The sequence below is a fragment of the Calonectris borealis genome, chromosome 1 (assembly GCF_964195595.1).
Source record: "Calonectris borealis chromosome 1, bCalBor7.hap1.2, whole genome shotgun sequence".
Lineage (NCBI taxonomy): Eukaryota > Metazoa > Chordata > Aves > Procellariiformes > Procellariidae > Calonectris > Calonectris borealis.
This window is the reverse complement of record NC_134312.1, coordinates 135,708,298-135,767,587: the sequence shown is the minus strand read 5'-3', so window position 1 is coordinate 135,767,587 and position 59,290 is coordinate 135,708,298. Positions and strand designations below refer to the sequence as shown.

At 41.9% G+C, this 59,290-nt stretch overlaps 2 protein-coding genes across 2 annotated transcripts; both read right to left on the bottom strand.

Moving 5' to 3' along the window:
- Nucleotides 1-3,712: 3,712 nt before the first annotated feature.
- PIGA (phosphatidylinositol glycan anchor biosynthesis class A) lies at nucleotides 3,713-13,996 on the bottom strand. The gene is made up of 5 exons (XM_075175793.1): nucleotides 12,274-13,996; nucleotides 11,585-11,717; nucleotides 10,289-10,421; nucleotides 8,647-8,853; nucleotides 3,713-6,925 (listed from the first exon to the last, which is right to left on the bottom strand). Exons 1-5 carry the CDS (start codon nucleotides 12,923-12,925, stop codon nucleotides 6,662-6,664), a joined length of 1,389 nt encoding a protein of 462 aa, XP_075031894.1. The 5' UTR covers nucleotides 12,926-13,996; the 3' UTR covers nucleotides 3,713-6,661.
- A 12,131-nt stretch (nucleotides 13,997-26,127) lies between these two features.
- Nucleotides 26,128-57,969, bottom strand: VEGFD (vascular endothelial growth factor D). Its single transcript, XM_075175893.1, has 7 exons — nucleotides 57,389-57,969; nucleotides 39,356-39,566; nucleotides 34,600-34,790; nucleotides 32,411-32,559; nucleotides 31,011-31,108; nucleotides 28,400-28,595; nucleotides 26,128-26,795 (listed from the first exon to the last, which is right to left on the bottom strand). Exons 1-7 carry the CDS (start codon nucleotides 57,476-57,478, stop codon nucleotides 26,669-26,671), a joined length of 1,062 nt encoding a protein of 353 aa, XP_075031994.1. The 5' UTR covers nucleotides 57,479-57,969; the 3' UTR covers nucleotides 26,128-26,668.
- Nucleotides 57,970-59,290: the final 1,321 nt, after the last annotated feature.

Sequence of the window (59,290 nt, the reverse complement as noted above, 5' to 3'; positions counted from 1 at the left end):
ATTAAAAAAAAATTTCCGATAGATGTTCTCCATACCACCTGAAAGCCTATACCTCCACATTATATTTATTCTTTGATGTAGCAGTTCATTTACAAAGGCTGCATAGGTAAAGTTGCAGAAATTGGTCAGAGATACTGCGAAAAGAATACTTTTCTGTCATTCCCTTCTTGGTAACGGACCTTGCTGGTACTCAGATACAGAACAAAGGCAAGCATATCAAAGAAAAGCATTATCATAAAAGAATCTGAAATAAAACCACATATTTTCAAAGCCAGGGCTAAGAAGTCAAAGTTATTCTAGGAGGGGAAAAAATACACTGAAAGTGTGTAATCAGAAACACATGATAACATACTGGTATTTTCCATCACTCAGGGATAAAGAGTGATGTCCATTAATATTTCTTGCAAACAGCATCTTACTATTTTGAAAGAATGGAAATATTTTTACATTATCCATCACTGATTCAAAGGTGTAATATCTGAAACTGAAGAAAATGCACCCTTTCTTTAACCGCCCTTTTCTCTTTCTGAAGGCACATGGCTTCCACAAAGAATAGAGTATTTTTTCTACATGTAATTGAATGAATCTATGTAGAGTACCCCATCTCCTTTTCCTTTAAACTTTTCTTGATTCCTATATGCACAGCAGGGGGGAGATTTATTTCTTTCTTTGAATCCCCTCCTTGCCCAGGCTCTCTTACCCTTCAATTTACACACCTGTCAAGGGAAAGAGCAGGATGACTCTCCTCTCTTACAGATCCCAAGGAGATGGTGGATATGCAGAAGGAAATTTTACAGCAAATTATTTCCCTGGACATTTTAGATGCAATTTGTTTTGTTTTGTAGCAATACACCTGCTGTATTGTAGCAATACAGTACCTTGCTGTCTTCAGCACTCTGCCCTCCCAGGTGCACCAGAATGCTGTATAAAATACACGCGGACAGTCTGAAAAAAACACCCCAAGCTATCTTTTCATTTTTCAAGTGAGCCAATTTTTCTAAAATTCTGAATTAAACCAAGATATTACATTTTTACCAATAAATTAACACCTTACATAAATATTACATATACCTTTCCTTCCACAGTAATACAATATACTTGTAGAAACTCTAACACCTATGAATCCAAAAGAGGAAAATTGCCTATTTTTAGTCACTTTAATACTGTTTGCCGCAGGACAAGACATGGCAAGAGAAGTTCAGTTACGGAATCAGAAAAAAACAGTTAAGTTTGCTCAACTGGGGAAAAAAAGGAGAAATTAGCAAAGGTGGACCAAAAAAGGGATGAACAGTTAGCCCTTGAAAAATACGAGTTAATGAATACACTCCTCCTGAAGCCAGAGGAATAGCAAAAGGTGTAAAGAACAGAATATAGGATGCAGAGAAAAAGAACAAACAGAAAAAAAGTTAAGATCATTACAAAGAAAAGGTCAGCCTAAATGATGGAGAAATCTCTCATGTAGGATCTAGAAAACCGGCACTCAATAGGACGTAAGCAAGAAGGAACAGCACCTTTTAAGAGAAGGACCAGAAAGCAGACTTTTGGTTGCAAAGGACATCCATTGATCTTCTTTCACAATCAGCTTGCCAGAGAGTAGGTAGAACTGTACAAGTCCACAACCCTCAGAAAAATACAAGAAACTGGAGATCAGGTGATTTCCACTGAAATTCTCTTATCCCTAAAGGAAGGTGAAATGCCAATAATACCGAAGAGCTCTCCAGGTAGTCTGGAGGAGTGTTTGATCATGAGGAAGTCTGACCACTTGGAAGGAGTCACAAGAACGTGATTTTTCCAGAAGGACAAGCTCCGTTTCTGTAGCAGCAAAATCACCCTCCTGGCATCAGAATAAGACCACTAAAGACTTTTAGTTAGATGATGGAGTCATTTGAGAACAGCTCAAGTAATCTCTTAATCTGCTCTTAGTGTACAAGAACACTAGGAAAATTACTGTGGTGGATTAAAAAAAATCATCATTGGGAAGACGGCTGAACAGCACGGTGGGAAGTATTAATACCGGTGAAGGTGGTCAGTCAGGTAAGCCGTAGCAAGATCTGGTGTGATTACTCGAAAACGTCTGCTGTTTCTGAAACTAAAGACAGGTGAGCGACATTAACGTAGGCATGAGAAGAGATATAACACAACGGAAGAGCAATGACAACGCAGAAACAGGAATCTCATCTTTCCTCCCTCGCTGTTTTGGGCAGCATTGTTGTGAGTTGAATGAGGTGGATTATGCAACTCCATCGATAGGCTGGAGTGAACGGGTCAGCCCTCTGTAGGAAAAACATGCCTTATTGAGAACTTCTGCAGGATGCCCAAACTACTCCATGAATCACTCTAGCTTTCAGCTAGAGTAATTACTAAATTGTCAAATCAAATATCCAGAAAATATATTAATCCTTCAATAAAATTGTCATGAGATGGTGAATGAATAGAAGTAGTTCAGCTAGATTCTCCAAAGAACTGGAAAACTAATGTTTATATATCCTTAATTTACAAGCATGCAAGGAATAAGCACAAAAGAATAGGCAGTGCAGCTTAGAAGACAACTCATTTTCACTCCGGTTCACCTTAACTTTAGCCAACAGTGAGAAATGTCAGTTGTGACCTGAAGAATTTGGCAAGGAAATAAAGATTAGAGGGATCCTCTTCTCAAAGAAATTAAGAGGTATTGGTCTATTCTTATGCTAGACATTCTTTGAATTACAGCAGTGTATTTCTAACGTATCTAGTTGAGAGTTTGAGTATCAAATATATTCAAAGGAAGACAACTGGGGAAAAAAAGGAGACAGAAACCCTTTATCTTGAAGGGAAGAGATCAGAACAAAGACGTACGGAGAGTCTAGCTATTTCTTTTTTATCAGTTTGATCTAATAAATGATACTACTTCCCATACAAGCCTCGTCTCAATTGCATCCTTAGGTCAGCACACTCACAACACTCCTGCTTTTGAAAAGGGATGTGTATAGTGACTCACTCCTTGCTCTCACAAGCAGATGCGGGATTCATCTCACCTCTCCGCCACCCATCGCACCACGTAAGGTCTGGTTATCTAACCCCCTTGCTGCCCGGGCAGGAAGATGGCAAATTCCAGCAGGTAATTAATTTCCCCATGTCTGCCTCCCACGCCTGTGCTAGCAGGGGTGGCTCCTTCTCTAGGTGCATGCCACCAGTCCCTCCCGATTAAAGAACTAGCATGTACTAGACAACCAGCTTATGTGCGGTTAAAGTTCAGTGAATCCCGCACAAATATCACCTCCAGAGTTATGCCAGTGTTGAAGCAAGTCAGAATCTGAAAACAATCCAATCTGCCTGTTAAGCTTACAAGAAAAATGCATAATTTCAGTACAACGGTAAATTCAGATGTATAACTGCATCTTCCCTCAGCAAAAAACATCTGCCTTTTAGCTGACTATGTCAATGCTAAAGTAATTAGGAAAAACTGTGGAAGTCAACTTACTACTGTCATAAAAGATGTACAGCAAATATGCTGAGACTAGTTTAATGATAGCAAATCAAACATTAAAAATATTTCAATATTTTTAATTTTAAAAAAATGTATAAAACCATTTTCTTTTGAGATTGGTTGTTCTTATACCTATTTACGTAAAGTCTGTATTTTACTGGAGCATCAAAAAGATGCAATTTTACAATTACTTGTTTATACACCTAAGCATATATGAAGAAAAGGACTAGCAAAGAGAAACAAATATCAAAAGGGGAAAAATAAGTTTATTTTTAAAAGATGCAGAAAAACTTGACCACAAAAATAAGTACATTATAGTGTAGTTACCTCCTTACAGGTTTATCCACATCCCCTAAAACACAATTTGAAAGATGAATCTTACATTCATGCTTTACTTGATACTTGTTCGGGTTTAACACACAATTTTCAATTATCAACACGCTGTCTATATCTTAATTCATAGTGTCTGCATATAATGTGTTGGAAACAATTTCTCCTTGTGCCTGTAGGATGGAATTTCATTGCAGATCAATGGTCCCTTCTATTAAAGGGGGGGACCTTCTGTATAGGTGGTTTTGGGGTGCTCCCTCCTCCTCCACACAGGAGGCTCTGCTCTGTGCAAGACGTAACTCAGTATCACCCTCTCTTTGGTAACATTTCCTTAGTATTTCACAACCATCAAATGTTACCTACAAGCACAACTGAAACATTTTAGATTGTTTAAATAGTTATTTTATTCATTTCTAAATACATATTCCTAAAATACTCATTATCTCTGTTCCGGTTTTTATTACTGTGATTATTTTATTTAAACTTTTCCATTTCACCCACTGATGCTTTTTAAAACTGTGAATGATTCGGTGATATCATCCCTTACTCCACTGCACAAGGCCGGTAAGTTAATCAGCCCTGCAAAGAGTTATGTGCAATACAAGTTGCATTACTTGAGAAACAGCGTATTTGTAGGTAAACCAGTTACGGATTAAATTTTTGTGGCAGCTTGTGCAGAATGTTTTTTAATCATCATCTTTCTCATAAGAAGTCCGACCACCAGTGATGTGAAGCAGCAATATGGCGTATATTTCTGTACTTTCTAATTGTATGTTCCCACATATTAATAAAAAAATATCCATTCTTTATGGAAAGGTAAATAAACTTTTAGATAAACTGTAAATTTGTCTTGTAAACAAGACTATAATAAGGTTTTATTATGTTATTCATAAGTACACAACATTCCACAAAAGAAAAGTGAGAAGTATTTTGAATAGATTCTCACAATTCTGTTGAAAATTTGATTTCTGTTTGTAGATGTTGCAGGAAACCAAAAAGAAATAAACCAGACCCAACAAAATATTATTAAAAAAATATATATATATTAAAAATTTCCCTGGAATGATAATCAGTATTTTTAAAAAGTTGTTACAAACTTGAATGTTATTAAAAAAAAAAAGTAACTTTGAAAAGTAAAATATTACCTTAATTCCACCCATTTATCCATAACCCGTGTGGCATCATTTTAGCTGACCTCCACTTTTAATGTAGAGTTTGTAAAATTCAAATTTTAATACAATGCATATTGTATGCTACATATCAAAGGCTAAAGGAAAATAGACTTTGTATATGGCGTTTATTTCACATTACTTTTCTTGTTTCATGAAAATATGTTCAATGAAATTATAAAATGGCAGATGTTAGGGTAACTACATCCCTACACAAACAAGACGACACTGAGAGAAGTTGTGTTTTAAATACTGCCCTTCAAGGGTTTGGAAACAGTATTTGCATATTGCACAGTTTTAATATTAATACAGTGTCCAACACTACATAATACTCAGAGTCATAAAATCATAAGATTTTAGTCTTCAGTGATGCCTGAAAAAGAAATTAACCCAGTGCATTAGGCAGGGGGCAGTTTTAGAGGTGGTTGACATAAATGAGATAAATGCCTCGCACATATTTGTAAGTTGTGCCACCTGTTGTCCCAGGTATAGATTACTTAGGACTGCTAACAGATGCAAGGAACCACTTCGGTTTTGGGGGGTTTTTTTTCCCCTTTCTTTTTTTTTTTTTCCCCTCTCCATGAAAAGCATAACTATTGGTTATTTCCATTTAAGGGATACCTTCCCAAGACTTCACTTGCAGAACCTGCCTGACAGTGTCTCTGATGTGGTCTAGATGAAATCACGCGCACTAACCACTGTCCCTCCTGAAGATGGACTGAAATGCCATTTTGGTCATAACTAAGGGGAAGGAAAAAGGAAAAACGGGAAGGAAAAAAAAAAAAAAAAAAGGAGGAGGTAGGAGGGGAGAGAGAGAGAGAGCGAGCACGATGGTGCTTGTTAAGCCCTTCACAGATTTCTCTCTTCTCGCGCACACACATGTGTTACTTCACACTTTGGCATAGTCTGCTGGAGGAGTTTTCAGGCCTGAGCTGTTTCTGAAGGCTGTATTATCTCTAAATAATATAATTTCTTCACCTATGTACTTTAAAAAATGCCATAAGCTTTACATCACTTTCACACATGTAAGTGAAGAGGACAAATTCAGCACCTCTGAAAATACCAAAAATTCATTATGGAGTTTTGATTTAGCAACAGGATGATCCAATTTTGACTAGGGAAGAACTTCAAAATAGTAACGCTATGCAGGCAAAACACTGTCACTGGGACACAACTGCTAGAACTAAGTCTCTGAAATTTCCGTGGTAATGGACTTCGTGACTAATTTCAGGTGCCATTTTCATCTTAGGAAAGAAAAGCTGTGTTTTGTTGGGTTTTTAATTAAATATTTTTCCATAGGTCTCAGAATAAAAATCACAGTAAATATCAGGAATTAGCAGGGACTACTGTAAGCTAATAATTTTTGTGTTTTGCTTTCCCAAATACCACTAAAGTTTACAGTCACTTTCTGTAATATTCAAGTTGTTGAGAAAACTCTTGTATTTTTGTCTTGAAGGCTTTTGACACATAAAAACCCATGTTCTCCTCCCAGCTTTAAGTGCAAAAGAGATGTCCATAAATCTGCTTGAATCCAAAGCTAAATTAAAACATAATCCTAAATTGAGGTAGCACATTTAGCCAAGTTTCTTTCCAAGAACTTCAGAAAGAAACTGAAGAATTTTAAGAGTAAAGTCTCTATCAGTGAGCAGTAAAACCTTTAGTGACTGATGCGTTCTTTCCTCTCCATTTGAGCATTTTAGGACCTTGGAAGTTCTTCTTTAACTCTTCCTTTTTTCCCTAAAAAATACTGTTTAGTCCATGCACCTTTAGGTCCTGTGGCATCTATTGCAACATCAATAACGGAATCTGGAGTCATCCACCTCAGAAACGCCAAGAAAAGGAAGTTCAGAACAGCAAAAAGAGCAAAAATATACCCAGTCACTGGGCCACAGTGAGACATCAGTCTGTTAAGTCGCTCATCCATTGGTAAAACCACTTCATCTGCAACCCTGTCATACACCTAAACGGAGAAGAGACAGAAAGTAAGATCTTAAAATGATGTTGCTTCTACCTCAAAAATTAGGCAGTACTTTGTTGTCAGTGTGCAAAATAACTTATCTACTCCTAACTACTAGCTGGGACAAATATTACCGCAAAAAAAACTTTGCAGATTTTAAATGTTGATTTATGAGTACTGTTCTAGAAATTTCATTTGTTTATTTAAAGAGAAAAAGGAAAAGAAATGTTCTATTTTTTTGACAGACCTCAAGAGCATTTCATTAAATAGGAAGGCTGCATAATTTGTCTCTCATGTAATATTATATAGAGAGGGTTGGGTTTTTTAATTAATTGAATGGGTTCTAATCTCATATTCACACCAGTCATAGGAAAAGAGTCTGAACATGCAATTACTAGATTTTCAACACAAAGATGGATGAACTCATAAATGGGTTGGCAATCTTACAAATCTCCGTATTTGAACAATCAAGCAAATCATAATAGGATACTGATTTTTATTTAAAGAAACGCTAGTAATTCTTAGTAAAATTCTTAAAATTCAATGAATATGAAAAGCAAATACATGCTACTGGAGACTTAATATACATATTAACCACAACCACTAAAAAAAAAAAAAAAAATATATATAGTCCTGTGTTTCATAGAACAGAAACATAAATACCCACTACACACAACTCAAAAAAGGCTTAAAGGATACGGAGCTTTTTCCTTGAGAACATTACAGACTTCATCCTACGGGTAACTTAACAATGAGCTAACAAACAACTGTCTTTTGTACAACATAAGTTCCATGCATACTTCTTCCAAATATACTAACATTTTCCTTCACAGAGTTGTGTTCTGTGGTTGTTTTTTTTGGGTTTTTTTGGGTTTTTTTTTGCTATAAAGGAAACTGAAATCTAGACTAACTTCTATAAAAACTTTGCAATTGAAATGCTGCTTGCAGTTACAAAATCATAAGATTAATTGTACTGACAGTACTTGAAAATGATAAACTGGTTATACATGATACTTCAAGGAGACTTGTAAGAGATACATATCTGAGTACACTACAATGTAATTAAGAGGCATGTGATTCAGCTACTCTTGCCTAAAACATAGGGGCTGAAGTCAGAAGTGACAGATCTCCACAGGCGTTTATAACATTATTGCAGTTAACATTCTTCACTAACGGCAGAGTTTTGACGCTGAAGCGCAGTTCTAATTCTGAAATATGATTTCAAAAGTGTGATAATTTATTTTCGTTACATCCATACCGTATGTAATTTCAGCTATGTTCAGCCTACCGCCATTAAACCACCTCTCATAATTTTAAACCACTTGTTAGCACGTGGCAGACAAAACTTCATCATGAATTCTGTCTTTTCCTTTTCACGCATCCTATACAGCATGTTTTCCAGTTATGCTAGAAGAGTTACTTAATGTGAGGACGGGTACAAGTAGAAATGTAACTGAAGATATAGGCTGTTCTTCAGAATATTTATCAGCTGTTACGGCACAGAAAAAAATGCAAATACAAAAAAACCACCTATCTAGGGATGTATTTGGGGAGGGAAAAAAAAAGCATTTTCTGAACCTTTTTAAACCATGTGTGTTTGACAGGAAATATACTGAAAAATTACACTGAAAGATTACACAGAGAATGTACATAGTAATGTTTCAAAGAAGTAGCTGTTTCAGAAATGTACTTTAAGAGAATTTAAAAGAAGTGATTATACATACTTTCTCAGTTCTCTCTGCTACATTCCTCCACGTATAAAATGTCTTTACTTTATTATGAACAGTTTCTGGAGATGGTAGTGTTCCTGATCTGAGCTGGGCAATAGCTTTTTCTAATCCATCACACAAAGATTTCACAGAGGGTTCACATAAAATAATGAGATTTTCCGGAAGCACCTCAGGAATCCCACCAACTCTTGTACTCACCACCTTTGAAAGAAACAGAACAAAGAGCACATATGCTGCATAACAATAAAATAGAGTGATGACACTGCTATTATACTGTTTAGATGCAGCACTTAAGTCGAATAGGGAAAAAAAAATACAGTCAGTGGTTGCCATGAAGGTGAAGACCGATATCATGCTTTGGGAGTTTCACCTGTATGCAAACTAGAAGTCTAGGCCCTAGCATAGCAGATTACCTTTAACGATGTTCAGAATGATTCTTCAGTAGCATGGTAAGACAGAAGACTTGGTCTAATGAGTGGTTTATGAAACATCTTTCCTAAAGGTGTTCGTCACAGTACACAAATAAATCTGTGTAAGCAGATTTTGGACTTTCTCTCCATAGTCCCTCATGAAAACTGTTACCTCTACTTGGAGAAGACAGTTTTACCACATCCGCCTTCAGTTGATCCTTTCTGGGCTACTGAACATTTACAAGAATTTCTTTAGAAGTTCAGGAATTTTAATCTGAATTGTTATTTTTAAAGGGAAATCAGAAACTACTAAGACTCACGTTGTGCAATCATCTCTAAACAGCAGGCAACAATAAGAAAACTGCAGAACTTCCCAACCTCTAGAGAGGAAAACAGATGACAGGGGAATAATTACCACAACTAGGTAGTACCTACTGTCAAGATATTGGAGCGGGGGGTGGGGGGGGAGGGGGTGGAAGAAAAAAAAAAAAGAGTCCCTCGCATTTTCTTGTATACTTCTTCTATATTAGATACTCTTATCAGTCTGCATTTTAAAAAAATTTCTTTATATTTTAATGTGAGAACCTAAGTTCTTTATGGCTGTTCATTTAACTTTTTTTTTTCAGTTGTCAATCTGAGTGGTAAGGTAGCTAGAAAGGGCTTTTACTGCTTTTTCTCTCTCCAACTCTTATCTGGAATCCCCACCTGGTAAGGCAAATACATCCTCAGTTAATATAAGAAAACGAATGTCAGGTCTTGGTGCAGGAGGAAAACAGTCCTAGTACAACGGTTTAGTCTGGTAATTCAATATGCCTGATTGACCAAAGTCACCCATGCTCATGGGCCATTTTCTGCAACTCCTCTTAAAGTATTGTCAAAGTAAACCTTCATGAACATCAACTACCCCAAAACTCTGTAAAAGAGTACATACAAAATAGAATTTTGGAGAGACAGCCTGGTTAGTTCAGAGAACTGAGAGTTAGCAGATCTACATGTTATTCCCAGTTCTGCACAAGTTTCTTCTGGGAGCTTAAGCAGTTTTGGTTAACCCTTCTGTCTCAGCTTCCAGGTGATCTGTAAATGGGGGTAATATTTGCTCACCTTCGTAAAGACAGGGCCTCAGATGAAATCAAATGCTACAAGCACATATTATTTAATCATGAACTTTGTTTACATTGGATACATGTGTTCTAGATAGTTGCAATTTTTTTTTTTTTTTTTTTTACCTGTAAACCACAGCTTGCTGCTTCCACAATTGCCATACAAAAGGCCTCAGTGAGGGAAGTGTTGAGAAAAATGTGCCCCTGGACTAGAACATTTCTAACATCCTGGTGTTCCAAAGCTCCTAGGAGACGTACCCTGCATATATGGGAAAAAAAAAAAAAAAAAAATCAGATAAACACTAGATTTGGACTGTAATAATGATGTATAATGTTACACATATTCTGGAAAATGTACCAATGGTTCACACTTATACAGCGAGAGAAGGAACGCAGAAACATTTGTTCCGTTTTCTCTAAATTTTTCCAGCAATGAAAAAATAGAAGAGACTGCTTCTTATTTTCACACTAAAAGAAACTTATGAAAATAAAGTTGGGGGGAGAAGTTGCTCTGTTTGTTTTAATGGCAACTGCCTTCAAAACATTGCTACTGAGCTTTCTCGTTCTGTAAGAGAACATGGCTTCATGCAGTTAATAACAAAGATTTGTAATCCTTTCTTTGTTTAGATGTATTATCTGAATTTTCAATGTGAGGTCTGATCAATCTCAAAGTCTGGTGGGGGGGAGTAATTAGGATACAATGATTAGGACCTATTATTTTGAAGAGATACTGGGAAACAGAAAAGGGCAAAATAAGAATGATACTAACAAACAATTTTATTGTCCGTCCGGAGGAATCACTGACCGAAGTACAGAATGGGCAACAAAAAACAGAGAAAAGGAAATGGAAAATTAGGAACCTTGTCCTTGCCACATAAAACTGTCTTTGAACAACAAGAAAACCCCAAAGAAATACACAAATGCATATGCATCACAGAAACATTTTGGTAACACAGTAGCACCAAAGGAACATGTTTGTAATACCACAAGAGAACACATATTAGATAAGCACTACTCTGAAGAGTTTCATACTGAAAAAATAAAACAAATTACTAGCAGATCCTCACAAGCAGCAGTGACACAAACTAGCTAACACCTTATGCCATATGGTAATATGTGATCCAAACATCACAGTTTCAAAGAAGAATATGATAAATTTATGCCTAAGTCAGCTTTTCTCTGACTCGAGTGAAGGTTCATACAGGGTCTATTTCTATGAATTAACTTGCAGAATCATAGTCCAACTCTGTAAGTGTTCAGTTAATGTTGGGTCTATCTGCCTTGCCTTCAATAGTTCTCATCAGCCTCGATTTTTTGGTGATTGAGGTTTTTTAGGGGAGCGGGGCATGCAGAAAGGGTGTTGCTCTTGTCTTCCCCACCCCTAAAGTACATTGAAGCGTCATAGACATGCACAGAACAAACCTGTCATGTAGCTGGTATCTTTCCCGGACTTCTTCCAGTACGATTCGTTTTGGTCCTTCTCCTCCAACTAAGAAATGTAACTCCGGATATTTCTGACAGAGTTCAGGAATTATACCACTAAGCAAATCTATACCTAAGAGTACAAAATTTAGAGCAAGCTGTTATTGTATTTGATTTTAGAACTTACCATGATGTAGCCTACTGCTATAACTCTATTCAAGTGAAGAAAAAAAAAAAAGTCTCTTGAAGACAGTTACACCGCTGAACACAAAATTCTGAAAAGAGACAACTTGTGATCTATTAGGAGACAAATAGGAAAAAAATCACTTAAGATGCTGTTGCTTGATTAAATAAAAAACAGTTAAAACATTTCTAACAGAATATATAGATTAGGGCCTAAATCATATCCCCAATATAAGGCAAACCTTCCATTTTACAAATTTCAATTTTCACTGTCTTCAATATTACAAAAGAAATACACCTTTGAACCCAACACGAGCAAACTGAAACATACATTTCTTCCTCGTGAACGCACAGGCACAAAAGCTCAGAACCATCACCATGCAACTCCCGTTTAAAATCCAATCCATACCACAGATACAGCGCAGGTGGTACCTAACCAAGGCCTTTCTTACCATAACCTAAAGAAAAAAATAACCAAAACAAACTTACATTTTAGCCCCCATTACCTTTTCTGTAAACAAGTCTGCTGACAACAACAATTGTTATTGTACTGTCGTCCCTCCTCGACGGGTCTGGAGTGAAGTCGGTGGGATCGACAGCATTGGGGATGACAGAGACTATCCGAGGGTCCAAAGCTGCTCGCAGCACTGTGTTTTCCTTACTCGTGTAGGAGACACAGATGATGTGGTTCGTGTCGCACAGGGACACCGTCAGAAGTTTGTTGGTAAGCACCGAGCTGACATCCGCAAACCCAAAGAGGGAGTGGTCCGTGAACACCGTCCGCAGCCCCATGGTCTTGGCATGGAAGAGGGCATCGTGGGCCATGGCGGAGAAGGAGCTGTGGGCGTGGACGACTGTGACCCTCTCCCGCACAAATATGTACCTGAGCAGGGGCAGGCTGTGGAAGAGCGTCGTCGCCGTGGACTGGTTGTACATGACCTTCAGGGGCAAGTAGTAGACTTTCAGCCCGTTGGTGAGGTAGCGGACGCCCTTCCGGCGGCCATAGGCGTGGGTGACCACCAGGACCTTGTGGCCCCGCTCGATGAGGCACTGCGACAGCTGGTACACGTGGCTCTCCACGCCCCCCATGTTGGGGTAGAAGAAGTCCGACACCATGCAGACGCTGTGCGCCCCCCCCGCCGGGCCCCCGGCCGCCATCCCGGGCCCGCTCCTGCCGGGGGAACCACAAGGCGCCGTCACTCGCCGGCGGCCGCCCGCGGGGACCCCCGGCCCCCTCACCGCCGACGTCCCCGCCGCCGCCGGGCCCGGCCGGCCATCCCTCCCGCGCAGGCCGCACCGCGGCCCTCCCCAGCGCCAGCAACACGCACCGAGGGGCGGCCGCTGCGGGCCCTTTAAGAGGGCGATCGCCTCGGCGGCCGGCGGCCGCCTCGAGGGAGTGGGGGGTGCTGAAGGGGGGCGGGGGCGCGTGCGTCCGCGCGCGCGCGCGTGCACGTACCTGCCGGCTGCCGGCGCTCCCTGGGCGCTTCCCGGCGCCCTCCCATTTCCGGGCACGGCCGCCCGGTCACCACGGCAACGGCACGACTATTCCCCCCGCCCCGCAGCCGAGCGCTCCCGCCTCCAGGCCTTCGCAGAGCCGCGGCCAATCGCCACCCGCCGCGGCGTCACGCGGTAAAAGAAGCGGCCAATCGGAGCGGCCGCGGGACGTCGAGCGCGCGGCCGGGAGAAGGGACGTGAGGGAAGCGGGGCGGGCCCTACGCGCGCCGGGCTGCGGAGGGCCGTTGGGCGCGGCGGGCTTCGTCTCAGGCCTCCTGCCGGTGCTCTGGCCCTGCTACCGCGCCCCGGGCAGCGGGGTGTTCGCTCTCCTGCAACAGCGTTGCCCTTGCTGCGGTGGGAAGCCTGCCTCGGCCGCTTGCTGTCCAAAAAAAAAAAAAAAGCGTAGCCCAAAATGATGAAAAAAGTGATCGAATTGCCTTAAAACTCCAAAGGCTTCACCCTGTCCCCAGTGGAGAAGCTATTCTGGTGTACTCTGGCTCAGTCATGGCTGGAACACCTGAAATGTTGTAAAGTCTTTCACCACGAGTGCTGGAAGCTTGCTCTGTCTAAATGAAAATAATTTTTACAGACAGTCCAGGGGCTTGAACTTTGAGAAATGCAGCTGGGCTGTGTGGGTTGTGCTCTGACACCCTAGGCTGGCATCACTTGGCTGTGTATTTCTGGTCTTCTCAAGGAGCTTTGCAATCAGCTGTTAGCAGCTCTAGCACCGGCCCGACTGCTGCTGACTGCCAAGAAGGATGTTACTTCACCAGGCTAGGGTTGTTCGTGCCTTCCCTGTATGTTGCCAAAATTATGTTCGGCAGCTACTTCTCTTTGCCAAGATTTCTGGTACAGATTTTGTCAGATTTGATTCTGCCATCACTCCTATGCAAATATGTGTGTCATGAGTGACAGTACAAACTGAGCTAGGCTGCAGTGCTGGCTGGATTCCTGGTTAGGTTGAAGCTTGGACAGACATGATTTGGAGGTGCTGATCCCAAGAAGGACCAAGGAGGAAATCAGGCCCTTCATTCTGGGACTAAAAGACATTAGTGTGCTAAATAAGAAAAACATTGCTCATTGTTTGAATTTTGCTCATGTGTTCAGAAAGGCGAGACCAGTATTGGCAAATCTGACTTCATCATCAAGTGCTCATTCAGGGTGGCAAGAACCTGAATTTCCGGATGAAAAGCTGAGTATGAGGCCAGAAGGAGGGAGGCTTCTCACCTGCAGCGGCAGGTATCCTGCTGTGAAAAAAGACGAGACTGGGGACCAGGGGGCCATAGGGATCCTAGTTCTCAGCAGAAACTGGAGCCTGGGTGTAGAGCAGTCGCCTTAAATTCCATCTAGGAAAAAAAACAAAGTAGTGCCAGAAGAAGGAGGAATGCACTTGGAGGTTCTCAGTTGCAGCACCCCATTATGTGATCCCTGGTAAATGATGGTGGTGACCTCCCTCAGTGTCGGGCTGCCCCGAAGAATCAAGCTGTACTAGTCACTCCAATTTTAGCTGTCAGAAAAAAAATGCTTACAGTTTTAACTATTTGGAAAATGATTTTTTTTTTTCCCAGACTAGTGCTTCTTGTGTGCTGTCTAGAGAAGTAGTAATTTCTGGTATGCAAGCTTAAAAAATCCAAAGAGAAATCATAACTGGTATACAACATAGTAGCCCCTCTCTTCAGTGAAAGGAGTGGGATTTGACATATTCCATAAGCGGGTGCTGACCAACCACTGTGCAAATCCAGAATACAGGCACCAACCTACACAACCTTCCACAGGACAGACCCACTTAATCTCAGAAACCTCTTCTTATGCCCCAGCAGTTGTGATTTTTTGACCTCTGTATTTATGTGAATGTTGGAGAGGACTTGGCGCTTTCTCAGCAGCTGGCTTTAGACTCTGAACGTCTTTCTGAAGGAGGTCAGGAAAAGTATTGTGGCCAAGCCTTCCTGCCTTTGGCCTGGCATGTTAGCTTTGGTGGTCTGACATCTGTGTTCTTCATGAAACGTGTCTAGTTGTGCTTAATGTCATATACCTGTCAGTAGTCCAACTCGGTCCCCCTATATCAGCAGCCTCCTCCCGTTGTCATGTTCAAAAGACCTTGAAAAATTTGTCTACCAAGGAGTCTAGGAAAAACCTAAATGGAAAGGAAAAGGAATCTTTGCCACTGCGAAGTTGGCAAAGGTGCTGCTCAATTTTCTGTCCACAGCTGGGTCACAAGGATGGGGTACCACACACTTTTCGGTGGCTGCGTTGTTGTGTTGTTTATTCATAAAATTGTCACTGATCCCGGGCAGATCCAGAGTCTGTCCTGCCCTGAACGGAGATGAAGTTGTTGTGAAGGGACCAACAGCTGAAGAGAATCAAATTTTCTTCCTTTCTGTATGCCTGAACTCGATGCATTCACTCCCTCATTTAAAGCACGTACAAGGTCAGAGTGAGACTGTGGGATATGTAAAGTAGAGAGTAAAGACGTTAAACCAGTGACAGCAGAGTAGTTACTGCTTCCAAGCCTGGTCCTCAAATGCTCCCTAAAGCACCCTCATAAATCGAGTTAATGGAGGGAGAGGTGGAGGGCACTTAAAGAGACTCCAGTGGCTTTGTTCTGGTAGCATACGCCGTCTTGTCTCAAGGAGACCACTTTGGTGTTCTTGAAAAGGCAGGAAAACTTTCCGCCAGGTACTCTGCTCTGTCACCTCCCTCTCAGCCTCCTCTTGTGCCGGGTTTGCGGCTCTGTCCCCAGCCTGGTGGACGATGTTGCTTCTATTGCGTGTCAAAAACTATCAGTTCAGTGAAGCGGCTTTGCTGTGTGTTATAAGCTGGTGTATTAAAGTAGTGAATTTGTTTACACTTAATATGCCTAAAACATGCCCAGTTATTATTTCAAAACATTAGCAATTGACAAAAACAGGCAATCAGTTGTTCACAAAGTAGTTCACAAGAGAGCTGCGAAGCAGTGCTGCTCCAGAGCCTGATGCCACGGCGAGGGAGCCATAGTGTTCCTGGAAAAGAAATCTCGTGACATGGAGTAGTGTGTGAGAGTGCACAACTGGCTCACAGCGAAGGACATTTTCTCTCCTAGGGTTCAGGAAAGCAGAAACTGGTGGAAGCCCCAAATGGAGAACATTAGTGAAAAATAGTACTGGCGGATGGAGAATTGTGGCCTATAGATGCAAGTATAGAGCCAGATTGATTAGTGAAACCAAGCAGGAGAGAGCCAGAGACAGCCCAACACCCTGTTTGAAAAACCGCAGTGTTCTCAGTTTCTGATCCTGCTGGAATTAAATATGTTCCAAAATGGGGAGGAAAGCAATATTTGGAATCTTTGTCCTGAAGGAAAGGTAGAACTGTCCTTCCATTTGGTTTACTTTTATATGGTAAGGCTGGAGAGCCTGTCACTTCTCCTAAGACTGCTGCGAAGAGGCAGTGAGGGCCCAACTGTCTACCTCAGCAGTTATTTTTGGTGCTAGTAATTAAAAACAGGATCTAACAGGTTTCTATAGTACCTTAAAAAGGTTGGGTTTGCTTGGTTTGTACTATGTACAGCCAATCCTATATCTGGCTGCAATACCACCCAGAAAGCAGCCAAGAAAAATCATGGGTTTCTCATTCAAGCACCTGGGTTTTCTTACGGTCTTTCTCCCGTATTCATGAAATTCCACAGAAGCTGGATGAAATGACATCTTAATGTACTTTTACAATAAAGGTTTCAAGTTGAAAGTTTAACAAACTGCATTGTAGTCCATGAAGGAAATGACCATTAAATACAAACTGTAAAAAGGATTTCTTTTCTTTAAGCCAGATTTCTGTCTTAGATGCCAGAAAATAAGTTAGTTTTCCATTTTCCAGGCACGTCTCCCTTCCACGAAGGTTGGAATTCATCTGTGGTAGATTAATTTACTAACAGAAGTGAGAAGTTGATCAGCAAGTCTATGTGTGTTAGGTCTCACATCTATATGTAACAACCTGTGCCCCTCACGCACACCCCGAGGTCTCGATCGCTCGGTCACCCTCCATGTACCACAACACTTTCCCATCCCACAGCCCAGCTTCCCTTCCCTCTCAAATCAGGGCAGTGAAGGTGGGGAGGAGCACAAGGGTTTGGGAGCAGTCGGGGGGTATGTACCCAGGAGTAGCTTCCAGTCCCCTGGTCTTACACACAGGTCACTGTGTCTCTGTCCTTACCAGTACAGGACAGCTGCTCACAGTGCATTGACAGTTGCTGCAAATAATCCTCTTTCACAGCACCCAGGTGTAAGTTGTTCCCCATCTCCATTCAGGGGCCATTTCGGCACCAGAGCACCTGATCTTACAGTCCTTCCCAGTCCCTAGCAGGAGCAGTCGTCACAAACAGAGCCTGGGTGCTGGATGCCTTCTGCCTTGTCAGCTGAGTCAGGGATCCAGCTTAAGGGCTCCCCAGAGGGGGCAGAAAACATTCCTGGGCACACAATGCAAAGCAGTGGCGGTGCTGTCCCTGACATTTAAGTCAGTCAGAAGGACTGGTTACCTTTGTACTGGCAGACCTAAGGGATATCTGTCCTGCAGCCAGCATACAACCAGCATCAACTCTCTAGCAAGTCATCTGACTAATTTGACAGAAATGCAATCGTGTGTCTGTATCTGATCTGGGTCAAATGAGATACAGTAACACACAGATCTGGTATCAGTTATTATGAAGCCACAGCGTGTTGACCAGTCTAGACTTGGTTTTAATTTTTTTTCTCCGCTTCGCTAGATTTTACTGTCTATTTAGTTGCAGATCTAAATTTCTGTTTCTGCAGCCTTGAGGCCACATCAAAGTGCTTTAGCATTTTTGCATCAGCTGTGTTAGAAGAGAAGGCATGTCTTAGAGGTCTTCTGTTTGTAACTTTAAGACTGTACTTGACAAACTCTTTTAAAAAATCCTGGGAATTTATGTCGTAGAGTCAATACAAACTGAAGTGCCAGAACTCTCTGATGGGTTTCAGTATTAAAATGCTAACAAAATGGGTTTAACTGAAAGTTAAACAAGTGTAAGGACTTCTCGGTGGAGGAAAAAAGAGGTGCAGTGACAACAGCAGGTGGAGCTGTTGGAAACTTAAAATGTGTTGGTCCTGGTGGGAATGCAAAACATTCTCTGTGCAAAGCTGAAGAACCTGCACCTGGTATGTGGTATTTCCTACTACTAATGCTCCTACTACACATATGCTCCAGAACATTATCAGCACTGTCTCTGATAGCCAATAGTGTAGTACCTGCCTGTTTTCTATAGTTTGAATTAAAAGAAAACTGAGTTTCTTATAAAAACTAAACATGAAATATCCTATATTTTGGTAGTTTATATCCAGATTTAAACTGTAAAGCAAGAATAATTCATTGTAATTATACTTTAAAATCCATGAAATGAAACAAAGTTTTCTTTAAGTTGGTAGTGTTATTGTAACCCTGAATATCTTAAAGATAAAATTCAAGGTAAGGGCCATGGAGGAAGCAGTAATTTTTATTTGACTGTTAGAATTGGCAAGACTCAGAGAAGCTTCTAGGCACACAAACCCTTCCTGAGGTTTGTAACGGAAGCCACAGATTTCAAGCTTTGTGCGGGTTGGAAACAAGTGCTCTGAGTTTAATTTAATTAACATGGAGCAGAGCAAGGTGATAAGGTGATTGGCCTGCAGGGGACAGGTAGAGAGGGAAAGACAATTGTTAGCTATGGAATCTTTAGGAGTAAGCTGTGGGTGGTTTTAAAATGGGATGCACAGGGAAATGCCAGATCAGAGTGGGCAGATGATTTTAAAGGAATTTTCGTGGTATGCCTTTGTAATTGAGCTACAGAAACATATTGCAGTTTATTATGGAGACAATATTGATAAGAAGTTTGGCATAGTTCTTTTGAGTACGTTGTGTTTCATCACTTGTATTGTTAATTTTATTCTGAGGAGTGAAGCTAAATAACCACTATGCAACTGTATTTGAGTGTTCAAACACAACCCTGAACAGTTAGCCCATTCGCAGGGAGCAAGAAATGCTTTCCCAAGAAAGAAAGAAGAGCAAAGGAGGCACAGGAGTGTGCTTAGTGGGGTCAGGGGTTGGGGAAAGTTCTGGATAAATGCTTTGCCAATGAGTCACCTAAGAGAAACTGATGGGTTAGTCTGGGTATCTTGCATTACCGTTTCAGCTGGACCTGTGATACTAAGCCACATGTTAGAGGTACAGTCTTCACCAATTAAAAATACCACTTAGCAAAACAAGTAGGGCAGAAGACTAGGTGGAATGTTTCCTATTTTGTTACCTTCTTTTCTTGTCACTTAATTTGTAATCACACTCAATAACTGGATATTTTTTTATATAACCACTGTTATATTTTTAAATATATAGCATATACTAATGCAGACTAGAATTAAATCATTGATTATTCAGCCATAAACATTTTAAAGGTAGCTTTTGATGTTTAAGAAATGAAGCAGTACACGCTAAGTCATGGATCCTCAATGCTGTCAACCTGGAGGACCTTTCACATTGAGTAGTGTTGTGAAGTATGATAAAAGCGGAAACAAAGAAGGGTGTTAATGGCATAGAAGTCAAAATGCAGACCAAGCCCTGACAGCATCCTTTTATGTACTCATTTTGCTTTATTGGCTAAAGGAACAGTTTCCTTTTAACCTAATTTAAAACAGACTTTCTCCCCCCCCCTCGAGTGAAAAGTTTTTATTGAAGTTTTTGAGTAACTGCTGATGTAGGAGTCTGACAAATAAAACGAATGGCAGGACATCATTTGTAACCCCTGACTTGTTTGCTTTTTAATGTAGAGTGTAATAAATGAGAACATAGATTCACTTGTCCTGGTAATCACCTTGTATTTCCAGAGAGACCAATTCACTCCATGAGTGCAAAATTAGAAGGTAACAACCTCTTTGATATTTTAAAGTTGAAACGCATTTATCAGTTATTTAGAAAATACAAAGGAAACTGGCAGCTGAAGGAGCTTCCACAAACTTTGTTTTGGGTTTTCAATGTTTCCCTTTCCTATTTTTAGACTACTGTAAAGCAAAGTAACTCTTGATTTAAATAGCATAACTCCTGGCTTACAGTGGTACAAGAAAACAAAGAAAAACCCCAAACTGTTTTTCGGCTGGAAAACAGGAAGGGACTTTAAGAGTCAGCTGGAGTTGATGCCCAAAGGATACATATAGCTTTATACATTTGCAATGTATATGAGTATGACAGGATTTATATATGGTCTGTCAACCTTCCTATGAATAATGCTTGCTATAAGCAATGTCACAGTACATGACATACAATGGCTTTTGAAGTAAATGGTAGCAGCGCTCTCAAGATTTGCTTGAATTTCTTCAGTGTCACTGGCATTTTGTAACATCACACATACCTCTGTCCTTCTAGAAGTCAAGTGCACTTTTTGCAAGTAAATAAAGATTTCCTGACTCTTTCAAATGTAGTGTGAATATTTTGCTTTTTTTTCCCTGCCCCCTCCCTGCAAAAAGCACATGCAAGTGAAAGCTAGCTACTCATGAAAACTGATGGTTTTAGAAATTTCATGCACATTTATTTAGATAACAATTATTATTTAAGTATTCTCATTCCTATTATACACATGAATATGTAGAGGCCATAATCCAAATATGACATTAAAGACCTCCCTCACTATATAAAAATTAAGACACACCATAACAGGAAGTTTTAGCATTATTATTCTGGCTATGAAATCTGTAAATCATGTCCATATGCTTAAAAAGCAAGTCACGCTGAACACAGTAATAAAAGGCATTTCAAACTTCAAAGAGAATGTTCCTCTGCTCAATAACCTTCCCTCTGAGAAGGTCATTTAGTCATAGGTTAAGAGCTAATGACATCAGTCAAAAAACGGATCTGCTATGAATTTTACATACCTCATTTAAGTCTTCTGAATTGTTATATTAAATCTCTATTATTAAATTCTGATGTATCGATATGAAAGATAACATAAAGCATTTCTATTTTAAAGTTCATTGAATATCTTTAAATGGATTGAAGAATACAGAATTTCTCAAATAAAATAACATTATGAGTTTCTATAAATCCTCAACAAATTCCAATTATCTGCTTGTGTTTCCATCTCCACCAGAGCCTCCTTTTAGTCATGGTTTTCCAGGTAAAGGATTTGTGGCTGTGCCACGGTGTTAGTGACTTCCGGATCTTCTTGGGGCTGTGGCAATGAAGACCACCACGCAGCACTGACATTTACAGCATTGTGCTTAAACTCTTGAGCTTTTCCACACAGTATTTCAGTGAATGTTACAAATATGCAGCATATGCTCTAGCTTAGGTCATTTTCTAATCATACAGGAGAGCGGGATGGAAAAGAGCAGCACCCTGCGATGCAGAGACTGGCACAGGACCTTAGGAGAAGATGATCTGCTGGGAGGGGAATTTATTGTAAAGGAAGGAAGCTGTAAGATCCCCGTGCTGCAAACACAGTAGTGCACGAGTGCAGTCCAAAAAGTAGGTGGGTGAAGGCTTCAGAAGGTGAAAGTGCCTTTCTTCTACAGGAGCCAACAGGAGGCGAGGGATGTCCAATGCTCATACTCAAGCAATTGGTTTGTAGGGCTAGGGAATGATATTTTCATGTTCCTGCGCAGGTAAGTGTGAATCTGGTCCATTCAGAGCTCATGGGCGTCTCTGCTTTCCTGCCCAGGACAGTGCTGTGCGTTAGGTGAAGCGAGAGGGGATGGATCCATCGTACTGCGTGACAGGGGAAGGCTGCAGGACTGCAGCCCTGTCCTGGTGTGTGTGGTGGCCCTGAGTACGGGACACCGGCAAGAGGTGTCCCCTTCCCCTGCCAGCCCTGGCACAGTGTGGGTGCTCACCTCCACCTCATTTTGTGACCTGGTGGGCCAGAGGCAGCTGGGTGACAGATGAATGGGTTAATGGAGAGAGAAGGAGTTGTGTGAGGTCCTGTGCTGCACCAGGAGGGAAGGAGGCGAGGGTGAGGTTAGTGTGCACGTACTCACACATGTGCACACACACACACGCCCCAAGTCTGTTATCCTGCAAAGGTTTGAGTACGAGTTTCAACTTTGTGTACCAGAGTTGACAATCCTATTTGAAGCACAAAGAAGGACTTTCATAAGCCTTCTGGAAATTAGGGCTATGAATCTCTAAGGAGCATGAAAGTTGTAAACTAGATAAATATTTAAGTGTGTGCTGGCTGCTTAGGCCACTCTTGTTAGTGAATGACACCACATGCAGTTTCCTTTTCCACCTTCACGGTAAGCCTGAGACCTGTTCTGATTTCACAAGCTTTCTGGCACATCGCTGCTGCAAAATGGAAATCCCTTACAGGTAGAAGAACCTGTAGGGGATTAAATGTGAAAATAACACTGAATTTTACGTTGACCTTCAGGTGTGGTTTTGGTGATCACATATTCTCTGTTGTTTGAGTATGTTTCTATCAAAAATATTTACTTAAGCATTTCACAAAGTGATCCGGAGGAGGTAAGCACAAAATTTTGAGGTTAAGGGTTAAATTCACCCAGAGGCTGAGGCTGAACAAAGCCTGTGGACATGGCAACATCTCACTCCTTCCCATTGGGATCTTCAATCCTGAGTTAGATCTCCAGGCACAGGTCTGTTTTTCAGTGGTCTAGGAAGGTGTGAAAACCTCAGAGCAGGGTTCACAATGGTGGTCAGCGATGGTACTTTTCTAGCTTGGGTATCCTAATGGCTATTTCACTCTCCTGGGGGTTAGGTGGCTCATGTTCAACTCCCTCTCTGCCTCAGTGAGAAAAGCTTTTGAACATGGTTTTCAGCCCCTCAGTGACTGCTTCATCTAAGAGCTTTCTGGAGTTGAAGCAGACTTATTTATTTCTCAGGTTGGAGCAGTTCTGTTTTGTAAAAAAAAGTTAATATATTCACTGGGCAGGACAGAAAACTGAGGAAACCTCTACAGATCAACATTGACAAGACTCAGGCATAATTAATACAGGGTTCAGTTGTTAAACTTCAACTTAAGAAAAGCTAGAAAATGCAAAAGTTTAAACTCTTTCCACGGACTTTAGCTGTACAAATACTGTAGTTTTGCACAAAGGTGTATTTTTACTCCATATGCCTCTGGTGCCACCAGTTAAGTGTCTGGTTTGCCTCTGCAGCTCCCTGGCTTTCTGAGGAATGTGCTAATGGCATAGCCTATCTGCAGTCCAACCACGAGGTCGGGGTGGCCCCGACTGAGCTGGGTGAGAAGTGATGGGGCAGTTCATTCCTTTTATGGACCCTTGTATAGCTCAGGGACTTCGCCCACCACGTACATGTGTCTGAATTTAGAGCCTCTGTGTCGCGAATGAGTGGTTTAGAGGCCGCTTAAAAAATCACCATCAAAAGTATGAGCAGAAGGTGATTTTAATAGTAATTTATAAAAGCGTGACTTAGTAGAGTTCAATGGCAAGGTTCACTCTATTACTTACTACACGGATGAAACATATAAAGGAAAATCGAGTCAAAATTGGGCTAGAATGATTTACATAGAGACTGAGGACAAAAAGGGTAAGGGAGACCCTCCCACTGAGTCACGAGGTTCAGAGAAGACCCCCTTGCTCTCTAAACTCCTGATGGAGCTTAGGTGTGGCTGGATCCACTCTTAGTCTCAGACTTGGTCAACGGTTTATATCTAATGGGGGAAATACGAGGAATAAGGAAACCCTCCCGTTGAGTCACGAGATTCAGAGTAGACCCCCTTACTTTCTAAACTACTTCTCAGAGAGGAGTTGAGGTGCGGCTGGATCCACTCCTAGTCCCAGACTTGGTCAACGGTTTATATCTAATACAAAAAGGGTATGGAGACCCTCCTGTTGAATCATGAGGTTCAGAGAAGACCCCCTTGCTTTCTAAACTCCTTCTCAGAGAGGAGTCTAGTTGTGGCTGGATCCACCCTTAGTCTCAGACTTGGTCAATTGTTTATGTCTAAGGGATTATATGTGTTTAGCAGCAGTCTACAGTTCATTCACAGTTTTAAGATAGATCATAAGATTTCAGCAGCACTTAATCATTGACTTATTTAACATTTACAAAGTAAGTCTACTACTGTAGAGTCTACTACAATCACGACAGTGACTTAATTACAGATTATGCTTACTATCAGTTCACACATACACATGCAGAAATATATATATTAATGTACAAAAAGTATACCTGTTAAAAATTCCCCTCGAGTTCAGTGAAATATTCATGTCAAATGTCTTGGCATTTCTCAACGGGTGATGGGTTGAGCCTGAGGACCACGAGGTCCCGTGGCAGTTGGTGATGGTCCTCCAAATATCACAGACCCGAGAGGTCGCGAGCTCTGAGGGGCTCAGAGGGAGACGCTGGGTGCAGCCCACTGCGGTCCAAGAGAGCTCAAAGGGCCTCGCTTAGGACCACCGTTTATAGGTTCACAAGATGATTGGCTTTAGTCATCTGCAGATTTCCATACTGGCCACAGTCCCAGGTTATAGTTACCAAAAATTCTCAAGGTTTCAGTAACAATAATATCATTCGACTTGAGCTATGACTCAGATAAGGGTATCAGGGGATGACACCTGGGCCAGGCAGGAGGAGTACGTTCCTGGCCTCAGCTATGCAGAGTTTCTGATACGGTCAAGAGGCGCTCAACCGTCTGACTCAACCAAGGCTGAGGTTTCATGGGAATTTCTGAGATCAACAAGCAGCCCGGGGGGAGGGGGAGGAATGTACCACCAAACTCTTGGAGGAGTGAGGGAAATGCAAGGGTGTGCTTCTGCTACCAAGCTGGTTCACCTGGTTTTGCACATCCCCTTCTTGTCCATGCAGCGTGCATGCTGGTTGGAGGTGGCCCCTGCTGTGGCAGGGGAGCCCAGTGCAGACCAGCAGGGGCTCCACCCAGCACGCTCAGAGATCAGACTGCGTTGCTTGGTCAGAGGATCCCAGGCCAGTTACCAGGACGGATTACGAAAACAGCCTGCCGGTATGTTTGCACAGGCCTAGATCACGGACGGCTTAGGAAGCGCTCAGAGCAGTCGTCCAGGGTCGAATTGTAAATGTCTTACTCAGACAAAAGACACGTTAAATTGTTTTGTTGGGGTTTTTGGGGGGGGGGTTAATTTTTTTTTTTTAAATTATTTTTGATTGGTGCTTTGTCCAATAATTCAATCAATCTTACAGGATTTGGCTCTAATTTTATTTTAAAGCAATCTATTTTTTCCCTGTATAAATATAAAGAAATCTCAGAGGCACATCAAAAAGCCATTTTCTATTCCCTGTGTTGTGTCAACCTTTCCATCTCTGTAGCAGTTGTTTCATTTGCTGTGTTCCCTTCATTCACAGTGCAGTGCAGAATTGGAGAATTCAGCAAAGGGGAAAAAATGATTCAGTCGTCAAGACTATCACTTCCAGTTCAGGATTATTGCTCACAATATTTTCTCTGGCTCAGTCCAGACTTCAGTGGCTCAGACAATAATGCTGTCCTTGTACTTGATTTGGTTAAAACACTGTTACTCAGGCCTCACACTGGTGAAAGGAATTTCAGTGCAACGGAGATATTTTCATAGCATGGTAAGCTAAAAGAAAAACCATCTTTTAGTGAACCGCGCCTTTCCAAAAAACACTGAAGAACTAGTACTAGTATGGCTGTTATCCCCTTAGGGAGATTAACACACTACACCAGGAACAAATAAATAAATCACACATGGTTGTTGGGCAGACGTGGGAAAAATGATTCTTCTTTACTGAAACTATTCGATCAAGTGACCTTGTTTCGACCTGGGTTTGGGCAGAAGCCAGTCCCAGTGGGACAAACATAAGAAGGCTGTACTTGAGATGGCTTTGGCTTTTTGCGTATTTTCTTTTTGTTGGGCAGAGTTTTAAAATAACAGAAAAACCAAAACCACTCGAATAACTGATGTATTTATTTTCTTATATACACTTAAATATGGCACATCTGACAGTAGTTGTACAATAAACTCAAAATGATAATCAAAGCTGGACAGTAGATCAAATAACTCAGTGCTGAACCTATGAGAAGCCAAATCCTGTACACTGAATTTCTGAAGAATGTTTCACCCAGGAGCTGCATTAGCTAGGGATTCAGAGGCTAAGATTATCTAGTCTCAATTTCTGAAAGACTGGCTGATGACTGTGGCTCTACTACCAATATACCAGCTTCATCTTCCATGACGTAGCATTGAACTGGCACTTCCCACTCTTTCTTCTACACAGCCAGCAGTTCATCGGTTGTTGTTACCTCTTAGAGAACAATTACCAACGTCCCAGAGGATTCACCTGCAGGTAGTGATTACTCTAATAAATAAATGCAGACTGGATTCATTCTTCTGCTATTAATGTGGAAGATGTTCGTGTTTACTATTGTTTGAAAGTCAGTGACAGCTACTTTGCAAAGCAGTGGATTTTCGGAGAATAGGGGAAGCTCAGTCAAGGAGTTTCTTTGCTTTGGGACCCATGAGAACCTCTCTTCTCCTTCGGACAACGACAATGCCTGGAACACATTGGTTTTGCAGTTGGGCATGTTCTGGGTTGGGATGGACATTTGTCCTCACAGCTGTTTGATAAAGGAGAAAAAAGGAAAAAGAGAGAAGCATTGTAATATGATAATTCCTCGCTGTCGCAGTCCTCAACTTTTTCATCATTGAACACTGCAATGCTCTCTAGACAACGTTTTGGAAGGTGTCGACACCCTACAACACAGGGAGACGATTGCTGCCTGACAGTTCTTGTCTGCAGCAACATGTCCTGCTGTTGTCCATTTGTCCACAGTCACGACCTAAGTAATGCTTTCATTTCTTGTGAGCGGTGAAGTCCAGAGTGTCAGCACTGGATAGTGCTGCCCTCAAATTCTGCGAAGTACCTTAGGTCACCGGACACTTCAGCTTTGGTCCTCCAGGAACACTGGGCATAAAAGTCTGGCATCAAAGTCCTGTGTCCAGATTATAGTAACTTCTAGAAGCCAAACTCATGTAAACAAATGATTGCATTGATCCCCTCCCACCTGTCTGAAACACATAAATGACCAAGTTTCTCATGCTCGCTTTCAGCTCTGCTGATTCTATTTTTATACTTGTTGTCAACTATTTTATGCTTGTTCATATTTTCAAAGCTGAACCTAAAGATGCAAAGGTTACTTCTTCCACAGCTTCTTCTCCATGAATGAACTTATGAAGTCTATGAGAATGGACGCTGTGGGTGATCATTCAGTGAACTGCAGCTCTGCTAAGGTACGCAGGGAAACTGGATGCTGACTGTCCTTACGTAAGCTTTCAGCCAGAGCTCCTGCATGCTCCTGAATCTCTGCATGTGGCCAAGGCTTTCTGAGAAGGAAATTTTGAAACTAAACTAATGCATGAAAAAGGAGTATTTTGAAAGGGTATTTTCTATCAAAGTTTTGCCAGAGAAACCTTAAAAATGGTTACACAAAAGGATTAGGAAAATGCATGGAGTATAACGGCCCCCGAACAATTTTCCAGCTTCTCAGTGGAATCAGAGCTGATTGAGTGGCTTTGTATGTATACAAAATTGCATTATCTCTAGAAAATCTCTTGCTCTGAGGACAAAGTGAGTAAGGAATGAGCTGTATGGTGTGGGTGCCAACTTAGGGAGCTTTTGTCCCTAGACATCCATGAGTCTGCATTCAGCTGTGACAGAGAACACAGGATGGGTTCATATCTACCTACAAATGCAAGACTCGGTATCTCACTGTAAATCCCCTGTGTCACACAGTAATTTCAGTTGAAGCACAGTTTTAACCATCATTCCCTTAAGATTAGGGGGAAAAAAAAGTAATAAATATTGGTAGATGAGGCGCTTAGGGACATGGTGTAGTGGGCATGGTGGTGTTGGTTGACAGTTGGACTCGATGATCTTAGAGGTCTTTTCCAACCTTAATGATTCTATGATTCTATGATTCTATGGTAGTTGAATAGCATCCTTGTCCAGATTTCTTTAAAACATGTTAATTAAATAAACCTTAGACTCCTTCTATGAAGCAAGTATTGTAAATATCACTTCTATTATTATTATCTCCCTAACTGCAGCAAGGTGTTTTATCCTGCGTGGACCTCCTAGCTAATTCAGCACTTGCACCTCCAGCATCTACGCAATGTAATTCAGATCTTGCAGCACAGACTCTGAATGACAAGGAACACTTACCTGCAGGTTTCAGCATGAAATATCTTGTGTTTTAGAGCACAGCTCTCCTGGCTCTCCCTACACAAATAGCAGCTGCAGTTCTCTTTACTTTGAAAGAAATCTGTGGGACACTTTTGTCTACAGATGCATTCGCAATTTTCTTCGTCAAATTCCATATGTTGTCCACACATAGCCAGCTCAGCAAGAGGAGGGAGTCCTGCAATAGCACATGCATCTTTTAGCAGTAAGCTTTACATGTCTAAATCCTGCTTTTGAAGGGGCTAACTCTTCCTTTGCAATCACTAGGACTCACGCATGTACTCTCTGACAGATTCTAGTCTTCAGAATTTCTGTTGTAACTTACAGTGCAGAAAAGGACTTGAGAGGATTGGGCTGATTATTTCACTTACTCTAATACTGCTATTTCTTATGGGTTGAACCCTGCATAAAAATACTTTATTTTGGGGCTGTATATTAAAAGAGCCTAGTGTTAGGTTTTGGAATGCACAAATGTTTACTGGACAGCAGGTTTCAAAAAGAAGATCTGAAAGAGGATTTAGTCTATACCCATGACAAAAATGCATATCCACGCAAATTGTCACACTCACCACTCAATGTACTTCACTATCCATATACTGCGGAAATTTTGCAAAAGCAATGCTATGTCTAGTAAGGTGCGAGCTGGTCTAGCTCTTCAATAAGTATATGCATACTTGTCAGTTAAAGATAGAAGAAAATACTTTGTTTCAGAAACAAAACCCCAGCCAAGTGAATGCACTGTCTAATACCTCATCTATCTTCCCTCAAAATACACATCTGGATCACAATATGGGGCTAATCCTAGCAAAAAGGGAACACATTTCGTGAAAGCTTTATTAAAATGCTAGCAGCACATCCCCGCTTAAAGGTCATGGCATATAATGTGTCATTGGGAAGGTAATTTCCTGTAGTTTTACAATTAGCTCTTGGATTTAACCTACGGAATGTGGAATGTAACCTGCGTCTGCGACCTCTGCAGCCTCTGCAGATGGAGCTCTCATCTCAGTGGCCAGAAAAGGCTTGCACATTACTTGAAAGAAACCTTCATTATTATTTACTTAATGCTGGAAAACCAATATCCAGACAGAATAAAACCCACGTCCTATTGGAAGGGAGGAAGAAATCTGCCCCAGATTCTTGGAAGACAAATCTCTTCCTTGGGATGATAAAGTTTGGCGTGTGTAAAGTGGCATAGAGTGTTTCAGTCTCACTTTGTTTCAACCTCAAAGACAGATTTTAAGTTATTTTGTCCCAGCCACTGCCAAACGCAATGTACTTCAGAGACTGATATTTTATCTGAGGAAATACTGAGTCTATGTCAACAAAAGCTATAATTCAACAGGCCACAAATTTTAATGCTCCGAGGTGACCTTACAAAAGGCTAAGAGTTAAGAAGACTCTGGCTACTCACAGTCCTTTGGACTTACTCTGCAATATAAGTACCAATCCTTTCTTGAGTGAAAAGTCTAGCTTGAGCTTTACTACCTAACTTGATGGTCAGATGATCTGATCCAGAGTGAGAACAGATCCTATAGAAACCACCATGCAACTGATCCCTTGCTTATTAACATTAGGAGATTGCAGTCAACAGACCAGTTTATGAAGTTATTTAGTTTTGTTTTAGCTTGCTAGTCAAGGAATTGCTTGCCAGCTTGCTTTTATTATTGCCTTGGATGGTTTATTCCTTTGCTTGCTGCATGTAGATTAAACCACAAAGGCAAGGCTTCCTTCTGTGTCCATCTGCTCTAGTCCTATGACAATTTTATTTCGACCAGTACAATTTCCTGAGAAAAATGATTTTTTAAAAACCTTATACAGGGCTTGGAGAAATTTTAACTTCTCTTAATGTTTACTGCCAGTATCTTTAGAGTTACACAGTTACCCCCCAGAATATTTCCTGCAAATATATTTGACAGATTAAAGTTTTCCAGGAAAAGCAGAGAGAGAAGGGAAGTAGTGTACACTTCCCCAAATTTTACCCTCTTCCATTTCCTTCCACAGACCTGAAGGGATGTGTGTGCATACTCCTGAGTATGTATGGCATATCAGTTTGAAAGCTTCCTAAATACCTTAATATTATTATAAAAAGTAGTCAAATACTTTGAAAGGTCATATAATCTTTTGCAATTACTACAGCTAATAGACGGGACTGATTTTGTCTATCTTATTCCTGATTAAGTCTGTTCTTAAGAATTTCCCACAATAAAGATTCAGCACCTTCCCCATGCAATATATTCCAGGGCACAATGTTTTCTACAGTTAAAAAGTTTTCCCATCATACAATTTAAGGCCCATGTAAAATAAAAGTTTAGCCAGGGTGCCTACTTCACTAACTCTTTTTCATACTTTCCTATTTCCTATTCAGATTGCTAATATAGAGGGAGTAAAACGCCCAAGCAAAAAACATGAGATGGGGATAAGCACATAGGAGTGTTTATTTTCAGGTGATTTTCTACACCATGAGCCAAGTCTGTCTAGGGGTGTGGAATCAAAACTATAACTCTCTCAACGAAAAAATGGGACAAAACCAAAATGAAACGCAAGCAGCCTGGAGATAGTAAGCAAAAGTGCCCATTTGTAATTTCATCTTTACCTTCTCGTCTGTTGGGGTGCTGTACAGCTACAACACATTCACATTTGTCACTATCCCAGATCCATCCATTATGGCAAAGTTTGTTGGTAAAGGGGCACCTAGAAGCAAGAAAAAAAAAATTAGGGTAGGAATTAAAAGAAAATATTAGGAGCATCAGTGTAGTCATTTGGCAAAATGAGCCTGCTGATATGCTGGGTCTGCCACTTGTACTACGTGAAGGTACGGCGTCTGTGTGCATTACTGCTGCAAACAGAAAACCTTGGGACTGGATGGTTTTGCTGACAGGGCTGAGCTGTCTGGCTCCCAGGAACTAGAAGGAGCAGGTACAGCACATATTTCAGATTACGCCCTTAGGAAACAGCTACAATTTCGCAGCTCCACTTTTCCATAGAACAGCTCTACCCCACCCAGGGTAGTCTCTGTCTTAAAGTATTCATGCCATATAACTGTACTCAATTTTGCCATGCTGCCAGAAAGTGCAGCTCCATTTTAAATTTGCCTATGCTTAAGGACTGTTAAGTGGACTGCTTTCAGGGTCAGAGGGGCCAGTTTGACTTTTAGGCACTTGGCTCCGGTATTTGCGTAGGAAGGGAATTCAGTGGCCAGCAGGCTGAGTGAGGGCTGGAGTGGCTTTGCTGAAGTGCCACCTCTCCCCCAGCCCAGCTGGCTAACTAAAGAGCAGTTATAGGGGCAAGCCTACACGCAAGCTAGACAGAGACATCTGAGCTAACTTCAAATGAGTCACTCAGGCTGGCTGTGCTTCTAGAGTCTTTGTTAAATTAATGTAGCCTGTCTTCTTCAGGACTACAGGTATTTTATTTTGGAGTTAGATGTGAGATGACTTTTCTCCAGCCAATGAGCCTGACAGATGCAAACCAGGACTGGACCAGAAAGTGCAAAGTCACAGTTCGCACTGCTTCTGACCCGACGTGCCATGAGGTATGGCAGAGGGCTTTAGCTTGAGCACAGCACTCTGTGTGCCTTGACTAAATAATGTGCAAGCAGAGTTGCTCGTGTCAGGTTGAAAAAGTCTATGCACGAATACCCAAATAGCTCCAGTGGAGCGGAGAGCTAATATGTTCATTTTGAGTCCCCACTCAAGCACCTAAGTGTCTTAACGACTCCAGATCCTGCTGAACTAGCATAGCCTGCTGTTTGTTGGATTCTGGTGTCCATTCACTCATAATTTGGTGGTCCATTCACCCATTCACACCATTCTGGCTTCCGTTTACCAGGTTTAGTTGAAGCTTTCTAACCCTGAGTGATAATCAAGTTATTTCAATAAACTGTTGGGATCACAGAAAGAGAAGGGACCATTGTAATGACCAAACCCAAACAAAATAATTTTCATACTTCAGACTGCACAACATGTGTAAAAATTTGTAAATGCGGGAACTTACCCATCTTCTTCTGGGTACTGAACAGATCTTCGTATGATGGCATACTGATGACGCTGGGTATTTGATAGACACTTACAGCCTGTGTGATTAGCAATTTTGATTGGCACGGGTTCAGGAACACTTGTCAAGGGAACCGAGATCTCAAAAAGCTAGGTGGGTGAAATAACATTTATTTTTCAGTTTCCATTATACAGTTAATATTTGGAGTTTTAAATCAAAACCTCTTATCCTTTGCCACCATTTTCCCCACCTTTGCTCTTTTCTACAATAATTACCATAGGTATAAATGAGTGGGTGGGCACTGTGGGTTTGGAAGAGTAAGCAATGCCCACCAAGGTAGGAACTTGCCAAAATGCTGATCCCAGTGCTGTGCAGGGCATCATCCTGGAAACATCCCTCTCTTGACAATAGCAGGAGCCTAAGGAACCAAGCAGGCTACCTTCAGTGCGTTCAAATTGTTCAGGGTGATCTCTGAGCAGCCTTGTGGAAGCCCTGGTTCCTTGGGCAGCTACGTGCAGGAGCTGTTGAAGTGACCCACACCTGCTCTGCCCAGCCAAGCCAGCTTCCTTCCCATGGAAACCAAAGCAAAGGGTATGTCTTTGTGTGCCAGCATGTCTTGGCTTGATGCTGCATCCACATGCAGGGGCTGAGAAGTATTCCTAACTGACTACTTAGACATTTAAATTTAGGTCTCGCAGTGCCTGACTTTAGGTAGCATGAATATCCTTCAGTGGATATTTTATACCAAGGAAAAAAAAATGCTCTCATTAATATGGGAGTAATTCCATTCATTTTAGAGGAGTGAATCTGGACTGATGGTGGTTTATCCAGGAGTGGAATTTAGCTGGGGGCTTTTGAAGGAATCTTTATTTTGAAGGATGCTAAAGGAATGTTACACTCTGCAAAACTGCAGTTTTTCAACAAACTTATGAACTGCTGCTCCAAAAACACATAAATAAATAAATACTTTTTAGCCTGACCTAGCTCCCTGAGCTGATCGGATGTCTTTTGTGTGTGGCCAACAGCTCATAACAGCTTTCTCCTTCTGGTGTGGAATGAAAGCAATTAATGAACATTGACGCAAGAAGGACAGGCCCTGATTTATTTTACTCCAGCTATATTCCAGTACAGCCAGACACAGTGGAATTACATTCCAACAAACCTGAAACAAATACAGAAGTGATCGGATCTGCTCCCCATGAGGACTTCAATTTTCTTTTTAAAACAACTGCCCTCAATCTTTGTTCTGCTTTAAAGAAAAGCCTTCTTCATAACTAGAATTTAAAATATTACTCCGGTTCAGAAGGTTTTATCAACTATAGGTAGGGATGCCCAAGGTGAAGATTAATCAAGGAGGACCAGTCTCCTGTGCTCCTTCTGTAGGTATGAACATAGATGGTTTCATCTGTAGAGCTGATGGAAAGGAGTAAACTTGGAGCTCTGCTCAGAGTCACCCACTGGAGCAAGGTATCTCTGTACATAGACGCTAGAGGAACTCTACAGAAAGAAGTTCTCTGGATACTCTCTTTATGCTCACTTTTTGGCACTGGTCATTAAAACTCAGGTATTTGTCACTTGTTGCAGCTAAGCAGTAATTGGCTACTGGTTTAAGCCTTTCTTTTCCGAAGTGACTTCTGATTTGGGACATTCAGATCCTCAGGCATTCAAACTGAAAGCATATGTCCCCTCCTGTTGAAAATGTCCCCTTTTTAGGCTCGCAAAACTGCATATCCAAAATTATTAGCCAGCCTTTTTGGCACTGATGGCAATTTTGAAAATGCAGCGCTCAGACTCCTGGCCTCACACAACAAAATTTCCCTGAGTGTCTCTTAAACCTTTGGTGCAGAGGATTCCCACAAGCCAATACTCTCAAGAGGTCCCGGGTCCAAGTAACAATACACTAATGAAAGATTAAGCTCCTTAACATCACGTGAGCCTGCAGTCACTTTCACAGGGCTCGATTTTCCATCTCTATGCATATATAGCCATTTTTAATAATGCAATATGAATGTAAAATGTTATTGCACATGCCTGCATTCACTCCACATGAATAAAAAATTAATTCTTCTGTTTGTTATGATAGTGCAGACAGATCTTTCATAACAGGACCTCAGAAACCAAACATCCTCTTTCCCCTCTGTTCTTGGAGACCCAGGGTAAAAAGAAAGCAGATTAATAGCTTCATTTACCGTTTTTGACACATAAGTTGTACTTGTATTCATGCAGCTCAGACTCTCCTCGTTGCAGCAGCCTCCACATCTGAACACGTTCACGCAGGGAGGCTTGAAGAATTTGTTGGTTGTTGTACCCAGCTCCTTGGCAACTTCCACGCAGGTTTCCCTTGGCACGCATTGAGTCTTTTGCCATTCCTCATCTATGACTGGAGAAAACACCATTTTTATGAGCAATCATGGCAAAGTTAAACCTCTGATTAGTGAGACAGAGGCATTATATAAATAAAAATGAAGTGCTGGCAGGCCATTTGCACTTACTTGGATCGATCTAAGGACCAGAGAGAGTCTGAGTGCAAAATTATCCCAGTAACTTACACCAGCTGCACTGGCAGAGAGGTCGTTGCATTTATACGCCTTTAGCTTTCAACCAGGATGACCAAAATCTCCCTTAATTCCAGTGGGTTAAGTAGAGCTGCATCGATTTCCTCTAGCCGAGAGTCAGTTCCACGACCTCTGTCTGACAAAGCTGGCCCACACCCTGTTCTCCTTTTCTCCAGGGTAGACCTCCTTATTGTCATTTTATCCTCTCTTTGCATGTACCCCACTGCGGTCTCAGTAGAGCCTGGGCCTGACTGCAAAAGCACATTAATGATTAACAGATTCTGGTCAGAGGGTATTAATACTCCTACTGGATGTCAGCCAGCGAGCACCGTTTCCAAAATGTCTAAGGAAATCCAAGACAAACACTCTCACACCTCAGTACCCTCAGGGGTTCGAGTTTGAATAACAGGAATATGAATTCAAGCATGATTTATCTATTCAAAACACTGTGACATCTTTCAAATATTGAATTGTTGTCGACTAGTAATTTATTTTAGACTGATCTGTAAAATTCTGACTGCCAGAAGGAATAATGCATTAACTGACTGAACCAGAGGGAGACAGCAGTGACATTTACATAATATTATCTTGAGTCTTGTTAAGAGGTGGCCCTGCTTTTTTTGGCTTTTGCTTACCTGATTCAAGTTATGGAACTACTCGAGGGTCATCAATGCTTATGCTTTAAGTCCGTCTTAAAATTATGAAAAACATTTTTCCTGTCTGCCCCCCTCCTGCCTCCCAAGCTTCTGAAAGATCAAAAGCAACTTCTATACTGTTAAGAAAATTGCGCTCTCTTCCACTGCAGTCCACCTCCCTACGATTGTGCAAGCAGTGCATACATTTACAGGGAAGTTCTGGGAAAAAAAAAAATTCTGGAAGACTTTTAATCTAGATGCTATCCTTTGTCTTCAGATGAGCATTTATTTCTTTGTTTCCTACCTGACTTTCCTTTTATTATTTTTTTTTTTAACTGACTGTGTATATTTAAATCAGTTTGTTTATTCTTGAAAAGTCCTTCCCCAGGGTTGATTCACTCCACTTCCCAGTCATGCAAAAAGTACAAGAAATAAGAGCTTGGGGCCCAGATTCTGATTTTACAGCATAAATTAAGAGAAGAATCACTAAAATCAATAGAATTTTCTAGAGCAATGTTAGTCTATCAAAACAGCAATCCAATCCTAGGCCTTAAAATAGAAAATAAAGTGTTTGCCAAACTCATTAAGGTATGTGCGTGTAATCACTTCAGATGTCACTTCAATGGGTGTAAGCGGTGATGACCTTTCCAACTGCACACATCCTCACTTTATTAACCGCTTCTTTAGCAGAAGGGCTGTTATAGGAAGGGACGGTCAAAGAATTGGGTGTCACATTTTGTTCAGAAGCACCGTAGTCACCCTGATCTTTTCCGTGAGCAAGCGCAGGGCATCTGCTGAGAAATTTGGCTCCAGTACAGACTCCAGCTTGAAAGCGCTGCAGTCCTAGGTGAGCTGAGCTGCTCGGGAGAGGCTGTGGTTAGACGGGGTGACAGGAGCCTTCAGTGGATTCATCGTTAAAGCTCTAGAAAGGAGGAATAAAGTCCTGAATTTGCCCTGCTGGAGTCTGGGGTGCTGTGGAAGGTGGTCTAGCAGTGAAACAATGAGGAGCCTTGACCCAGCCTTCTTGTCAAAACACTTTATTAAAACAAAACAGATGCCCTTGGCAAAAAGATCAATGCTTAATGACTGGAAAGGGTGTGGGAAAGAAATACATGTTTATAGGCTTGGGGTTTTTAAAAGGAGCTTTAGTACCTTGAACATATTAAGATCTTAGAACAAAAGTAGTTTCTGTCCTGGGATAATTCCGCTTTGGATGGAAGAATGGAGAAGATGACCCAATAGGCTTTTTTTAACTTAAATTTCAGTGGCTTGACTTTGAATGAGAAAGCTGACATCTCTGTGCCTAGAGTTAGACTGTTAAAGGAAAAGCAGGAAACGATCTAACAGCTCTTCCAAGCAATTATAAGAAGACTTTATCTGTATGACTATAGTCATCTGACTTTATTACCTGAACAGTTACATTATTCTGCCATTGAAAAAAGACCATCACAATATGCACTGCCTCGGTAACACTTGACAACATCCTCTGTTGTCTCGCTGTATTGACAAAAGGAATATTTTATTTTTTCAGAAATGCTGGTGCTCACTAAATGAGCAATAGTGAATAGAGAATTAGAGCATTTGACACTGGGTATTACTTCTAATAACAGCTCTGTGGACTCCTAAGCTTGTAAAGGTGAGCAAACAAAATGTGTATAATTAATTAAAGCCCTCTTAATTGTTTTTCAGTGTATATTGGATTTTTTTTTTCTGTACAAAATTTCTATGAGAAGTTCAAAACCATGCCTGTCATATGAAAACCCTTTTCAGACTGGCACTCATGTCTGCATTTCTGTGCTGTGGCTCAGAGAAGCAAATTAAGGCCTTTGCTCAGCGATAATTTAGCTGAGTAATGGTGTGCAAATGTGGCTGTGGTTATTGTAAAAGTGGTATTGGAACAGGATCAGCAATATCTGATTTCCCAAAAGGAAAGTGATATGATCATATCACTTCAGGGTACAGACTGAACAAGAAAGAATAGCTCGGTCTGTCCTTTTATCCTGTAGGTACACTCTTCGCTGGGTAAAAAACTGGCTGGACGGCCGAGCCCAGAGAGTTGTGGTGAACAGAGTTAAATCCAGTTGGCGGCCGGTCACGAGCGGTGTTCCCTAGGGCTCAGTTTTGGGACCGGTCCTGTTCAATATCTTTATCAACGATCTGGACAAGGGGATCGAGTGCTCCCTCAGTAAGTTTGCAGACGACACCAAGCTGGGCGGGAGTGTTGATCTGCTGGAGGGTAGGAAGGCTCTGCAGAGGGACCTGGACAGGCTGGATCCATGGGCTGAGGCCAACTGTATGAGGTTCAACAAGGCCAAGTGCCGGGTCCTGCACTTGGGCCACAACCACCCCATGCAACGCTACAGGCTTGGGGAAGAGTGGCTGGAAAGCTGCCCGGAGGAAAAGGACCTGGGAATGCTGGTTGACAGCCGGCTGAACATGAGCCGGCAGTGTGCCCAGGTGGCCAAGAAGGCCAATGGCATCCTGGCCTGATCAGAAATAGTGTGGCCAGCAGGCGTAGGGAGGTGATGGTGCCCCTGTACTCGGCACTGGTGAGGCCGCACCTCGAATCCTGTGTTCCGTTTTGGGCCCCTCACTACAAGAAGGACATGGAGGTGCTGGAGCGTGTCCAGAGAAGGGCAACAAAGCTGGTGAAGGGTCTGGAGCACAAGCCTTATGAGGAGCGGCTGAGGGAACTGGGACTGTTTAGCCTGGAGAAGAGGAGGCTGAGGGGAGACCTCATCGCGCTCTACAACTACCTGAAAGGAGGTTGTAGTGAGGTGGGTGTTGGTCTCTTCTCCCAAGTAACTAGTGATAGGACGAGAGGAGATGGCCTCAAGTTGTGCTAGGGGAGGTTTAGATTGAACATTAGGAAAAATTTCTTTACTGAAAGAGTGGTCAAGCCTTGGAACAGGCTGCCCAGGGAAGTGGTTAATTCACCATCTCTGGAGGTATTTGAGGTGCTTAGGGACATGGTTTAGCAGGCATGGTGGTGTTGGGTTGATGGTTGGACTCAGTGATCTTAGAGGTCTTTTCCAACCTTAATGATTCTATGATTCTATGATTTTATATCCGTTTGCTAGACCAAAGTATAGTAACTGATCCTTTATTTTACATCAATGAACATATAATGCCTCTCGAGTCTCTCACCTACAAGGAATAGTATTCATTTTTCCTCCAGATGAGGGAATAGATTGTGATCCCCCGCATTCAGGTGTTGGTTGGTTCTTTCAAGCTCTACTACTTCTCTCCGGAGAGACTTCCTCAAATAGGTTGGGATTAGGGCAGTACCTCCTTCCTCTGCAATTCCCACCCTGCCCAGACACTGCTGCTGATACAGTGCCTTATATCAGAGCACACCTCATTAAAAAAGGGATTTCTATGCCTGCAGGAAAGCTCATTTGTTTCTGCCTGAAAGCAAATTCTGAGATTTAGCCCAATGCTGCTGGCCAGCCCCTCGGCCAGTCATTCGAACCTGTTCTTTGCACACTGACTTCCCCTCCTTTCTGTGGCCTGACATATCCATACATAATACATCCTCCCTTTGGAGAGTATACAGACAACAATAAGCCTGATTTGGCCACAAAACAGGGAGGCAGACTCAGGCTATTGCCTGACATTTTTTCATACAAAGTCATTTTCCATGAATGCCATGTTGTTTCCAGTGTTTTCTAGGAAACCCCTGGTACTTAACCCTTTACTGGTTAAGAATCAGTGGTCCTGAAGCTGAGATCATTCAGCTGCAAACCTGCACCTACCTTTCAGTGTATCGATATCATAGAAAGCAGCCGCAAATCTAGTGGAGCGATGTGATGCAGAGCGGGAGTCTAAATTGGCCAGACTTTTGAGTTTTAGCCTGCATTTCCACAGCTTCCAGTCCTCAGAGTGAGTGATGCGAAGCAGCTCTTCCAGGCTGGATGCTCTCCTGATCTGCTGTTCTGACTGCTCCAATGCTGACAGAGATGTCCTCTGGAAGGGAAGGGGGAAGTCAGAAAGCCAGTACCTTTACAGCTTGTCCCCCTGTGCAGCACATGGAGCACTTGTACAAAAAGGCAGCATGTTACTGAGGACAGCTTAGAATCCCTGGGAAAACAGGAGCGCACAGAGATGTCCCGGGCTTTGACAGTGCCTGGCGCCAGATCGATCTGCAGGATTTGTGCCTATATAAATTGGGAAGGGGAGACGCCCATTTCCTCACCCTTTCCCTCACAGCCACTACAGCTATTTGGCAAATGCAGGCTGTACTCCCCATATCCTGGCTCCCCAGGGAACCTGGCAGACACCGATCACATCGCTGCTGTGCCTGAACTGGCCAGCCATGCCAGCATGAATCCTGGGCCACCCCTATAGACAACCTGAATGAGTTCAGCGGGTGAGCACAACCCATGTGCCTTTGCAGCAAGCCACCTCAGGTGCCAAAACTCTGGTGCCAACCACGAGACATCACTGCAGGGACAGGTGATACAGCTGGAAGCTGCCCTAAGTACGAGGGCCCATCCACACGGGCCGGCAAACAGCGTTCAACGTGGTGCAAAGTGCAGGATGCATCTGCCATTTCCCATCCCGACTACCGTTTGGGTCATGCCCAAGTCAGCCAAAGCGGCCTCAGGTCCAGCCTCAGTGCCGTGGCTGTGCAGCAGCGTTAGCACAATCATTGCATTTTCCGCCTGCATGATGTACGTGACCATTGTCCGCTCCCGCAGGAGAGTGCTCCCTACAAAGGCCTACCCCATCAGTTTAAAGTCGTTATTCACTTAAAATGTACCTGTTTTACAGAAACTTAATATTGCACAGCACCCCATAACAATACTGGTTTCTTTGGCTGCTGCTTTCCGGCATCTGTGTTTGTGCCTTATCAAGGCATTGAGTATTTGTTTCCACTGACTCACCAGATCTGCTGAAAACCATTGCCTCCAACCCAAGTAAAAGGTTATCTTTGTAAATGGCTGTGTTGCGCTGGGCTGGTGCTCTCAGTTGTACTCTCTGGTCATGCAGTTGACTGTACTTTTTGACTTGCAAATAAAGGGCTGCACTGCCAGCTCTCATAAATAAAACTCCAGTCCTTAAAGGCAAAGCTGAAATATAGGAAGCTGGCGATGAGGTGTGTCGCAGCCTGCAGTCTGAACCGGTAGCAAGCGAGTGCTCTGTATAGGACTGGGGAAGGGGTGGAGGAAAGGGGCACCTATAAGAGCAACATTTTTAGATGATATCTGAAACCCAGGCACTGACTGCATCTGTTATTTGTTATTAAAACATCTGTGGCATTTATTTTGCAATGATACAGATGTTAGCATGTGCATATGGGCCAAGTCCGTTTTTGGGTAATTACCTTCCACTGACCTAAAATTCCCTGTGTAGTTAACTTAGAATAAGTTATTTGCTCTTCTTTTATGCCCATACAGAACAATATATTGTGCTCTAGCAAGCTGCCATATTTCATTACAGAGATGGCTGGTTTTCATAGATGAATGATTTCTCATGTATTTCATATGTGGTGAAAACTGGAAAACCCATCTCAATACTTATGGACAAATAAGTCAGAAGGAATGTGAATACTTAGCACCAGTAACTGAATTTCAAGATAGTTTTACAAACAAGCTACCCAGAATTTTGCTGATCTAGGAAAGCTGAAATTCAGCTTGAGTTCAATGCGTCAAGACTCATTTGTTCTAAGAACCACAGCTTACATTCACTCCCATTCACAAACTGTCTCCTTGACCCTACAAAACGTGCGAGTATAGCGCTGGTGTGGTAATGGGACCAAAGATATTAAAATTGAACTCTATTAACCATTAACAAGACTTTTTTCTCTTTACAGGAAAAAGATGTTCTAGCTGAATCAGTGTCCAAGACTTCTAAACTAGACTGAAACTACAGCAAACCTGTAAAATGAGATGACGGTATTCCGTAAATTAGAAGACATATCTCTGCACTTCTTGTAAGGGTCAGTAGTTAGGACCTTCCATTTCTTTTACTTAAATATCAAGAGATTTTATTAATGATTATTATATGAGCAAAATAAGTTTCAAACCTAAGATCAAAGAGAACAGGAAAAGTATAAATGCCTCCTTATTGTAAGAAAATATTTCTGGGTTTATCTAAAGCAAGAATTTGTACTGCTGTAAGGATTCTTGTATTTTTAAAGCTATGCAAGTTCCTTACTGTGGACTGAATACACTGAAATGAACTGACTTTATGCCTTCATAATTAGTATTGTATAGAAAGAGGAACAAGTAGTAGAAGTAATTTTTATACCCAAGAAATGCATCTCCAATAGGATTTGAAATGTGGTAATTAAAAAAAAAAGTACCTCTGTTATTGATTCATCATAATGGTGTTGACAAAGCCTGCCTATGTGTGCAGGTTCTTCCTTCTCTTCTTTTACTGTTTTTCATATACTGGAAACTGGAGGAGTATGGTCAAAGGAACTGGAAGAAGCAGTGCTCATTACAGAATTCCCTATGCAGTCATCAGAAATGTATCCTAATTAACTAAATCATGATTATCCAAAACTCACACAGAGCCCTTGGAACTGAGTTATCGCTTCTCTGTAAACTCCAGCCCTGCTCAGTGTTGTCTGGGCTCTTCTACCCTGAAGTGAATCTGTTGCCTCTAGTATCTCCATGTTTCCTAACACCTATCCAAGCTCTGCAGTTTGACCGGATCACCAGCTGCTTACCAGCACAATGCCAGAATAATTGTCTTCCTTCTTCTTACATTTGACTTCTTCCTGGAGGGAGCAGATTTTATAGCTGATTTTATAACGTCTTCCCTATCCAGTAAATTTCCTGATGCCCTTTCCTGTAACAACAACAGCATTGAGATAAAGTGCAGTCTCTCTCTCTGAGCACTGCTGACACTAGGCAAGATGGTGAGCAGAAGGCACTGCTAGATTTTAAGGGAGGCCTGAATCCCAGATAGTTGTAGGTTTTTATGGTGTGGACATCTATTTTGTCTTCAATTTAGTCACTTTCAGCTCCCTCTATAGCCAAGACAGAGAAATATAGACACTTTTAGAGCATGTTTCATTTGAAATCACCTTGAAAGTCTTCCTGCTGGCTGCCCAGCAAGCCCAGGCTCACCAGATCACAAGAGGTATTTGTGTGGTGGATCTTTGGTCAAACAAATCTCACTGCAGCTATCTGAGGTATAAAACATCTGAAGAAAAGCACCTAATTTTGTTCCAATCTACCTAAGCGCGAAAACAGGAACAGTGAATACCGCCTTATGTGGTTTTTTGACTCCTTTGAGACTACTACAATACTCTCACCTAAAATGTTCTTTTAGACACTTGCTAGAGCACAGAGTGTTCAGCATCTGGAAGGATGTCCCTCATCCTTATACACTTTGACCATAGAGGTAGTTGTCCACAACTTAAAAGCATACCAAACTAAAAGCTTAAAAATTGAAAATAACGTGCAGAGTGCATCAGACCCACCAGCAGGGCTCAGCCCTACGGCCTTGGACACCACAGAATGAACTGCTTCAGTCGGGCACTCTCTCGCTGCAGCACAGCAGCACTGAATAGTGTGTGGTCATGAAATCTTTCTCAAACACCCATTTCTGGTCATCCTGTTTTGAAAAGGACAGCATCAAATGAAAACACAGAACCTCTCACGGTCTCAGATAATACCATAGATGATGTGCCGTAGGGCTCCTAGCACCACACAGATGTGGAGACTTCTTTCATGTACTGCAGTTTAAATTCAAGCCCTGTTTAGATATAGACAAACATCCTCTGGCTGACTGAAAAGCCACACTTAGAACAGTGCAGCTTTGCACAGAAAGGTGAATAAATGTTTCAAAATATGAAATTGGAGGAAAGTGCTAGGTTCAACAACGTCCCAAACCTACCCCTCATGTGATGATCAAGGACTTCATCCCCTCTCACAGTGATATCGAGTGGACAGCAGTTAAAATCAGCATTTAAACAGGAGGGGAGCTCCCCACTCAGCCAAAGAGTAGGGGGAAGCATACAGAGAGGTCAAACCTCCAGATCCTCACAAAAAACAAGAGGAACAGAGCTGCTGTCTGTCTGTTTCTCCTGACTGTAGTCATCTGCACATACTATTTCCCACTTCTCAGATACTTCTACCTCCCTTTTTTAGGCTTTCTCTGATAACTATAGTCCTTGCTTCCAGGTTCCCCTCCCATTCTCCGCTCTGCTCTCACCATCTTGTACTGCTTGGATCCCACTGTGCTTTCATTTTGTTTATTTTTACTCCTTTCCCCATATTCTGCCGGGGGGAATCTAATGAGACCTACCTCAGGCTGAGCTGTTCAGCCTCCTGATGCAGAGGGACATCCATTTTTGTCCCTGCCATGCCCTCACTCCAATTCCCTTAGGTTGGCCCAGATTTTAGTGGTCAGCTGGGGTTGGTTGTAATGGCTGCAACCTGGATGTGGAGCAGGAATTCACTACACTTGGCGTAGTTCACATAGGTAGCAAAATGATGATCTCTGGCCCCAGAAAGCTTAAAATATACATTAAGGCTTGAGAGAGAAAGAAAGTAGAGAAGGAGCCATTGGCAAAGGGCCAGGGCAATGTCCTTTACATGCTCCCATAATGAACAAATTACCTGTGGAGCCATATCACTGGAAAGCTCCAAATGTCCTAAACTTTCAGTACCCATAAGTGTACACCCTGTAGCCGACCAAATACATAATGCTATTGCCTACAAGAAATGTTTGTGTCAAACTCATCAATTACAAATATGAAAATAGTAGGTTTAAGTAGTTCATTCTTATCTCTTCAGCTTACTGCTGCTCTTAATATCATTTTTCTAAGTGTCTTATCTAAGAATGGATCCCATACTCAGAGATAAAAATCAGATTCATATTTAAATGAAGTTGTATGTTTTTCATAACACTGACCTCTCAGATGTTCCAAAACTATTCTTTAACTCAAAGAGGAATATCTGTTTTCCTCTATTTGGGCTATGAGCAACATCATTGACATCAGGAAATGATAACGTGGGTTAGCATTGTGATTTTTGGATAATTACAACTTTTGTCCTTCCAAAAGAAACCATAATGGGCTATCTATCTTCTTCCTAGCAACCTCAGATGCCAGAAAAACCCTAAAAGTAGTTAGCATTGGAAAGGAACAAGAGAAAAAGCAGTGGTACATTCAGTGGCCTTTCCCACCTTGGAAGCTGTCTTAAATCAGACACTGAGTTCATTACCCCGTTGATTTAAGCTAGTCAAATATTTGGCCTATGCATCATGTCATACAGATGCACAATCCCACACATAGTCTGCACTGGTCAAACTGGGCCCCTTCTTGAGAATTAGTATTGACAATCTCCTGTCAGGTGCTGCAGCTCGGCAGTTTGCACTGTTTCTCCATGCTTGACAAGCTCCTAGGTTTCTTGCCTAAGAAAAAATACCCTACCCTTTTCAAACCGATGTCTGAGTGAGTCAGCAGAACTCATGTTTGCAGAACCCCTTTTTTTGCATGTGCCGCTCTTTCCAGCCTGACACAGATGGTCTTTGCATTAATGCTGTGTTTCAGGGTCTCCTGGAGGTATTTTGAACAACAGAGGAAAGAGGTGTAGAATATGATAGTAAAAGAAAGGCCCAGTAAAATCCTAAATATATTTAGGACAAACACATGCTTAGGACCCAAAATTAATTCTTTTCAAGGCCATCAGTAACTATTAGTATTTTTATTTAAGAGAACAGATGCATAGTGAATAATATTTTGTGTGTATGAGAAGGCAAAAATAAAGATTAATTGAAATCCATATTTTGCTCCATCTGAGGAAAGTCCTGCTTGCATTTCACTCTGTACTCAAGCACACCCACGGACCCAGGAAATACATCCTGAAAGCTTACACAGATGACTGCTTTCCTTAAGCCCCAGCCTCGCAGTCTTTATCCACAGTGGGACATAAACCTCTGCTTAAAGCTAAACACGTGTAAGAGCTCTTCTGAAAAGGAATGTTTTTCTGAGTTAGGGTCACAGATACTATTGTGGCAAGTGCTGCATAAATGCCAGTGGAAATCTTCAACATTATCGCTGCGTCTGGGGCCAGGACAAATGATTAAGGAACCTCTCAATAACCTTGCACTGTTTTATGATCCATCCTCTCAGCGGTTAAGCAATAAAAAGAAGGTAACAGCTTTATCTTGCCAGGGAAAGCAGATTGTAGGTGCATAACACAGAGTGATGATTCTCTTAATGCCATTGTATCACAAACATGGCCAAACAGGTTTAAGCTAAGTTCAGCCTAAATCTTTCAAAATTAACCAATCTGGGGGGAAATTTCATCACAAAGTGAGGGCACTTGGACATCAACAAAGAGTACTGGCAGCATGCGAGGACATTTTGAACCTTTATGTGAGTGTTGTGTGCTTAATGCAGCAACAGCAGCTGCATTCAGTTCAAGAGAAGTCATGTAGAAGACAAAGACTTGACGCAACCAGAAGCTGAACTCCCCCCGTTTCAGTGCTGCCCAAAGGCTATTCTCAGAACTAGACTCAAACCAGTTTAAATACTAGGTAGATGATTCATCGCCGCATGAAAATACCAAGGAACTTTTCTGCTATGTATGCTACACCTGAAAATAACCTCTTTTTCTTCCGTGATGCATTCCCCAAGGTGTTTTTATGACAGTGTATGAGCTGATAATAGTTATGGGCTCATCTTGCAGAGACAGAGTGCCTGCAGCTCCCTGCCACCCCACGATCATTAAAAATAAAAAAAATCTGATCCTACGAGTCATTCACCTGACTGAATATGAACTAGTTATCTGAGACTCCTATTATAGTTAACAGAGAAAAATAAGCCCATTGGGTGCACGTTCATCTCATTCTGACGTCTGTTGGATAAACTGTGCCTCCAGACTGCCTCTTTCTCTCCATTGACATGAAGGAGGAGTCGGCAGGTCACTAGCTCAGTTGTAGTTAGGTGACCCGAATCCCACTCAATTGAGAGCAATCAAATGAGATTAAATCCCCTCTCCTTATCCAAAGCACAAGCAATTTATGAGGGACAGCAGTCAATTTTTCTCAGGTACACAAACATAAACAACCAGGAAGTGCAACGGCACCAAGGTCTGAAGGACCTGGGAGGCTGAAAGCCAGCACCAGCAGCTGCCTGGACAGAGGAAAGCACTTCATTCCCAGCCCCAAAGCCATGGGGTAGTTGCCCAGCCGTGCTGTGGCTCCCAGCACAAAGCCTGTGAGCTGATGTGGCCAGGGAACTGCAAGAGGGTTCCTGTGGAAAAGTCTTGTTCTCTCTTAGCAGAAAAACAGGGCAGCTCCTGCCATTGTGAGGCCAACAAAGATCTACATGGTGTCTGAAGGTCTCTTGTTGGACCATTTTCCTGGTGAGGATGACAAGCTTGTGTGGAGTCTGTGCAGTAAGAGGAACTCCTTTTGAGGATTTTCATCATTATTAGTAGTATTTTTAGCATTATTGTGGCTCCTCGGAGTATGGGGTCAGGTACAAATACAAAATAAAGAGGTGATCCCTAACCTGATATCTACAACCAAAGTAAAAGATGAGAGAAAACAGAGGAAGGCATTCATCCAAAGGGAGTACCAAGGAAACACAGAAAATATTGCTCAGAGTGATGGGCCAAGATTTTGAGATAGCAGGGGCTCAACCATTGCCGAATTTTATCATAAGAAATATTGTCTATAATACAGCATCTTGTATCCTTGGGGTGTTGCGTAACGGGTAATAAATTAATGAGAGGATCTTCTGCAGCTTGAAAACATCAGGCTTGCAGGACTGACTTACTGCCTTATCAACAAGCAACTACATCACCCTATAAACATCTAGCATGAGGCGTCTAACTCTAGCACATGTCTGACACATACTAATTTGCACTAGTTTTGTCATCACCATTGTATTTCATTTCTGAGGAGAGAAAGAACATCTACTTTTCAACAGCTCCAATAAAATCAGGTTTTGATTCTCTGTCAGCTATGAACATATGATATATGAAGTCCCATCCCTGTCTGCATCCCCTCTGGAAGCATGATTATCTATGCATTAGAAGTGCACAAATAAGCTATTTTTAATTATAGTGAACATGACCACAGAGAGACAAAACAATGAGATATTTTGACTTCCTACTAATACTGTTTTCTGAAACAGATGGGCTTGTCATGGGATTTTTCAGTGACTATTACAGGCTTTGCCATCATTATCAGAAGCATGGGTGAAGTTTCAGGAGCATGCAGTACTTCATTCCACCTTTGAATGGTGACTGTTTAAACAAATACTCAAATCTGTTCTAATATCTTGAAAAAAGTTTAGGCGCTCTCAGTGCACTGCCTTATCCAGACCGAACATTCACCTGATCATCACAGTTACAGCATTAATAACCTGGAGGGACATGCTGCTTATGGTGGGGACAAGTTTAGGTCCTGTGAGGCAGACTTCCAGCTGTCACTTCTTTAAAAGGGTACTTTCTCCAGTGAAATTGTATCGAAAGCATACAGCTATATTGTCCAAGTGTATAGCAAAAAATATCCAGCTGGGCTGAATTTCTTAAGAGGTTGAAAATGGCCTCAACATTCTTCCCCCAAATATAAAATTAGTAAAGACTATGTTACAGTTGAGAAATCCTAGGGTTGCATCAGACATATGATAGTCAAAGAAGTTGGGGTTTTGGGGCTCGGAGGCAAAGGACCATAGCAGCACTTTTTGTTTTCCAAATCCCCCTCAGAAAATTGATGCCTTGATTTGCCTGCTAATATTTTCAGCTGTGCCCACTATTACAGCATTTTCTGCAGCTGCATCGAAGGGAGACTCCATATAGCTCTCACCAGCAAAAATACGCATGTGTCGGACATGCATTGCCTGGCTGTAATGCCCAGACAGCTACTCCTGCCATGCCTGCGGAGGATGAAATGATGCTCTGAGTGGAAAGCCTGAAGGTCACCTCTCTACCCCTCTCAGTGCCTGCTTGCCCAGAAGAAGCTCCAGGACTGAAGAGTAGGCTCGGGAAAAAAACTTTTGCTTCCCCCACCCCAGCCTGGGCAAAACCTCTCCCCCGTCTGCCTCAAGAGTTAGAGAGTGTTGGCCTTGGCCAACATCCTCTCAGGAAAGGGTGACTGTGTGATCCCACCACTTCATCCTGAAGTCCTGTGTGTCATGGCTGCTGAAAGAGAAACTGCATAGAGCCCTGTCCTGTAAGAAAAGCAGTGGAGAATTGCCAGAGCACAGAAAGAAGGACTGACAGACATGTTACTTGTGGGTTTGGGAGGAACGTAAAATGGTAAAACTAACAGTGTGTATGAGGGGGCAGGGGCCTGCCAGAGAGACATTTATCCGAGACCGTCACATTTCTCACTGATACAGATGTGATGTTTGAGGGCCTCTTTTGCTAAAACCTTGTCAGTATATCATCTGACCTTGTCAGTATATCATCTGACCCAAAACTGGAGGAGAAGCAACTTCTAGACTGCTCCACCTCTGATGTTCAGTGTGGTTAAAAGTTCTCTCCAGACTCATCTCCTTAGGAATCTGTCTCCTTGGGCTCCAGCCTTACTTCCAGTGAAGACAGGAGACTTAATTACCCGTTTCCTAAACTTAGTGGTCAAGGTGGTGATAAAACAGCTTCTACTTTAGCTGAAGATGATACGTTTTCACAAGTAAATCATATTAGCTACCCTATGGCTTCAAGAGAACAGCTGTTTTATATTTTGAATGGCCTTTTGAACTAGAATAGATCTTTTGTGGTGCTACAACAAACAAATCAGACTTCTTGCACTTTAGTAGCATGCTTACATTATCAAAATCCTCTGAGACAAGACATTTTGGTTGCTGTATTCTTGGTTTGAATGAACCAAAATATTCAAAGCGAAGAACTGAAAACATCAGAATTGTACATGATTTTGTGAAAGCATAAATCTCAGAATATTTCATATACTTTTTCATGTCCAAAACAATCAGAGACTGATAATATTTTATCAAAATACCTCTCACAACTATATACTTTTAGCCAGCTAGATCTTTACACCAAAATGAGGGCAGTTTTTTTCCAGCCAGCAAATACTTTGAGCATCAACTACAACTCTCATTAAACAAATATTTCTTCCCACAGCCAGGTCTTTTGGTTCTCGTGGGAAACATCCTCACAGCAGCTGAAGTGTGATTTTGAAGGTAACAACATTCACTGCACATCATTTTGTTGGCAGTGATGGAAAAGCCGGACGGGCAGATGGAAGAAAAGAGTAGGTCTACGATGGTACGGAGTTTCTTCCTGTTCAAGCCTAATCGTCTTCATTGAGAGTTTGCCTTTAGGTCCCTCCTACGGTGATCACGCAAAGTATATTTGCTTGGTCAGTGAAAGGACACAGATGGATTGTCATAAATGTCCGGGCTGGTAACTCATTGATACATCCCAAATGCTACTGACAGCTTTGGGAGTCTTACAGTACATTTTCTCAGCCTCTACTTGTATGCTTATTTGTATCGTCTCGCGTTGCTGCAATCTGTTCAGGCAGCCGAGATGCTCAGTACAGAGCACAGCTAGAAAGATTACGTAGCGCTTACTTCAAGACACTGTTAGGTGCACTATGGCAGGGTACACATGTCAAAAATAGCATATTATATGTGTTTACAAAGAGCGTGTCCAGACTGTAGTCACTTTCTTTTGATATTTTTCCATTCTTTGGAAGTCGCTGGGGTTTGGACAGTGATTTTGGAATGGCTCAGTAACAAAGACCTGAATGAAATCAGATGACTATGTATTCTTTTAATACTTGAAAATATTTTTTAATGTGATGAAGGTTCCTTCAGTTAGTGCTTTCATTGGTTTCTGGGTTTGCCCCAAGACACTTTAATAAATGTTTTGGAAGTGTGACTAGCCAATTGGATGGCCGGGTTTCAAAATGTCACTTCACAAAGCAAAGCCATTGCCAATACTGAATGAACTTATGTTACCCCAATCACATGCACACATTTTCCTGGAATTGTAGTTTTTCTTAAGTAATATTTCCCTAGCAGTTCAGGAAAGTATCCTAACGTGGTTTCTGAGTCACATTGCTAATTAAAGTGAAGAGTTTTGCCTGTTTGTATGGCACATTCTCTACGTGCAACATGACATATGATACAGTAACATGATGCAACTTTTTTGCAATTCAATCTGACTCAAATAGAATTCCCTCCCCAGCTGCACGCAAATAGTGACCACGCTGCAGTCGGTGACAATGAATTCTCAAAACTAACCCAGCACGCTTCCCATCTGAAGGCATGGCTCAGACAAAGCCATCCTGACATCCTGATAATAAGGAGAGCGGCCACCCCTTTCCAAACCCATGTGGCGCCCATATTGGATTGCCAAAACCCATGTGTTCAACTGCACGTCTGTTGTACTCAGTATGACTCTGCTGAAGCGGCAAGGGCCCTAGATGGCGTTCTACCACTGGCTGAGTGGTGGCACACTTTAAGTCACATTTGGGGGAAAGTAGAAAAAATACGCAGATGTCCTTCAGGAAGCTGAATTTTTCTTAATGCGAGCAAATTAAAATCAATTGTTCTGCTACTCATTGATACAGAAGCCCCATATATAGCTCTTTCACACAGGCATCAAAAAGAGGGCAAATTCTGCTTGGTCTTGCCGTGGGCAAATGGGGTCTCTGCAGCTGTAGTGGGGGCACGTAGCATTTTGTCCCCATTCCCCAAATCCCAACAAGGATTATGAAGATTTCCAAAACATGCTGGGGAGGTAGGGAGCAGGCGGAGAAGTAGATAAGGGACTGGCACATAGTGGGAGGAATAAAGAATTCCTAAGGAATAAGGGTTTCTTTAGGAAAGGTACCATATTGAGTTTACTTCCCTGCAGCAAAATATCTTGGGTCATTTTTTCCCCCCAGCAAAGCCTGGGACTACATCTCAAAGCCAAGCCCAAGAAGCAGCAAGGGACAGTTTTGTAACTGGACTTACTTCCCCTGAGAGAAAGGTCTGAAAGAAAAACAGATCCCAGTCATTTAGTGATAACTATAAAAACTACTGTACAAGGTTTTTAATGGGAATAAGAATAAATGAGTTATCACCTACAACTGTACCTTATTTATTTTTCCCAAATACTGATATGGTGTCCACAGGAGATAAGACACAAGTAAACCTTACTCAGCTCTCGTCTGGAGTAGGGACAGCAGTGATCAGAACAAAATTTGCAGACACAACGGCAGAGGTCTCATAAGCCAGAGTTTGCACTATTTTTTTTTTTTTTCCATTCTCAAGCAGGCTATTTCTCTGTTTGCCTCCTGTGGGAGCCTTCATCAATACCACCACATCAGTGGTTAGAAATAACGCAAATGCCTGTGAGGGAGAACACACGAGCAGGCTACACAAGGCAGAAACAAGCAACACTCGCCGAGTCTGAGCTGATTGCTTGTTTTGGTTGCCTCGTGACCACAAATTAACAGAAAGTTGCTCCACTGCCCTCTGAACCTGCCTTCCTGCCTTCCTTTGGTTTCACAGAGTTTCAGATGTGAGCCGTGACTGATGTCAAAGTTTCATTAGCACTGTCTTCATTTCAAACCGCTGACTAATAGAATTAATTTCTCAAATGCTGCATCTGATTAATCTGAACAGCCTGATGTACTTTACAGAGCTCCGCTCTATACTCAGACGTTACAGTCCTAGCTGAGATGGACTGGACTGGAACAGCAGCTGGGAGAGATTTTTTTGCTATTTCTCACGAGCGAGGACTGCTCTTGATAAAGTAGCAGTATGTTAGTAGTTTCCTTTCCAAACTGATAAGAGCCAAGGACAGATGCCGTGTGGCATGGCAACAATACAGAATTGTTCTCTTATCCTTCACTGTACCTTGTCAAGGCAGTAGCAGATAAGTCAGAACAAATTGGCTTTCTTCACAACCTCCCTCATAGCTCCCCACTCCTGAAGGAAAAGCACAGATGATCATTTCTGCAGGAATGCAGCAAGTACATTTTCACACATTTTTGGCTTATCGTGCCTATCAGAGATGGTAATCACAGAGAATCAAAAGCAGCGGTGACAAAGCTGGGATAATAAAACACTTCTAAAACCACAATTTCATAATCTTTATTTAAAAGAGTTTACTAACTTTGAAAGGAAGCTGGATGTGAGGATGAAAAGCCTAGTTTAAACAGATGAATTGTTTCCAACAACCTTTAGAGTTGCTTTTTCTAGCTGTTGAGCAATTTGCTGTACTTCCAGGAGTTGCCTTTGAGGAAGATAACCCATGAAATAGAAGATTTGTTAGAATCTCTCTTTTCTAGAAACTGAGTAACATTTGCAAGCAGTTATTATAGAGCTGTGTAGATCTATCTGAAAAAACAGTGTCAGTTGTAATTACAGAGACAAAAGCTTACATCCAGCTCTGCTGCTTAGGTTTCTTTGCAGAGCTCTGTTTTGGTTGTACAGACAGACAGACTGCCGCTGGCTCTAGGAAGGGAGAGATGCAAAGATCTTCCTGATTCCTTCCGCTCACGGTGTGATGGCTCTCCAGTATTTCCATGCCTTCCCAGGGGCAAAGCATTCTCCACTTAGATGGTCCAGGGACCAAGGATCATGGCAAAGTGCTGTTTCACACTCACCAGCGACAGGGACTATGCACCAGCTGTGTTTGGAAAGTGGCTTCCACCTCTGTCCAGCTCACAGTGGCAATGCGAGATGGTTGAATCTAAGATCTGTTAGAGCAAAAATGACTACTCAAGGCTGTATCGATGTTTAGTGCAGAAGTAAAAAAGGTTTAGCTGTGGAAAAGGAGTGCATGTAACAGAGAGCAGCCATGTTTACCTCCAGGGCTAAGCATAACTAACCCCTCAGTCTTCTGACCAGAAAGCAGATTTTTAGTTCAATGATACTCCTCAGGCCTATCAGCTGTGGCTTTCTCTCTAATGAGCCAAAGGGGGGTTCACCATGGGGAGAAGACCTCTGCAAAAAGAAAAGGCTGTGAGTCTGTCATAACTTGGGCATTACCAGTTGTCCCTGTCTCTTGCCTTCCCCCTAACAATTCATTCATAACATAAGGGGCAGAACTGGGCAAGGAGCAATGAGACTCAAATTCTCAGCGATCAAGACCTTGCAGCCTCATTAGAGTGGCAGTTTTAGTGTTGGAAGGCAGGAGCAGCTCTGACATGTCATTGGCTTTTCTTGGCAAAAAATTCACCTCGGCTCTGATGAATATAGGACATAGCTCTTTGCATCTAATTTTAAAATTCTGGAAAAAGTAGCCTATGTCTGTCATTGCTCTCGGAGGGGAAAAATGTGTGGGACAGGGAAAGAGACAGCGAAGTTTGCGGTTCCCTAGCTGAGGGGTTCCAAAACGTAAGAGACTATCAGGACAAAACTTCAACAAGGAATTTTTAAAGCATTTCCTGATGAAAAAAAAAAAAAAAAAATAATGCTCAGTCTTCAGAAAACCCATGTGGAAATCTAATTGTTCAATGAGGACTTCATATGTCAGGCTGGCATCCTGAACCAAGCAACCAGCGTGCGAGGCAGAGGGCTTGCTGCCAGCCTTGACGTGAGTTCGGCTGAGGAGCCCTGCCTGACACCTGCGTGGCTGCGCTGTCCCAGTCTGAGGCTGCCCACCGCTTCCCATCATGAGTCTGTTTTCCAGTTGTTTATAACATTGCCAGACATTAGATGTTCAGGCTGAAACTTTCCATGCCAGATGTCTGCCTCAAAACGATTTTAATTTTTTGCTTTCTCTGTCAAAATGACTTGACCACAGTTGAGGATGAAGCTCCTTCTTTATCTGTGCAAAAACATTTTCTGGCAATCTCATCTTTGCAAACGTCTGGCGTTTCCTCGCTGTGGATCACAGATGTGAAGTTTTGACACCTGAGGAACCTCTGTTGGCCCAGATGTGTCCACTGCTATCTTTGCAAAAATCCACCCAAACGTAAAAACCTCCGAGAGCAACAGCGGAGACCCGCCAGGGTTTAGCAGCTAGACACTCAGCAGATGGGGCCTGTGCTGACCCCACTCCATTCGGGAGTGGAGCAGGACATGGGTGCAGGCCACCGCAGGTCCAGCCCCTGGGGCTGAGAGCAGAGGACCTGCCCTTCCTTTCCCTCAAGCCACAGGGGTCGGGCAACCGGGAAGGGAAGCTGCCAGATTTGCCTGTGGAAGGGGAAGGACATGAACACTGATGGAAGAAGGCAAGACCTGGCCGAGGAGGCTGAGAGCATCCGGGGAGACCAGAACTAGAAACAGGGGTCAGGAAAAGGAAAGCCAGGAAGTCGTGACCACAGAGACAAAGCGAGAAGCTAGGGATGGAGGAAGGAAGGGGGGACGACGGTCAGACATGACTGGAAAGCAACAGGGTCTGGTAGGGCTGTCTCTGAGGAACTGGGACAGACCTCCTGAGGGTCTGAGAGAGAAGCAGGACACCCCCCACCCAGGAGGAAGCGAGTGGGAAGGAGGGCAGCACACAGAGAGCACGAACGGGAGCCCAGTAGGGAAACCGAGACCCTGAGTCCTGGAGGTGAGGGAACATGGGTCAAATGCTGGGACTGGAGCAGATGAGGAATGGAGAGAGGAAGGAGGAGCTGGGCCTGACGGGCAGGGGACACCAGCCTTGGGGTGCACATGGCAGGGAAAAGGACTCCTGTACCCAGAAGAAGATGGCATCTCTGAAGGGTTGGGAAAAGCCAAGCACAATGGAGATACTTGCTGAATCACGGCAGCTTGTACATAAGCTTTTTAATGTTCACGGCATTAATTAGGATATTTGCGGAAGGGGGATAAGACAGTATTTAAATCCTTAGCCTCCCGAAACGCTATCGCATGATACCACGCTGACACCACGTGATGGTTTAAACCATCAACAGGTTTAAAACTTCAGGTGTCCTGGGCAGAGCTCAGCTACTTGAACTCCTGTAATGGGGGAAGAGAAGGTTGCTGGTGGTTAATCCTTCTTTGGTCTCATTAACTGCATATTACCTGCATCCTGATCTTGTGATTTTTATCCAGGCAATGCTGCCATTGATCTTAAAGAACTTTAAAAAAATAAAGTATGGTAGATGAATGCAATACATTTCTGTGTTCTGCCAATTCAATTTGAGGAGCAATCTGTAAGAATAGGCATAACCCTGTGTACCATTAAACACTGTAACACGAAGGACATTTTGTTGGGTATATCCACATACGTACACACATGAAAGCCCACAGGTCATACATGCTAAAACAACCCAGAAATCTAACATACTATGTAAAACATTAAAAGAAAAATAATCAATAGCTTAGCCAAAAATCTCTGTCTACACAGAAAAAGCCGGAACAAGTGGAAAGCCAGTCTTTTCCTTGTGGCAATCAGCAGCCGATGCATGTGAAACACAGCTCTTTTAGTGGGATCTACACGATTCCTTCAGGATAGTCTTGGAAACTAACAATGATTTGTTATTGTGTACAGTACCCTATGGCTAAGCTGGCTGCTTGAGAGTGGTAGCCAAGTTTCAATGAAGACAATTACAGATGTTGGATGGACAATCCTATCACAGTGAATAAACTATAAACCAGTTTAAATTAGCAAGAAGAGCTTTTGCATTTATTCTAGGCAAAGTGGATATGGTTTCAAAATTTAATTAAAGGACTAACTAGTGGTTTACTATTATGCTGAATAAACGTGTCCCTCGTGAGGACAGAATTATCATCTGCCAATTATACAATGGTCAGTATTGTATATTAGAAAGCGCTTTCTGGTTTAAATAAAGTGATTCTTACATGTAAGAAACCAGTGATTTGTCATGCAGTGCGTAAAGGTAATGTATACAAGACTAATGGTCCTAATGCCTTCAAAGAACTGATTGGTGAGGTTGTAAATTAAAAGCTTGTGAATGGTGAGCAGGCAAAGGAGTTAGTCATTAGTCATCCTGAGGCACACATCGCTCACCACTGCTAACTTCTTGTGCTGGCAACAGCAGTCTGCAATTAAGCACATAACTTAGCATTTCTTTTCTAAAACTCAGGTCAGCATGCAGTGCAGTTCACAGACTAGTGTGTGGTCATCTCTTGCAAGCGGGAGGTTTTCTGAACTGAAAACAAAAGTATTAGCTTGTTTTGCTCTGTTAGTGAAAAACAAATAATTTGTTCTGGACCACACACCGAATTAATCATTTTTGGACACACTGCACATGTAGAAACTTATTCCAGTTTTTGTTCTGATTTTTCTAAATGCATGTCCTGGATGTTCTCACATTGTCTCAGAAAGTCAGATCTGAAAAATCCTACTGTCAAGGTGAGGCTTCATCTTAAATTTTGTTGCATGTATTATATTCAGAAGAAAAGTTAATTCTTCAGGCAATGTGCTCTACTATTACCAGTTACTGCTTATTTTAAAGTCCTGGATAACATCTCCTAATAAAACAAAAGAAAAACATTTCTCTGATCTCTGGCAAGCAAGTGAACAACTGATGAACATGTGTTTTTAGAGGAAAATTTTCAATACCAGGATACTAATTCCTGCAATTATAAATACCTGAAACAAAAAAAGTGTATTTAACAAGTATTCTAAATGCTCTGACTTGCATTTTTGTTTAGATTTTGCTTTTATTTTGCATGACTGACAGTAAAAGTTTAACTTAAGAACAAAGTATACAACAAGTACTTAAAAATAACTAGTAAAAAGACATAAAATATTAAACAGCGAATATGGATTTAACTTCTTTATAGATTCTCTTTCCTCTATGGCTGCTAAATATCTGTGCAACTAAACCATCACAAAAGAACTCCAAGCACCAAACCAGCAAAAAGACCACCACCTTGCACATTAAATGTATGTAATTCTGGCAATTTGGGTTATTAAGAATGACAGTAAATAAAGATCACTTACCTTCACAGATCCATTCTCATAGTCAGATCCTTGCAGCAGATGTAGAAGAGAAACTATGAAAATATTCACAGTTGCCCACGGTTTGTACATTCTGATGTTTAAAATCCACAGGTTACTACACAGTCGTCGTCATACAGCTAGAGGCATCTGTTTCGAAATGCATTTCTCTATCAGCAATACAGAAAAGAAAAGCTTCCAGAATTTCTCTTATAAACTCACCAAGGATTCCAACATACGAGAGTAAATATCTGGCTCTTTACTGCTCAAAACAATTGTAAGCTCATCTAGAGAATGTCATTTCTTAGAGCAGATTTTAGATACACTTGAAAGAAAATCATGATAAGGGTTTAAATAGATATATATCTGTATGTATACACATACACGCTCACAAGTGATCAGTATGGATTCCAGTTACTGAAGTTAATATATCTTCCATCAAGGCACAAAGAGGCATTCAAAATCCATCTGTGATCCAGAAAATGTAAGAAATCTGCTCTATTCTGTGCTCCGTGTTACAGCAGCCTTTTAAGATGGTAGTGTAATGGCCAATGTTTTGAGCTCAAGAGCTGTAATCCAACTCTGTATTAAAACTTTTTTCACAACCTTCATGGAAGCTTGCAGAAGCATGTGTCTTAAATCTGATACAGACTTTGGCAGTAACACAGTCAAATTTTGGCTCTAATCCCATTTTGTCCCTACCAATAGCACAGCAGTTTTTAAACTAACTGATGCAATCTAGACTCCCATTATTTTAAAGAAGATTACCTGAAACATGAAACTTCAGCACACGTTCTTACACAGCACGCATATTTTAAGTTACTTCTTTAAAAAAAAGAGAGGGAGGGAAAGGAAAGGAGAAAGACTGACTTTCTTTAATGTGTTCTGTCTTATGTGGCATAGGGTTTTCTGAATAGATTTTAAAAAGGAAAGTTAAAAACTATCTTTGACAACAAACAGGATTTTGATTTTTTTAATGAAAGCTCATGAAGCTACAGATACAAAAGGAAAAAATCTATTTTTATTGCAGCAAAACACAATCATTATTTCTGTCCCAAGATGTGCATGCATTTTCTCTGTATATTTCCACAGTTTAAAACCAAAATGGAGATCTAACTTTTAAAATTATAACATAGACAAAGGCTCTGATAATTGTGCATGTTAAATCTATATTGCTGTACTCATATAATATATTGTGTTCAGGAGAGTAGTTCCACTCTCACATGGCTTAGGGTTTGCAGAATCAGACTCTACAGTTGTTAACATAAAACAGTCACGTACCTAATATTTCAGAGCACCGGTTTCCTACCTCTGATGTCCAAGCAGTAGCTCTCTTAAATACAAGTCATGCTTCTGTAACTATCATTAGCTTGCATAATTTCTTCTTAAGTATTCATCACAAACAGACATTGGAGAGAAAATTATTTGAATCCAGTATTTCCAGCTGCTGTCAGTTAACTGAGCCATTATGCTTTAAAAACATATACGTGACTGTATTATTTTTTAGCTTTGTCTTTTGCCAATTGTTTTGTGAAATTCCCCCTTTTTTCTAGCTGGTGGCTTCCTCCCCCACCTAGCCCACATTGGTTTGTACAAGGACAGCAGGAATTTCACCTCTGTGAACTGGGTGTGAAAAAGCTCCTCTTCTCCGTGTACCTGCTTCTCCCCCTCGTACCTTCCCCGCACCCAGGCTGCCAGCGATATTCACACAGTTTCACAGGCCCCACGCTACATTCTGTGTCTGTACTGTAGTTTACCATTAAAATACTTTAACTATTTCATTCCTAATTTTAAATTAACATATTACCTAATGTTTATGTGCAGTCACCTTGACCTCATTTAATGTCTCCATTTCCCCTCTGATAGTAATATCCATCTCCTTACAGGAACTGAAAGCCTGCTAAA

Excerpts from the sequence above, each read along its gene's own strand:
- PIGA (XM_075175793.1), bottom strand. The coding sequence starts at position 12,925 with ATGGCGGCCGGGGGCCCGGCGGGGGGGGCGCACAGCGTCTGCATGGTG. Across the intron at positions 11,718-12,273 it reads CAGACTTGTTTACAGAAAAG|GTATAGATTTGCTTAGTGGT; the intron begins GTAATGGGGGCT and ends TTGTACTCTTAG. Across the intron at positions 10,422-11,584 it reads AGATACCAGCTACATGACAG|GGTACGTCTCCTAGGAGCTT; the intron begins GTTTGTTCTGTG and ends CCATATATGCAG.
- VEGFD (XM_075175893.1), bottom strand. The coding sequence starts at position 57,478 with ATGTACAAACCGTGGGCAACTGTGAATATTTTCATAGTTTCTCTTCTA. Across the intron at positions 39,567-57,388 it reads ATGAGAATGGATCTGTGAAG|AGGACATCTCTGTCAGCATT; the intron begins GTAAGTGATCTT and ends CTTCCCTTCCAG. Across the intron at positions 32,560-34,599 it reads CAACTTATGTGTCAAAAACG|CTTTTTGAGATCTCGGTTCC; the intron begins GTAAATGAAGCT and ends TCACCCACCTAG.